We start from the raw sequence: 72,089 nt of genomic DNA, 5'->3' as shown, positions 1-72,089 counted from the left end.
GAACTTTAAAAAAAAAAAACGAAAACTAAAAGATTGTTTACGTTGAAATAATCTTCGAAAAGATGGTTTATACAAAGACGAAAAAGAAACTTGGGGACAAACAGATGAAAAAGTTCGTTATTTTTTCAACAAAAACTTGGTGTTAAAGATATTGAAATCGAGCGCCCCCACCGCACCGGACAGAAGAAAGACGGAAGACCTCGTACAATAGTTCTTAACCTTCAACGATATAAAGATAAAATGAAAATATAAAAAAAAAAAAAAAAATTGATTAAAAGGAACAAATATTTTCGTAAACGAAGACTTCTCACTAGAAACCATTGCCATCAAGAAAAAATTAGAGAATGTTGCCGTTCGTTATGATAAAATTATTTGTTTAAAAATACTTTTTATTTTAATACTTTTTAACAATAGAAAAAAGTATTAAAATAAAAACAACTCCTTTAAACATACATAAAACAATCATGACTGCATTAAATAATTTTGAATCTCTGACGTTTGATTTTTTCGAAAAAGAATTTTTTTTCCCACGAGGAAAACTCAGACCCCTACAATAATTTTTATTGTGAGGCTTTTTCAGATCACTCGTATCTTTTTCCGAGCGAACTAGAAGAGTATCTATTTAAGAATGTTATTGACAAAAATTCAAATCAAATTAGAACCAAACTCTCCACCTCAATTATAAGAAGTCTAAATAGCAACTTTGAAAAACTTTTAATTCTACTAGAACTTTTTTAATATAATATGCTTAACAGATACGTGGATTACATCAAAAGCTGTAAATAGTAATTTTCAAACTCCGCATTTTAATATTTTTTCTTTAGAGAGACAAATAAACAAACAAGGTGTTGGAGTTTTTATTTATTAGCACGAAACACTAAGGCTTGTTTTTAGAAGCAATTTGAGCGTTTCTGATAGCGGCAAAGAAGTTTCAAAATCGAAATCGAAAAAAACCAAACAAAAAACTTATTGATTAGCTGTTGTTACCAGCCACCTGTTAGCGTGAGTGAAAACCTTAGCATGTTTTTGCTAAACATTATTAAAAATGGCGATGCCGAAAAGAAAAAAAATATTTTACTTGGGGACTTTAATTTGAATTGTTTTCTTTATAACAATGACTATAAAGTAAAAAGTTTTTGTGACACATTTTTTGAAACAGAATCAATCCCCCTCGTCAATCGCCATACCCAAGTAGCTATAAACTCAGCGACTTTAATCGATAACTTTATTTCAACTGATATTTTTAATAATGGTATGTAAAAAGCTATTTTAAAAACTGATATAACGAACCTTTTAACCATTTTCGTAACAATAAATACAAATATAGAAAAAAACACTGACAATTAAAAGTATTGAAGAAACGTAGTATTAATCAGAAAACCTTAATTTATTCGAAGACCAACTTTACTCCATTTGAATAACATTAATACAAATGATAATATATCCTTGGATTACCAAGGGGTTTAAAAAATCTTCCAAAATCAAACAGAAGTTAAGCAGCCGTGGCGCAGTGGTAGCGCACTTGCCTCAGAAACAAAGGATCCGTAGTTCAAGTTTTGCGATCGGTTAGAAAGGAGGCGTGAACTTCCAATTAAATGTTTATCCGTGGTGCGCTGTGGTATAACGTTAGGACTTCTTGGGGCACCTAAATATATATATTAGAATTAATTAAGATTCAGAATTATTTAACAAATTCAAAAATAACACTGAGCGCAGTTGGGAAATAATGAAGAAAATTACAGGGAAGTGCTTCGGTTTTCTGCCACAAATGATTAAAATTGATGATACTAGTAAATTTGAACCAAATGCTATATCACATGAATTTAATAAATTTTTTACTGAAATAGGTCCTAAACTATCAAATAAAATTCCTATCACCAGAACCTTATTTAGTGATTTCTTATTATCCTTGGATAAGTGCATATGCTCTATTGAGCTATCCTCTGATTTATTAATTGAAGAATTTAAAAAGGCGTTCAAATCTATTTAAAAAAACAAATCATGTGGATCAGACAAAATATCTCTGTGCTCTCGATACTCTCAAAAATCCTTGAAAGAACTATGTGCAACAGAATGTTTAAACACCTTGACAAATATAACCTACTCTATGTTAACCATTTTGGTTTTAAAAAGGACAACAGAGCATGCAATTATCCAACTTGTAAATAAAATTTCAAAATCTTTTGAACAATCAAATTATACCTTAGGTATCTTTATCAACTTATCGAAGGCCTTTGATACAGTTGACCATCATATCCTACTCGAAAAACTGAAACACTATGGAGTAAATAACCAAGTTTTAAGGTGGTTTAGAAGTTATTTAACAAACCGAAAACAATTTGTTGTTGGTAATGACAACTATCACAACAATTGTTTAAATATAACCTGTGGTATTTCAAAGGTTCAATCCTTGGACCCCTTCTTTTTTAATCTATATAAACAATCTAATTAATGCTACTGATCTGAGTTCGCTGATGATACTAATTTATTTATCTCTGAGAGTAATATCAGCGAAGTTTTTCCACCTTAAATAAAGAACTTAAACTTTTATCCAACTGGTTCAAATCCATTAAATTAACATTAAATAAGGACTAAAGAGACTCTTTTTCATTCGCTTAGGAAAAAAAAAATTTACCCTCAAGCTTGCCTCGTATTTTTTTTTTATAAAATTGAAGCACAAAGAGACCCGTTATTAAATTCTTAGGTGTTTCTCTCAATGAGAACATCACTTGGAATCAGCATATTAATTATGTATGCACTAAAGTCTCTAAAAACATTGGAGTTTTATACAAAGCTCGAACTTATCTAAATAAGAAAAGCTTAAGGCAACTTTATTTCTCATTTATTCACTGCCACATAAACTACACTAATATTGCCTGGGAAAGTACTGAAAAAAGTAAATTACATCTTCTTTATCGCTGTCAGAAACGAGCAATTCGTGTAATTAACTTTGCTGATCGTATTTATCATTGTAAACCTTATTTTATTGAAATAAAAATTTTAAATATATTTAAACTCAATAATTTGAAAATGTTATGCTTTGCTTATATGTGGAAAAACAATATATCCCCCCAGTCTTTAAAGATCTTTTCAGTTTTAAACCCAGCAAAAAATACACTCTTTAAAAAAAAATTTTAACGAACCTTTTTGTTAAACAAGTTTTAATCAATTTTGTCTTGCTCATCGTGGAACGCACCTATGGAATAAACTTTATTCTATTTTTTTTTTTTTTATATATATTTTTATTTTTATTTATTTCATCATTATATTATATAAAAATCATTATATTATATAAAAAAAGAATACAATGCCGTGTTATATAAATAAAATCTACATGGCAGGGGCTAGAAGAAGACAATATTTGCTTTATCACTACGCCCCGACGTGCTTTCATTAGCAAACGTGTACAACCATTAAAAGGTAAACATACAATTACTTTGTACTATTTTAAAATTATATACAAATATTTAAAAATATGTTAAGCATTTACTATCTATCAAATATGTTAAGATCAGTTACTAATCAAAAGAAAATCGTAAAAATAAAATAAAAAATAGTCTCACCTAAAAACTAAAGATAAGTTAGTAGGGTAATTTAAATTAGAGACAAGTTAATAAGATTAAAAAATTGAAAAAAAAAAGAATTTTAAAAAGAATTTAATTTTTTTTGAGTTTTTGTTTGAATAGAAAAAGAGAACAACAAAATTTCAGCTCGTTATTTAATAAAGTGTTCCATAATTTAGAACCTCTAATGGCAATAGAAAATTTAGTCAAAGTCAAGTATCGCTCTTAAAAACTTTAATGAAGACTCTCTAATTATTTTAGAGTTATCAGGAAGTTTTAATTGAAAATTTTCTTTATCGTGAATTCTATGAAAAAAAGTATACTTAGTTTTATTTAAATTTAAGGACCATTCGTTTGCCTTAAACCATTCGCGAGATATGAATAAATTCCTTGTTTTCTATTTTAAATAAAAGGTTAATCTCCATTAGAATAAAATTAACTCGTGTCATCTGGAAATAAAACTGAGTTTGAAATGTTTGAAAACTTATGGAAATCGCTTACATAAATAAGAAATAAAAGTGGACTCAGAATTGAGCTTTGGGGAACACCGCAAGTTATAGTCATGAAATCAGTTTTTCCTTCTTCATAAGATAACTATTGTTTTCTATTGCTTAGATAACTTTTGAGCCATTTTAAACATGCTTTTAATGTCATAATCTTCGATTTGAAACTTCCTGATATGAAAATGGGTTTGACCCTCGCAATTTTACGTTTCTCCGGATAAATACCTAGTTTTAAAGAGAGATTAAAAATATGTAAAAGAGGGATTGTTAACTATTTTATTAATTTTTTAATTAATAAAATAGTTAATATCCCATACTTTTGTTTAGTTTTAAAATATATACTGCATCTAAGAGTTCCTTTTCAAAAATTTCATAATTCTCCATCTTAGAGGTCTTATTAGGATTAAGATACTGCTCGTAGTTTCTCTTTTTGACGCTAAAGTCGAACCTACATTGACAAAATACTGATTAAGTGTTTCAGCAATAAAAGATTTATTTTTAATAATGTTATTATCAATGTTTAGATTTGTAGGAAAACTATAGTTGTTTTGCCGAAATTTGATTGATCGACCAATTCTTTTTGTCTTTTTAAAAACAAAATAAAAAATTTAATTTTTTCCCTCCATTTGACAGTATTACTAATTATTTTATCTACATTTTTTTATTTTTGAATTTTGTTATTTTTCTCTAAAACTTTGTAGTTATGTTGTTTACAATCATTATATTATTTTTTTATTTATAGATGTTGTTTATATTGTTTACAGTTTCGCTTATGTAAAAGATTCTATATGTATATACATATGTATATATATATATATATATATATATATATATATATATATATATATATATATATATATATATATATATATATATATATATATTATATATATATATATATATATATATATATATATATATATATATATATATTTATATATATATATATATATATGTTCTACTTTATTGTAACTTATACTTTACAATGTATTTGTTAATTTGTTTGTTTATTTTTATTTTTATTATTTTTTTTAAGGTTCCGATGATCTTAGTAATCTTAGTAATCTTCTCATTATAATTTTGCCACAGATATAAACATAATTTTGCCACCATATAAACAAATGCAATATGATTTAAACAATTTAACTTTTACTCTGGTAATTAATGAAAGCGTCTAGTTAGAATATTCGTACGCTTGTATAGACCCTTTACCTCCTTGGTTATATCAAGATCATCGTTTAGGTCATTTTTAACTATTTGACTGAGATATTTAAAAGATTCAACAAAAGCAATTTTACAGCCTGTTACGCATAATTCTGGGAAGGAGTTTGATATAATTTTTGATTTTTGAATTGGATTAAACACCATACATACGGTTTTGTTGATATTAAAGGACATGTTAATTAAAGAAGATTCCTTATTTGTAAAGCTTATAAGTTTTTGAAGAGAAAACCAATAAGGTGCAATTAGAACCATATTATCAGCGTAAGTCAACACGTTCATGAAGATGCCACCTATATTACATCCAATACGTTGGTTTGAGATTGATAAAATCAAATTGTGTATGTAAAAGTTAAATAGATGTGGCGTGCAATATACTCTCTTGACGAACCCCATTTCCAACTCCAAAACTATTTGATTTTGTTTTCTGCCATCGAACAGACATTTGTTGATTACTATACCAAAATGCTAGCAAACAAACAAGTTTTTCGGGTTACCCATCATCTTGTAATTTCTGAAACAAGAGCCAACAATTGACACTGTCAAATGCTTTATTAAAGTCTATGAAACAAGCAAATACATGGCTTCCTCTACATGTGTAGTACGGTACAGTCTTTATAAATAGTTTTAAGCATGACGTTGTTGAGTGATTTTGTTTAAAGCCAAATTGGTAATCATCATTTTTATTAATGTTGTACATATTGACTTTTTGTAATAAAAGACTCTTAAATATTTTTGATAAAGCAGAGGAAACAGCTATGGCTCTATAGTTGTTCACATCTGTTAAATCAGCCATTTTAGATTTCACTAGTGGAATAATTGCGGCCTCACAAAATCTAGATGGCAAATAACCATATTTAATGCATAAATTAAAAAAATAGTAATAAAAAGCTGCACTCTACTTTCACCGTACGTAAAAGATTCCATACAAAGGTCGTCAGGTCCAGCTGCTTTTCCTTGTTTTTGAGCTTTTATTGTAGTAGATATATCAATGTAACTCAGAATAATATTAGATTTTTCTGTAGAAAGTTCCATTTCCTTTATGAAGTTGAGGTTTTTCATTGTTAGTTGAGTTATACAATTTTTGAAAGTTTCTCCATAGTAGCAATACTACTATCACCGGTAGCACCTCCAACACTAGCAACTAAGTTTATTGCATTATTTTCAAAAATATCACCCTTTTACTTCTTTCCTTGAAAAATCCATTTCTTGAATGCATCTCTTGCAATATCATGTTTATCTTAAGCATAGTCATTCCAACCTGAAGTAATATATTCATAATTTTTATGTTTAAAATCACAATGAGGTATGGTATCAGATACAGCAGATTGTATAGTTCTTATGATTTTGTTACAGAATAAGTCAATATCGTAAGTTGTATATATTCATACAAAATCAGGACAATACCGTGAAATTTTTTTGGGAGGAGGGGTTGTTTTTGAAAAAAAATAGGCAGTTTTAAAACACCAAACAAATATCTTACTAAATTTACTTAATAAAATTTTCATGAAACATAGCTATATATTGTGTAAACAATGTTCACATTAACGAATTTATTGTTCTCCCAATAGTTTTTCTATTTTTATACTGCATAAGCATATAAACAAGCTCCTTGCTAGAAAATGGGTATCGATACAAAGATTAATAATACTTTGATAAATGGTTTAAACCTTTATTCAAAAACTAAACTTTTTTCATACAATTTTCAAGGTTGTAAAGTAAAAAATAATTTTGAGACTTGTTTATAATCAACAATTTTATTGTAGTGGATATTCATGATGGCTAATGAACCAAGTCTATTTGCAGTCATACTGGCTCTCAACCATGTTCTTAATCTTCGCATTGCTGAAAAGCTGTGTTCACATTCTGTGGACGTTACGGCTAGTGTATATCTTTAGAAACTCAAAGAGATAAGGATGTTAATTTTCATCGCAGATTTTAATGGCTTTAGCTAGAGTATTAGGTCTATCTTCAGGTTTAATGACAGACCATTTTCTTTTCCAAAACATGAATTCTTGATCTACAGCTTCTGAGTTTGGAAGATCACTTTTATACATTTCAACTAACTCCTGGAAAGCAGTTATCTCCTCACTGCAAATTATCGAGGGAACCAAGCACAAAACCTTAGCAGTAATGCAATTTGTCTTGTCTCCTCATTAATGCAATAAACTCCTTTATTGGGGCCAAGGTAGCTGACATCTTTGCGTAATGGTGTTTGTATATGCGCATTGAGTTCAGCGTTATGGCGAGCTATTTCTTTCACAAATGCAGGAAAGTTTTCAGGATTACCTTTTTGGTCTGAGTTTTTCATACACTTTTCATAAGTTCCACGAAATGCAAGTCCTTGTTTCCCCATCAAATGCACTATTCTACCTAATGTTTCAACAATGTACGGGTACATTTGTTGTCGGTTTTTTAAAGTGCTATCGCTTTGTAATGGAATGGTTTGTCTTGGATCTTCAAAACGACAACAAATGCCATTAGCTTGTTCGATAGCTTCTTTATGATATCTATTGCCTATATGTAGATTTTGTTTCTCTAAAACATTGTGCCATTCCTTACATCCACGGTTAACAAAAGCTCCAAAAGATTTTTTTATCCTGATTTAGAAATAAAGTGCAGTATATGCAGTAGACTGCGTCTTCACTTTTGCTGTAAACAAATCCATTTTGTAAATATTCTTCTTTACAAGCGCGTTTGCAACGATGTTTTAATGTTTTGGGAAATCGAAAATATATCTTCTGTTTTAAGTTGTTTGATGATATAGTATGTTGGAAATATTTAAGACAAGAGACCGTCCGTCCGAGGTCAAAAAAAGCTCAAAAAAAAACGAGCCACCGGTTACAAGCGATCAACCGATCAACCGATAAACCGAAAAACCGATAAACTGAAAGGTCCCAATTAAAAAAAGGTTCCGAGCAAAAAAAGAACGACGTCACGCGCATGCGCAGACAAAAAAATGAAAGGATAAGGTGTAAAAATTTTTTTATATAAAAAAACTGATACAATTCAAAATTACAATACTGCTCCCTGAAAATAGGGTAGTTTTTATTTCACAAAATTTTCAAACGTCATGTTTGGGTAAACTTCTTTTCCAATCGTGATGTAGTTATTATAAATATCGAGTTCTTCGATGAAGGTTATGTTATATATTTTAGACATTTCTACAACGAATAGTCCTTCTTCAACTGTCAAAACAATTTTTTTCTCCACACAATTTGAATTTTCAATCATTGTATTAGTTTGCTAAAAAAATAAAAAAAATTTATTCATAATAATATTTACAAAATTTATTCATAATAGTATTTACAGTTTAAATTAAATGGGGGGGGGGGGCGTCACAAATCCATTCTTCTTCGATCTTAAAGGGAGGAGCGTCACATATTGATTTTTCTTCTATTTTTTCTTGTGATTATTTTGTTTTTAAGTTTATAACTTCTAATTTATTGCACTTTACAAAATTTCATGTTTGGTTGTTGGAATTCAAAAGATGGAGCAACGAGTTCCGTTTCCCAATTTTCATCATTATTAATATTCATTTTTTATTTATATCTAAAAAAAAGAATGTTAGTATAAAGTTGTATAAAAAAAGAGGAATAAAAAATAAAAAAAATAAGGAATAAAAAAGACAAATGTAATAAAAAAATATATTCTAAAATAAAATAATACAAAAGTTATTTTGGTAATTTACAAGCTTGACACGAGCCACATTTTTTTACACAAAAGTATCTTTGGTTTAATAATCGTGATTGAGTGAGAGATTCCTTTTGTAAACAAAAATAGTAGGCATACATGGCTGTAAAAAAGAAACAAAATGAGTTTAAATAAATAAAAAATTAGAATTTTTAAAAAATAAAAAAAAAATATACCTTTCATTTGTTGGCGTACTTTTTTTGGTATTTTTTTATTTTTTGTATATGTTTTCATTTTTTATATATGTTTTCATTTTTATTATTAGTTTTGCTATAAATATAAAATAACATCATTTTTATGTACAAATTGATGAGAAATAATATAATAATATTGCTCTAAAGCCCAATTTACATAATTTTTTAATAAAATATAAAAATGATCATATTGTGTATTATTTAAATAAGGTAGAATATAATGAGAGTTAAAAATTTCAACAGTTATATATAAAAAAAAAGCTTGATCAAAAAAAAATTCCAAATGTTTTCTGTATAAGAATCGAGGTCCAATTTCAGTCGTCGTGTAAAAAGTTTGAGTCCAAATAATATATTTATCCGAATCGTAATATTCAATAGGAATTACTTTGCCAAGTTCTTTTAAAAATGTTTCCATTTCAATTTGTATTCTTGCTAATCCCATTTTTCTTTTGCATAATTGTTTTAACGTAGGTACTTTTTCGTATTTATAGTCTAGTCTTGTTTGTGGACAAAACCATACCCATTCGTGATAATGCATGTTGTATTCTTCAAAACTTTTTCTTATTAGTTGCATTTTTATTAGTTTAGCTATAAATATAAAATATTATTTTTATAATTTGCAAAATTATTTTCAATAATATAATAATATTGATCTACTGTCCATTGAGCATATTTCATAGCACAATTATAGAAAAATTGAACTTCATCATCATTAATAAAGGGATTAAAATATGTGATCTAAATAATCGATGTAAATAAAATATAATTCTTCTTTGTATCCAAAAAAATAAATTATGATCGTTTAAAAAAGTCAATTTATAACTAATATAAAAAAAATCCTCAGAATTGAACCGAGGATATAAAAATCCTAGTTGATCTTTTAATAATTCCAATTCGATTTTAGTTCTTCTAATAGCTAAATTTCTTTTACATAATTGTTTTAAGGATTTTATATCTTGATCCATGTTATTTTTTGATTCAATACAAAACCATCTGACAATGTGGATGAACTTGTATTCGTAAAAGTTTTTGCTTCTTTCGTAATATTGCATTTTTTTATTAGTTATCTAAAAAAAAATTAAAAAAATTGTTTTACAATATTAAAATGAATAAAACAAGGTTCAGTAGTATAAAAATATTGTTGTTTTGACCAATTTATATATTCCATTATTAAATGATATAGTTTTTTCATTAAATGTGTTTCTAGTTGTTTACGTGGATCAGCAAAATACGATATTTCTGTAAAAAGTAAATGAAATAAATTGTAAAGATAACGTCTTTGAAGATGAAAAAATAATAAATGTTTTTTTTTAACATTCAAAAAGGATTCCAATTCAAAACGAATTAGCGAATGAAAGCTATAAAACAATAATCTAATATTATCTTTATTTTTCCATCTGGTAAGTGGTAGTTTGGTTTATCGAACAGAGAAAAGATTTTATTTTGTAACTGTGTAAATTCAAAACGAATTCGTTGATGTGCCAAAGTTCTTTTACATAAATCTTTCAAGGTGAGTTGAGATTGATTTTCATGGGTCATCGTAATGAAAAAGATAATAAGAAAAATGTCGTTCTTCTGGGTTAAACCAAATCAGTGTTTCTTGTTCAAAGTTTTTAATATGAGAATGAATGTTTTCCAAATAACGGCAACGATCTCTTGTTTTTTTGTCCACTTTTTTAACTTTATTTTTTCGTTCCATTTGTTTTCCACGTTTATACAGAAAGTAGCGAAATGAAGTAAATTCTCTATCAAGTATGGTGCCAATATTGCCCCAATCGCTGCCCATTTTTTAATTAATTGTCTAAAAAAAAGTTACAAATAGTTAAAAAATAGAATAAAAAAATATTGTTTGGGAATCAACTCATAGTTTTACTATACAAGTAAAAAAACTATGAATTGATTCCCAAAAAAAAGTTTTTTAGAGGAATTCTGGTTCTTGGGCACATTCAGGTGCTTCAGGTGGTTCAGCATTACAAAAATGATAAAAATTTAAAAGTTCTTCTTGTTTGGCTTCTACGACAGCACTTGGATAAAATGTATTGGGTGGAGAGTAAACAGGTGGTAGATTTTTAACTATGCTTTCTTCGTAAGTAGGTAGTCGTGGTATTTGATTTTTATATTTAGTGACAATATCCATTCGATGAATAGTTTTGCATAATACAAGTAAATATTCCAATTTACTTTCTAGTGATTCGTAAATATGCCCTTGTTCGCTTTGTATAGTGTTATCTTTAAAATACTCTACAATATCCAAACCATTTTTTAAAGTTTCTTTGATTCCAAAAGGTATTCTGAGCATAAATTTGATAGATTTCACGATGGCAATGGTTAGTTCCAGACTGATTTCTTTGAATATTTCTATTGCATTCATTTTTTTATTAGTTAATCTAAAAAAAATAATGTATAATAATTATAGATAAAAAAGTACAAATACATATCAAAAAAGGAGAAAAAATACATTTTTTACATAAAATATATTATTGAATAGTAATCGGGATAAATAAATTATTATTAATAATAAATTGTTTTAGTTCTTCATGCGAAATAAAATTGTTGAAACCAACAGCCACATTATATTCTTCGGTTTATCAAAAGAACTAGCCTCTAAACTTTAAAGATAATTATCATTCGTAATAGTGCGAGCAAAAAATTTATCTTCATCTCTCAAGGTAAAAATGACTTTTTTGGTCAAAGGCCATTTTAAAGCATCGTCAAGGTCTCGATTAAAGACAGCCAGTCAATTTTTAGATGTACCTATTGATGATGTCATGACTAAAAAAGAAATAAAAAGGCAGATTGCTCTGAATTTAATATAAACAGAATCATGAAGAGAACAGCACACACACTACTAGAAGAAATTGTCAAAGAAAAATGCGCTACGTGCAATGGTTATGGCGAACTCTATTTCCTCGTATTAAAAGATAAAAAAAAAGAAGCTTTATTAAAAAATTGCACGATTCACGTATTAAATAAAGAAGTGTGGATATTTAACACCATTACTAAAAGAGCGGTCAAAATACATCTTCACAAGACGCAGTGTTTAACTTGTAAAGGAAAAAAAATAATTACCATCAAACGATACAAAAAGAAAAAAAGGAGAAGAAAAAACAAACAATTTTTTATTTGTACATATATATTCATTAAATGAATTAATATAATATTTTTTTACAACTATTTTTTTAATATACTTCAAACACTTTTTCCGGAGGCATATAAGGGTTGGCGGGTTTTGTAACAACAGGAACAGGAGCAGTTTTTGTTTTTTTGCCTTTCCACGCTTTTTTTATACCGTATAACAGCGAACCCACCTGCAATGCGTTGGTTACATTTTTAGGGGTTATAAAATCAGCTAATCCTCTTCCTCTTACCAATCTGCGTATCCTCTTTTTATTACTCTTACGTGTTTTAGATCTATGATTCTGTCTTTTTCGCCTAAAAGCCATTTTTCTTGACAATGGATAACATAGGGGAGACCGGGGCTAGTTGGCTCGGTTTTTACTCTATGAGCTCTGTAGCCCTAACAGTACATTTTTTTAAAAATATTAAAGTGTAGTCTTAAAGAGTATGGATTAGGTTTTCTTATAAAATTTGCATTCATTTACAAAAAAAAAATCTTGGGGCCTTTCCGGGCCCTCAGAAAAAAAAAAAAAAATTTGCGCCAACTTACCCCACCACGGGGTAAGTTGGCGCAAACTATAAAAATGACTTTTAATGCACTATTAAGTGCAAAATTAATAGAAATTTTTTTAAAATTAATTTTTGCAACAATTTTATCCCAAAATTTAATATTACCTTTAGTTGGTACCAAATATTAGTCCGTATAAAAGCCAAACAGTAGCCCACCTTTTATCTGTGGTAAAAAAAACTAAAAAGATTTTTTTTTTAATTTTTTTGTAAGAATAAATATTTTCAATATTGTTAAAAATTAAAAAAAATAATAATAATAATTTTATAAAAATAAATATTTTTTTCCATAGTAAATGCTACGAGTCAACTTACCCCGTGAAAAATTTGTCAACTTACCCCGAAAGCTTTTTTTTTTAATAAACAGTCTATAGATCCTGAAAAACAGCAGCTTAGAAAAAAAAGTCTGACTGGATATAGTAAACCAATTGTGACTGGAACTTTTACAATAATTTTTTTTTCATACGACTAAACATTTTCTTTGTAAATTAAACAAGAAGCGATGTTCTAAAAGTTACGTTTTTGTCCAAAAAACGCATAAATCTCAATATCTCCCATGCGCATGCGCGAATCCTGACAATACTACAGTGAATGATGAAATGGTCAATAAGGAAGTTTCTGAGTAATTTTTGTCACTTTCTTATGAAAGGCTCTAAAGATAAACGCAGTTCGTCAACTTACCCCTGCGGCCAACTAGCCCCGGTCTCCCCTACAATAAAAAATTTTTCAAAGGAATTTCAAAAGAATGTTCGTTTCCATCTTCATATATAAACACAACATTGAGATGTTCATTGGAACGTGTTACTTTAATAATTTGTCCCTGTTTTAAACAATGTGACAATGAAAAATCTCTCTTGGCTTTACTATTCGTTTTAAATAGTGAAATAAAAAAATCTTGTAATTGCGGAAACGGATAATAAATCTCTGCATAAGCTTTAAAATTCAATTTTTATGTCTGCTTCTTCGAGTAACCAAATGTTAAATGACTCTTTAATAACATTAACAAAGTCTTCATAGACCATTTCAAATTCGTGTTTGTTTTCACCATAAATAAAATCAATATGGGCTTTATTATTAACACGAGTTACTTTGATTTGTTTACTTCCATCCAAACGAAAAAATAATTTAAAATTACCCTGGACTTGTTTTAAACTATCATCCGTTGTAAAGGATTAAGTTTCTAAATTATTAATCGATTTATAAAAATCGTTTAAACAAGTTTTAAACTCCATTTTTTCAATAAATTTTGATCAAAATGAATTTTTTTTATTTCAAAAAAACTAAATTTATAGTCTTTTTTTTGGAAAAAAACAAACAGAAAAAACACTATTAAATATTTTTTTTATCAATATATTTTTGGTATTTTATTACCGACATAAAACACACCGTCATTGATATGTGATAAACAATACAATTTATTACAATGTCAAAATCTAATATAACCCCCCCCCCCCAAAAAAAAAAAAAAAAGTAGATATTTTCAAGTGTCCGTTTTCTTTATCACTACTGATGATTTCGACGATACCGTTTTCATATTCATAAGTAAGTATATAATCACCAAACGCGCTCGTTTAAAAATAAGCTTAAAAATTTACGAACAGATGTTCGTAAATTTTTAAGCTTATTGTTCTGTTTTTCCATTCTTTTATCAACCATAGATATTCTTTTAAATTTTCTTGAACATGCTGTCGAAATTTTTGAACGAAACATTTGTCGCAATACTTTTTTATATGCGTCTTTCTTTTTACATGTTTGCACACTGTTGAATTCATTTTTTGTAAATAAACGTTTTACAAAGTTGTGCTTTTTTATACATGTTTTTTAATCCGATTAAAATATAGTTTTAAATACACCACCAAGTACGGGTATATGACCTAATAAGCTACCAAGGATACCTTTACCACGCTTTCTAAGTATACGTTTTCGCCCTTTACCAATTAAACAAATGATGTAATCTAGGATGAGGTCTCGATTTTCGGTGAACAAAAATATATCTTTTAGCATTTCTATGACCTCTATGTCTTCTATGTCTCATTTAAATATTAAAAATACTTCGTTTCTTTGTTTATTGCGATCCACTTTTGTTAAAACAAAACGATATATCGGTTTTCCTACTCGATCCAATTCACGATTTTGTTTATTATTTATATACTTGCTTTTTGTTTTTCGGTAACACATCAGTGCTTTTCTACAAATTTGACGCTTTATTTTTTTTAAATTTTTCTTAGCTCTTCTACGTCTTAGAGCTCTTATTTCCGTATTATTTGGATCTGCTAACTCATTTTCATCAAATGAGGTCCTATCAAAAAATTCAAAAAAGGCATCTCTATGAAAAGGCCATTTTCCATCTACTGTATATTTGGGTAATTTAGATGTATATTTGGGTCTTAAGTTACTTTTATAATACGGAGGTCTTGAAAATAAATTCCGTCTTACAATCATACGGGAAAAATCAATATCATCTGCAGCCATTTTTTTTTTTACTTTAATTTTTTGACTCTAACTTTCTGACTTTAACTTTTTTTTATATCTTTTTTTTACAAGATAAAAAACATAGTGTCACCCTGACACAACCTTACTTATTCTGTCTTTACTTTGTCTTAGTAGGCCTACTTACTTTTATTTTTTTCTTACAGTGTTTATTTTTTTATACGAACGCATTTTTTCTTACTTTCTTAACCTTACTTAGTCCTTACTTAACTTACTTAGTCCTGCCTTAGTCCTTAGCCTGCTTACTCACACACTCGTACGCTCACTCGTTCTCACACACTCCACATACACTACCAAGTCAACTTTCGCCAACTTGATATTTTTAACATAGAACTAACTAGACATACATTACCAAGTCAACTTTCGCCAACTTGATATTTTTAACATAGAACTAACTAGACATACATTACCAAGTCAACTTTCGCCAACTTGATATTTTTAACATAGAACTAACTAGACATACATTACCAAGTCAACTTTCGCCAACTTGATATTTTTAACATAGAACTAACTAGACATACATTACCAAGTCAACTTTCGCCAACTTGATATTTTTAACATAGAACTAACTAGACATACATTACCAAGTCAACTTTCGCCAACTTGATATTTTTAACATAGAACTAACTAGACATACATTACCAAGTCAACTTTCGCCAACTTGATATTTTTAACATAGAACTAACTAGACATACATTACCAAGTCAACTTTCGCCAACTTGATATTTTTAACATAGAACTAACTAGACATACATTACCAAGTCAACTTTCGCCAACTTGATATTTTTAACATAGAACTAACTAGACATACGCTACCAAGTTTTATCAACTTGATAATTTAACATAGAAATGATATTACATGAGCGAGATTTGAACCCACGGCGGGCAAATGTTATGGCGTTTGAAACATAGTGCGGAATGCGAATGCACTATGCTACGTCGACGTGATGGTTCATGGAGTTTTGAATTCATTTAAAACACTTTACGCAGAGTTTTTTTTCTTCGCAGTGTTATTAAAAAGTTGTTTACTCCGTATTTTAATCTCTTTAATCTTGTTCATAAAAGCGGTATTAAAACTTTCTAAATTTAACTAGCATGACACAGCATTTTCTTTTCATCGCATAAAGTTGCATCACTTTAGCTTTTATTTCGCGTTAATCTGTAGAGATTAAATTTTATACATAAAAAGCGTGTTTTTTAGTTGACAAAATCAAATGGCTCGAACACGCATTGTAAAACGCAACAAGATGAATACAGAAAAAACAGAAGATCAAGAGTTAAACTTTTGCGAAATAGATTTAACAACACCAGAAGAAATTATTTTAATCGAGGATGATGAAGATATATATAAAAAATTATTTAACTCGAGTAAAATAAATCAAGAAAAAATTGAACAAGAAAAAATAGATAAAAAATAAATTTTTTTTGTAATATTTTTTTTATAATTTTTTTATTTTAGATTAGTAAAAATTATGGCTGGCACACCTTCATTTATTTACACTGACAATCCGAGTTTTTTATTCAATGGATTATATAATAACAAAATAACGAATTTAGATTTTCGTCTATCTATGTTGGAAGAAATGCATAATAATAATGGTCATGGTAGCAAAATATGGATTTTTGAAAATTTTAAAGAACAAATAAAAGATGAAAGCAAGGCTTATTATAGTGTTCCTTTTTTTATAAAAATTATCAATTTTTAATGAAAATGAATATCAATATGAAATGCGATAATCATGAAGAAGAAGAAATTGGTTTATATATAATGATGCGATCTACACCTTATGATGCAGTATTAAAATGGCCTTTTATAAATCGTGTTATTACTTTTAAATTATGTGGTCCTCATGGTAAACAAATAAAAAAAAGTTTTATGACTGAAAACAATGTGTCTTTTCAACAACCAGTCAAAGATCAAGAAAATGTTGGATATGGATATTGTAATTTTATAAAGACAGCAGACATTGATGATTATTTAATTGAAAATAATTTGTATATTAAATGTAAAATTAAGTAATTTTTTTTGTAAACTTTTTTTAGAAAACTAATAAAAAATGGATTGGCCTACACGCTTAGCTTGGGATACTATTTTTCAACATGATGAAGAACAATATGGACGTTTATCAAGAATAATCGCTTATTATTAATATCTTTCAAACAGACTCATTTAGTAATGTGCTCAAAGATGTTAAGGATATTAAGAGTTCTTTTACGCAAGCAATTCAAGTTATGTCTATAAATAAACTGGATTGCTATTTGGATATTTTTTCTAAAATTCAGCTTGATTGTAGTCATAGAGAAAAATTAATTATGGAATCTATAGAAGATATGGAATCTATAGAAGATATGAAATCTATAGAAGATATGGAATCTATAGAAGATACGAAATCTATAGAAGATATGGAATCTATAGAAGATACGAAATCTATAGAAGATATGAAAAAGAATAGTTGTATTAATTATATATCGAGTTTACAAACAATCGCAAAAAACTTTTCAGAATTGTTAACTTTGAGTTATAATTATATTGAATGTAATCACGATTTACATTATAATTTTAAACATTTATCTGTTTAATTTTTTGCTTAAATAAGTGTAATTTTTTTAGATAACTAATTAAAAAATGAGAAAAGATAAAGAATACGTTATTTGGAGCGCTTGGGATGATATTAAAAAACTAGATTCCGATCAACATATTCGTTTAGAAACCATACTTGCTTTTATAGAAGACTGTCAAGTTATTACATTTAGTGATGCACTTTATAATATGATTGAAATGAAAATGAAATTTTATCAATCGTTTGGAACTATTCATGAAACTATTTCATTAAATTTATATTTGGTTGTTTTTGACAATATTTATCATCAATGTGAAATTACAGAAAATGAAATTAAAAACATGTTATCATCATTTAGTATAATAGATGAGGATAATAGTATTCAAAAATATTTAACGGATGTAAAATTTATAGAAAAAATTTTTATAGAATTAATAACTTTTGCTTATAAACATATTGAATGTAATCAAGATTTAGTATATAAATTTAATCATATGTTTCCATATGTTAATTCAGCAGGTGATACTACTGAATACGATTTGACAAAGCAAGATGATCAATGGACAATTTGGGAAGTTATGCTTCCTGGTCTAAAGGAAATACACCTTCTACTTTTAATATTAACAATTTTGCAGATTTTTATAATAGTGATGACGATAGTTTTTTGAGACATCCTAAATTATACTTTAGTACTACTAACACTACAGAACCTTTAGTCATTGACACCACCAGCGATTTTAATTTTATCAACGATAAACCTCCTGCTACCATTGCTGGAAATAATTCGTTTCAAATCAATGTAAAATTTACAGAACAATTTAAAGGTGTACTTGTTATGTATTTGCAATATCCAGCTCAAATTGTAGAACTTGGGTCAGGAGACGATACTGATCTCAACTATATTCCTACCAAATTTAAATCGTCTTAATTTGTTATAAAAAACATTTTTAATTTTATTAAAGAAACCCTATTTGTATTTATTATTTTATAAGCAAACGACTATTTATTTCTAAAAAAAATCTTAAAAAACCATAAATCTTGTTTTTTTTATTTGTTGTGTTCATGGCTCGCAGGCGTACAAGAAGAAGCGGAAACCGTCGTCATCATTGTCGTCTTCATAGAGGTAGCGCGCGACATCATAGAGGGAAAGGAAAATTTTTTACCAAAGTTAAAAATTTTGCTAAACGTCTACTAAAATCAAACGTAGGAGGTTACGCTTTGGATTATCTTCAAAAGCAACGCAATGCGTAAAAAATTTTGTTGCAGCGCTTGTAAAATAAAAAAAAGTTCATGTAAAAAAAGAGGAAGAGGTAGAGTTTATTTACCTCCTTTAAAAGGCGCAGGTAGAAAGCGATTCAGAAGACATAGAAAAAGAATTCGAGGTGGAGAATTACGACCGATTAGTCAAAAAGAGGATTTTAAAAAAGCTCTTAATTTGATTCCACCGTTTAGAGGTTTGTCTAAATTTTTTTGACCAAGTTAAGAGATTTACCCTTGGTATGTAACTTAAAAGAAATAAATGCAAAAAACAAAATTTGATCATGTTAAAAAAACATGACTTTACAATATAAATTTACTTTAACCAACCTCAAACATGTCGTAATGCATAGAAAAAGAGGAAGAGGAAGAGTTTATTTACCTCCGTTAAAAAGCGCAGGTAGAAAACGTTTAAGAAGACATTTAAGTAAACGCATGCGTGGTAAATTTCTTCCATTGTTAGCTGCTGTTTTAGCACCTACTTTATTAACATCACTTATACCGCGATAAAAAAATGTATAAAAGAAGACATAAAAAAAGACATTATAAAAGTCAATATAAAAGACATAGAACAAGACGAATGCGTGGAAAGTTTTTAGGACCTCTTTTAGCTAAAGTTGTTTTACCTTCCTTTACTAGTGCTCTTCTACCTACCATTGGTAAAGCTGTTTTGGGTGGAGCTATCTCTGGTGGAATTTCTTACGGAATTAATAGAATTGGAAAATAATATTTATAATATATAATATATAAAAAAATTTTACACTTTGTTTTTTATTATTTTATTACAAATATAAAATCCCAACATTGTTCCAAGTAATATAAAAACTCCTAATAACGCTCCAAATAAATATCCTCCCACTACAATAACAATAAACAAGCTCGAAAGTGTTAATATTGTCACTATTTTTGCTTTATTAATACACTTCAAAATTTCGAATATGATTCCCATGCAAGTCGTGTGTACCACCATTATCTATTGGAGGATCAGGTTTATAAGGTTGAACTACTGCTACTGTCGTTGGAGTTTGAAATTGTTGTAACGGTTTGTTTTTCGATTCCATTCGTTGTGAACCTATTTCATTTTTTTTCACTCTTTATATACTTTTTGTCACGCTTCATTAATTAAAAATTTTACATATGCGCATGTGCGTGACGTCGTTCTTTTTTTTTAACTCGGGACCTTTTTTTTCTCGGATCCTTTCGGTTTATCGGTTGATCGCTTGTGACCGTTTGCTCGTTTTTTTTTTTAGCTTTTTTTGACCTCAGACGGACGGTCTCTTGTCTTAAATATTTCCAACATACTATATCATCAGTTGTTCGTAAACATTTTGTATATTTTATGTGGTGATAATTCTTGGTTTCCGCGCAAGAGTTCGTCAATATCATATCGTTTTTCTTCTTCTTTAAAATCACATTCTTTTAAATTTTTTGGTCTACTTCGCATGACAAGCTTTTGTTAACATTATTATCATCTTTAACAACTTCCTCTTTTTCTTCGACTTCGAGTAATGTTTGATCGGTTACATTTTGAGAACTGTCGATAATAAAAAACACTTGATACGTAAGTAATTAATAATAAAACTTTCAGATCTTAAACTATCCCAAAATTAAAAAAACTCGCGTAAACATTACAATAAAAAACAAGTAATAACAAAAGTACTATAATAAAAAAATTTAACGTAAAGATAATATCTATATCTATATCTAGTCAAACTAATTATTATAAAAAGAAGATCAGAATAACTTTTTTACTTAAAATATACAGTTAACGATTTGCATTTCTTTTCAGCATTTTGAAGCTCTTTTCTATCAGCTGCTCGTTTCCTAATTTGGTTAGGCATGTTAACTCTACCGTTTGCTTTTAAAAGTGAATTAGTATTAGTAGAGATTTGTAATTACAGTATAAACTCTGGAGAGACTATTTTTCATTTTTCGTTTACAAAAGATTTCACAATGCAATGACTTGTAATGACGCCTTACGCTTGTGAAACAATGAGAATGATTCATAAAAATCAAATAAATATCATAAAAATTTTGATTAAATATTTTGACATCGAAAAGAGTCTAGATATAATTTTTGGCGTCAAATTAAAAAAGACACTTTGCCCCACCCAAAAGTTATAAACTGAAACAAAAAAAACTTCAAACCTCTTGGTTTTGAGTCAGAACTCTGACCATTGCGCCACGGCTGCTAACAATCACTAATGACATAATGAATAAACATGAATATTTTTATAATTATCTAATCAATAGATTAAGCATTAAATCAATCTAAGATAAATTTGAAATAACTTTAACTTCATTATTATTAAATGAATGGTTGACATATTTTTCGAAGACATATTTTTTCGGTAAATTTAAGGAAGAAGGATGAAGGGGTGGAGGGGGAGAACTGAGGGGGGATTTTTCAGGAAGTCTAAAAGATTTTTTTTACCTACACATCAATACGCGTATTTTCTAAACAGTTGGAAAGATTTGTTTAAAATAATTTTTAGTTGAAATTATTTTTAAAATATTTTTTTGATAATATTGCTAAAAACTTTATGTAAAAGTGTTTAAAAGAAAATCTATGATAAAAACATAAAAAACTCTAGTTTCACTTTTTACCAAAAGTGGGTTTACATTGATTATGCATAGGCTTACATTTTTGTACTACTAATAAGAAGTTTTAAATTTATTGGCTGTCATAGGACTGCCGATAAATTTTAAAACTTTTTATTAGTAATACAAAAAATACAAAAAAAGATATATACTTTTTTTTCTTTAGAATACTTATGAAAAAAACTCCTATTGAAATAAAATGGAAGCGGGCCTTGGATCCGCAATTTTGCGAACTAAAATTACTGTATAATTGTATAATGTAAATACACATGGTTTAATGCAATGTTCCATTACTCGACATCTCTTTACACTAATTTTAAAAATGCAAGCGATTGTTGAAGGAAAAATAGTCAGAGTGTAGTAGGCAACACATAACAGCAAATTATTTCAGTTATTTGCTATTTGTTATGGCTCAAGAAGTCAGTTTTAGAGTCAATTTTCGGTAATTCTGCTCGAGATTTTCGACACTGCAAAATTATTCCATGTCATAATTTGTGTCCAAAAACTTTCACAGTTATTTCTGAGATGTCTTTAATAGTGCCTGAGAATGCCATGGATTACCACTTAAGGCATCAACGTGGAACTGGAAATAACTGAAATAACTAAAACTTTTGGATCAATATCTAGTGCAATGTTTATTTTACCTGTTGAAATAGTTGGATCTGTTAAACGTCCATCATCACCATTACCATCAGAACGGAGAAATATTTTTTAAATGTAGTTCATTTGCATGTAATAAACGGACCAACTATTGCAATATTTTCCCAAAATCTTCTTCTAATATTCTAATTACTCCATTGTGTTGACCTGTGTTGTTCACAGCACCATCACAAACAACTGCTGCTAAAGTGTCTGACGATTTGATGTTGTTGATGCTCAATAATATCTTTTGTTCAATATCAACAGCCCTACTACTTTGTGGCATGACATGATTGATATGTTTGTTTTTACTATCAGATAATGTTCTTCTATAAAATTTTGTCAGACGCCACTTTTTTTATCAGAAGTGATATCCTGCTTCCTATCAAATTCAATGCGAAGTACTTCTTGGTCTTTAGCAGCATGCTTTTTGACTTTCTTTTTCCTCCACATATTTCTCTGATGACAAAGTTTTCTGGATCAATAGCATTCTTTGGTCTTAAAGATCTACGGTAGTAGTAGTTTAGATATTAGGCATGCATCTCTGTTACTAATTTTACACCTATCCATTGCACAATTTAGGATATTGTTTAGTATTGTAAACCTTTTGTATTTCTTTATTATTTGGTATCTCATTATCACTTGACATAACTTCATAACTTGAAATCACTTTACCATTTGACATCTCAATTGGCAAAAATTCTTCAATAGACTTTAACTGTTCATTATCAATGCAATATGTTTCACTTGGATCAATTTCCTTATCAAACTTCAGTTTTATCGGTAATTGGTAAATTGCATGTTTTACTTTCTCTTATTTCTCTCTTAACTGTTTCTTCTTTGTCTACTTTTCCTATTATCATTTTCCGTACCGTTTTTTGATTTATCCAGAACTCCCATTCAAGTGTTGTAATTTTTTGGCAGTGAACATGAACAAGCTGACCTTTCTCGAACTTCATTGTCAAAACACTTACACATAGAAATATCGAATAGTTGGTCTTGATTCTTTGTACTTCTTGCCATCAGAGTATTTATCAAGATCATGTACTTTGTTAATTAGTCTCTTTATGCAAATAACTTAGTTGCTGAATTCAATGGTACTTGCTTTGTTGTATAGTGCTTTGTTGTACAGTGGTTTGCTGTACAGTGGTTTGTTGTACAGTGGTTTGTTGTACAGTGGTTTGTTGTAAAGTGGTTTGTTGTACAGTGCTTTAAATTCATTAGCTATGCTTTTTGCTCTTTCAGTAACACTTGCGAAATTGTCGTTTTTTAATAAATAGTCATTTGCTTTGAAAACATCAGCAGAAGTTGGCTGTTGATTTGTTTGGAGTGGTCTAAGTTCGTAGTCTAAGAAAACCATGTTCAGTTTCACTTCGTGTTTTTTTGTAGCCATTTTTATTATTAATTTTAACTAAACTAAAACAAAAAAACAAACCACGTAATTTAAAGTATTATATACAAGTAAATATTTTATTATGAAGCGAATGATCATGTAAATGTTTGCATGTTGCAGGGTGGTAGTGAGGTAAAAAAAAATTCTATTTTTTTTATGTTTATTAGGTAGTGTTACAATTTTTTAGGAATATTTCATATAAAAAAAAATTTATTTTACCTACCCTAATACTAGGGCCCTGCGATTCGGCATTTTAAACTTCGAATCGAATCAGAATATGAGGAAATTCAAATTTAAGCATCTTTTTCAAAATATATAGGGATTCAAAAAACTCGATTCATTTTATTCGAATCGAATCTCGAGTCGAAGCGACACTTGATTCGCAAAGCAAAGCAAAGCAAAGCGAATTTGCAGGGCCATACCTAATGTATATGTATATGTATGTATATATATATGTGTGTATATATATATGTGTGTGTGTGTGTATATATATATATATATATATATATATATATATATATATATATATATATATATATATATATATATATATATATATATATATATATATATATATATATATATATATATATATATATATATATATATATATATATATATATATGTATATGATCGTGGCATAGGAGAAAAACTTACTTTTGTAGTAAGTTTTTCGTTGTAAAGGTTGCTTAACTACCAAGTATTACTTTATGTCAAAAATTATATTAGTATCCTTTTTTTACTATGCCATATTGAGAAAATATATTTACTAGGAAATAAGTTATATATATGTAGCGAAACTATGGGCCTGCAGGGCCCTTTTTTTGCGAGGGGGGGCAAGGCAAAAGAAGGAAATAATTTTCAAGTCTGAAAGTTATTTCTATTTGGTTAAATTCAAATTTCTTCACAGGAGAACTTGTGATCTTTTTTTGGTTTGTTTATCATTGAAATTTAGCGTTGTGTAATTTATGTACGATCCCTATCTTTTATAAAGAAATTTTATCTTTTAAAATTGATTTTTACCTTTTAAAATTAATCTTTATATTTTAAAATTGAAATTGAAATAAAATAAAAAAAGATTCTTTTTTATTTTATTTTAATTTCAAAGTTTTAGAAAAAATGTTTAGCCAATCATTGCTTTTAATTTACTCATTCAGTTAAACTTTCATGATATAAAAATATTATTTTATACACCACAAAAAACAAAATCGTTAATGATACAAATAAAAATTTGACGATTAAAAGTAGTTTTCAAAAATTTATGTAAATAATAGAAAATATATAGCTTATTGACCGATGTGCAGAGATAAAGAGTCGTCGCAACGACTTTTCTTAGAATAATCATCTGCCCAGCCGGCATTTGGTCCTAAAAATAAATTCAGTATTATTGATATAACTGAAACTAAACTAAAAAATGACATCCTACCAACTATCCCATTAAATCTTACCGGTAATGTTTATGAGCACACTTTATATATCTAATACATTAATTTACAAACCTCGACTTAGAATCTGTGTTTGTGGAAATCACCTTTCCTAAAAAATTAAACATCATTATTGGCTGTATTTATCACCATCCTAATATGGATACTTCAGAGTTTATTAAATCATATTTAATTCCACTTTTTGAAAAGCCATCTATGGAAGAAAACAAAACTATTTTTTTAATGGGCGATTTTAATGTCGATCTTTTATTAGCAAACTCAGATAATTCTGTCTCTGAATTTTTAGACACCATTGCTTTAAATAACTTTCTTCCCTTTATTTCATTGCCAACAAGAAACACGATTCACTTTAAAACTCTAATTGATTACATATTTTCTGATGCAATTACATATTTTCTGATGCACACTTCTACAAATATTTTTGCCAATAATTTTACTTCTACGGTATCAGATCATTTACCCCAATTTTTGATACATCCATTTTATAGAACCAAAATTATTTCTCGCAAAAGCTGCATTTTTTTTCGGAATTTAAAAAAAATAAATTGCGAGGAACCATGTAGTGATTTCTCAAAAATTAGCTGGACTAATGTAATCAATGTCGACGAAAGTAAGGCTAATAAGTCATTTGAAGAGTTTTTCACTAGTTTCAATTCTCTTTTAGATCTAAACATGCATCATTAAAAAAAGTCAGCAATCGCTGCTTATCAAGGGGTCTCGAACCTTGGATAACACGAGGAATCTTGACTTCAATTAAAATACGAAATAAAATATTTAACAAATTTCTTAAAACAAAGAATCCTAATAACAAACTCAATCTAGAAAAATCTTACATAACGTATAGAAACTTAATTTTTACTTTCACCATACTTAGTAAAAAAAACCATTACTCTAAGTACTTCTGTGATAATGCCAAAAATTTAAAATATACATGGGATGGTATTAGGAATCTTTTAAACAATAATTCGAGAGTTAACTCATATCCTTCCTGTTTACCTTTTAACAACTCTATGATAAATGACCCTATTAAAATTTTGGAATCTTTTAGTTCATTCTTTGTTTCAGTTCTGGAAGAATTACAGAAAAAGATACACTTATCTGACTATAATACTGACTTTAATAAATATCTTAAAAATACTGACTTTAATAAATATCTTAAAAGTCCTAATCTTAAATCAATATTAATAAAACCTAAAATCAAAGAAGTATTATCTATTATTCATTCTCTTAATGACAGCAAGGCTTTGGGACCTAACAGCATTCCAATACCTATTTTTAAAGCTCTTGCAAATGATATCTCTCCTGTACTTTCTGAACTATTTAACATTCATCATCGTTGTATTACCCGGTGTATCTTAAAATCTTACCCTGGTATCTTAAAAACTGCTTCTGTTATACCAATTTATAAAAAGGTTATCCCAATTCATTCTGTTATCCCAATTCATAAAAACTTGAATGCAATAACTACAGACCAATACCATTATTATCAAATGTCAGCAAGCTTTTAGAAAAACTTATGTATACTCGTATTTACAACTTTTTGAATAATTCTTGTTTTCATATTCGACAGTTTGGGTTTTACTCAAATCACTCCACTTCTCATGCTCTTATTAGCATTACTGAAATGATTCGTGGTGCAATTGACAGTGGTTCCTTTGCTTGTGGTGTATTCATAGATCTTTAAAAAGCTTTTGATGCGGTTGATCACAACATTCTAATAAAAAAATTAAACTACTAGTTATACGTGGTATTGCTAATCATTGGTTTTCTTCATATATAAGGGATCGCACCCAGTTTGTTTCAATTAATGGATTTGAATCTTTTATATATCAAGAAATCACTTACGACTCTTTATAAAAATGTTAATCAAGATCTTCATCGCTCATATAACTTAAATTGGTTAAATAGTAATTGCATTTCATCGAATGTCTATAAAACTGAATACATTATTTTTCAATCCCTTCAAAAAGCTATTAATAGTATTAAAATTAAAATTAACGGAAAATACTTTTTCCGTCAAAATGTATAAAGTATCTTGGATTATATCTTGATGAAAACCTATCTTGGTATAACCAACTGTGTCATCTTAAAAAAAAACTTACACAACAAACGCTAACAGTATGCTTTCTCTAATTCGTTACAATGTTCCTATCCAAACTCTTCAAATGATTTATTCTTCTTTATTCTCTTCTGGTCTTTGCTATTGTTGTATTGTTTGGGGTCAAAAAAGTAACTTTTTACTTAATGGCATTGCTAGTTTACAACGCGCATCTATTAGAATAATGACGTTTTCACCAATGAGATCTGATATCCAAAAAAAAATTTCTGCACTAAAAATCCTAAAACTCCATGATCTTGTAAAGTTTTACAATTGTCTTTTTGTGTTCGACTTTTTGAATTTTTATATTAAAACAAATGAAATTCACAATCATCACACCAAGAATACAGAAAACAGTAAGCTATACTCTTCATTTTTCAACACAATTAAATATGGTAAGTTTTCCATAAAACGACAATCCCAATCGAACCAATGTATTCCTGCATTACTAAAAGAGTTTTTAAAAAAATGTCCCGTTGTTACGGATTATTTATTGCTGAACAGAACTCAATTTAAAAATATGCTGTTGGAGTGTATTTCTTTATAATTTCTCTCTGTACCTAAGTTGTCTTTGATATATAATTTCTTTAACAAAAAAGTGGTTCGATTTTTGCTTTATTTAATATTTATCTATATTATATTTATTTTTTATTTTTTAGGTGTCACTCATTTGACTAGTTTGTAACTATATGAGTGACACCTAGCCAAATTCAATTAATTTACGATGAGCATTTGCAAATTTTTATTGATATGGTTGAATAAAAATAAAAAATTAAATAAAAAAAAGGACGCTTATTGAACTTTCAAAAGACGTCATTTTAGGGCCAAATGCCGGCTTGGGTGGGCTATACTACTACTAAATGCAAACTTGTTGATTTATAAGTCCAAAACATTGAATGAAAAAAAATTCAATAACATTTTCAATTTTTATAACAATTAATTTTAATGCAAATCGAAAACAATTTTTAGTTGTGGCATAAGATTACAAATTAAAAATAAAATAAAATTAAAATATCATAAGTTGAAATCATTAAAAATTGTTCTCATCTTCCATACAACCAGATTGTCATGGGTTGTATGGGAAACAGGGGAATGGGGAGTGGCATTTTGAAAATCTTGTGGGGGCCCCAGAATTTGAAGTTATGGCACTGGTAAATATGAGAAAAAGTTAAATTTGACGTCATGCGTTTTGACGTTATTAAACGTTAAAACGTGTACTTTTAAGTATCTTTCATATTTGTTAGTAATGGAGATTCGAAAAAAGTTTTATTTTCATATAGGAAATGCATTTAAAAACATTTTTCAAAAGTACTCCGTCATTAAAGAAATAATAGAAAAACTTGAATTGACAAGTTACAAGAGGTGCGGCGCAGGAATCATAATAGTAAGTCATTTCAAAAATTTATCCTACAAACTATTTTCTTCAAATAATACAAGAACAAAACAAAACACAAAAACACAACAACAAAAGTGTATAACTTTTTAAATACTAAAGTTTCTGTTTGATTGAGTAATTAGCGTACCCAGAGTTTTCTAATAAGAAAAAAATCTTTTGTAACTTTTTTTCGACAAAACTTAGCTAACCTTGAAAACAAGTCAAAAAAAAATTTATTTGTTATTTTGATAACTTATGCTATCAATTGCTACAATTATAAATTTTTTTTTATTTCTGTTATTTTAGATTAATTAACAGAAATAAAAAAAGTCTATATTAAATGCAGCATAAAATAAAAATTTCTAGGCAAGAAAACATTGTGGAAGGGAGTTTGCTTTTTTTTTTATTCTCTGATTCTTTACTGGGTGCGCTAAAGTTTTGACTTTTATTCATACTGTTTTTATAAACAGAAGAAATTTATTTAGGGTATACTTCCGATATTGCTGTATTTTCTTCTTCTATTTTTGCTGTTGCTCTTTCTTGTTATTTTGTTACCGAGACTTCTAAGTTTGTTGACCATACTTTATCCATTAATTATGTCTGTGAAAGCTGTTGAAGGAGATCTTAAAGATAAGAAGAAATGGCTTGTTTATTGGTTCATTTACAACACTGTTTCTATTAGTGAGAAAATTTTTGGACTAATTCTAACTCTGATTCCAGGATATGATTTCATGAAGACACTTTTTCTGATATGGTGCATGGTTCCAATTGATAGTAACGGATGCTTTACAACATATCATCTTTTACAACCGCTATTATTAGGCGCCGTTCAACTAGTCGACGATTTTGTATCCTGCTTATTATCTTCAATTTGGTTAACCTTTAAATTAGTCGAACAACGCCTGCTTTCGCCGCCCGTAATTCAAGTGGCATACGTTGCTTCATTAGACATTACAAAAGAAAAGTAAACTATTGATAAAATCTATAAAATAAATAACTTAAGATTTTTATTATAATAATACAAAAGATTTTCGTACATTTTTGCAAGAAACACTCGTGAAACACTCGTGAAACAATCTTGTCTTTGAAATATACAAACACGAGAGTCTTTCAGAAAAGATCAACATAGAAAAGATAAATGTTTGCCTTGCTGCCGTATTCACTTCTCTCCGCTAAACCCTGAGATAAGGTGACGTACCTGTTTTTTGTTGACTAAGGCCTAGAAAAACGTTTTTGCCTACTTAGATTTAAAAATATATATAACAATTATAAAAAAAAGGTTCTCGTTGGCTGACATTTGCCGACTGCTAACTTTAGATCCAATTTTGTCGACTCCAGTGTCCAATATGCCGACTGGTAAATTTCGTAGGGGGCTAGACACCCCTTACGCCCCACCTCCCTCGGGATGCCTCTGAATAAGCTATACTATATACTTTATCATGTTTATTTGATTTATCCTTCAATTATAAAAAGTTTTATGTTAATTATTTATACACTTATTAAATTTTAAAACAAATGTTGAAAAAAAATTATTTCACTAAATGATAACTCTAACTAATTATTTGCTACTTAAAAGAAATTACATAAAAGAAACAATTTCGATATTATGTTTTCGAAATAGATAATCATACAGGATTGTAGCAAAAAACATTGATTGGATGGGAAATAAAGGTTTGTATATGGTCTAATACAAAGCCCTGAGGAAGCTACTTTAAACTTTCTCTATTGAAACCATACTAAGCATAATTACCAAAAGTTTAGCCAAATTTTTTACAAATTGTATTAAATATTATTTAAGAATTATTTTTAGATTCATTTTGATATATTGTTGATTTTTTTTAGGTTTTTTAGAGTACAATAAAAATTACATAGTTGAAAAATATTTTTTGCTTTAACTCCTGCTAAAGTTTTAGCCTGTAAAAAGTTTTCAAAAACTTTAGCCCGGAAAAACCTCATTTTAAAAGTTTAGCTTTCTCTTAAGCAAAATAATTTTTGAATAAATTGTTGTAAATTTCTTAAAAAGAAATGACACAGTTTAAAGTACTCAGTGACATAACTCATTTTGGTGTTAGTATATGGTTTAAACCAAGACGATCTATACTGAAGGCCTATTCATCGCGCAACCGTAAGCCGTGACTGGGGGCCTATTTTAATATTCTAAAAATTGCGAAGGTGAAAAGCTCACATTGAAAAACTTGCTAGAGAATTTTTAACTTTTTCAACTTAATCTTGTTTATTCTCTTATATTTCCAATAACTTTGGGCGCTACTGCAGTTTCTCCCCCCCCCCCTTTTTTTTTTTTTATTGCTGATTATGATAGAGAATTTTATGCTGATTAAGAATCATATAAAAACATAGGTCTGAAAATCAACAAAAAGTGCTCTAATTTGCTGTTGAAGTTTATAAAATTACACTAAAAAACGCTAATATTCGCCATTTTTTTAAAACGTTTAGCATCAAAGTTTACATTTTGAAATCAATCGCTTAGAAAATCTTTTTTTAATTACGCAACCCGGTTTTTATTGTCGTCAAAATTAAATTATATTTAAATTAAACTAAATGCTTTTATTAATATATTTTATATATTTTTAATTAATTTTTAAAAAATTAATTTAAGATTTTGCTTTTTAAAAGTACACAAAATCGACTGACAAATAGGGATTGGCGCAATAAAATGTACATGCATCGACTGAATTTATTATGTCTGATATGGGTAGTGATCTATTATATTTGACAAAAAAGTGTTTGAAAATCTTATGTTATAGTTTGCATATTTTCATATTCTTTTAAATAATTATACTTTATAGATGCCAAAAAAGTGTTGTGTATATGGCTGCAAAACTAATTACCAAAGTACCAAAAATAATAAAAGCTTTGAAAAAATACCAGTTTATCATTTTCCTAAAGACAAAGAACTAAGAAATATTTGGATAAAAAGTATTCCAAATTCTAATCTTTTAGTTCCAGATGAAACTGTTATTTGCCAATTACATTGGCCAACAGTTTTTAAAAAAGTTACTGTTCAAGGAAAACAAAGACCGAAAATGCCACCATCTGTATGGTCAGGAATATATTTTGCGGAATGATAATTTTATAAAGCAGCCCATTTTTCAAACAAATCTTTTTAAATTTTGTATTGATTATCGCGGACCATTCTTATGGAATAAAATAGTTTTAAAAAATTTTACTAAGGATTTTATTCATCAAAGTAACTACTTTTCTTTTAAACGAAAGCTTAAAGAACTCATTTTTACAATTGAAGATGTAACAATATACTTTTGATATTTTTTTTTTTTTAGTGATCTTCCTTTTTACCCCCCTATTTAACTATTGATTTATAAAAATTATATACTTGCATCATTAACAATTGTAATATATAATAATGTATCTTGTATTTGTAACGGAATATTTTAATTTTCTTACTTCGTTAACTTATTTCTTATCTTGTAAATATTTTATAAATTTTAACACGATCATTTCTTAGCGGTACTCGACGACAAGACCCTATGGTCTTCTACGAGTTCTCGCGATCTTTTATTATTTAATAACGATTATTCTATATATATATATATGTTTTTATTATTATATATTTGTATTTTAAATATTGTAACGAAATGCTTATTTATAATGTAATAAAAAGAACAAAAAAAAAAAAAAAAAAAAAAAGGAACACCTTCAAGTCAAATACCTACTCCATTACCAAGTCATTGCACAATATGGAAATCTTTGAGCATTATTAGAAATGTTAGAACTGATGAACTTAGCACTTTTTTATTAGCTGATACAGCAACATATATTGATTTTAAAAATGTTTTATTAAATAATCTCAGGGTTTTTTCAGTTTCAGTAATAGCATATATGATTAAAAAAATAATTAATGTTCAATCTATTACGTTTTATGATGGTATTCCTTTATTTCTTGTTAAAATTTTTGAGAATTTACATTTTGAAACATTTCATTGTGGAATAAAATGTTTTATAAAAAGTTTGTGTAAAAATCGTATAAATATTGTTGATTCTTGGTCAAAGTTTGAGGAAATATTACATTTTTAAAATGTCATGGAAATAGATCATAAGAAAAACATTATTCAGCAACAAATATCAGTTATGTCTGAAAAACTTATTGGAAAAAAAAAATGAACCAGATACAATTGTACGTAGTTTTGAATATTTTTCAACATCTAGTGCTTTATACAATAAACTAAGAAACGATTTTCAATTGCTATCAGTTAGTACTTTGACACGCATAACATCAAAGTTTGCAAAATTGATGATGCTAGTTTTTTAGACTCAGTTTTCAAAAACATTGAAGAAAAACAATTGTATAATTATTCACAATGAAGTATACGTCAAAAAAATGATGTTGTACCATGGTGGAACATTGTTTGGTAAATCTTTAGATGATCCATCATTATTGGCTAAAACTGTTTTGGGAATGATGATAGTATGTCTCAAAGGTGGTCCTAAATTTCTGTACAAGATGATTCCAATTTCAAAATTAAGTTCAAATTTTCTGTTTGAACATTTAAACTCCAGCATAAAACTTATAAAATTATCATCTGGCGATGTAAAAGTTGTTATCTGTGATGGTAATCGTATAAACCAAGCACTTTTTAAATTATATCATACTATTCCAGAAAAACATTGAAAAACGGAAGATGGGATGTATTTACTGTTTGACTTTGTTCATCTTTTGAAAAACATTAGGAATCTATGGCCTGCAGAAAAAACTGGTGAGCTAGTGTACAATGATAAAGGTATTCAAAGAACAGCTAAATTGGAGCACCTTAAATGCTTATATCAAGTTGAATCAGAAAAGTTAGTCAAAATGTTAGACTTGAACGAAATTGCAATAGCTCCCAAGCCAATTGAAAGGCGAAATGTATCTACTTGCCTTAAAGTTTTTTCAGATAAGACATATCATGCCTTGCTGACCTATTCTCAAACAATTTCAAATTCTAAGGATACTGCGATATTTATAAATAAAGTTATAACCTTGTGGAAAATTTTGAATAAGAAAGGTCGTGGAGCTGATGTAAGACACAATGATCCACTAGAAGCCCCTATTTGTAGTTCTGATGATTGCTGTCTTAATACTCTACTTCAGTTTTGGTGATATGGCTCTTGAAATGTGTTGTAAAAATGGCAAGAGTGAAGCAGTTATCTAATGGCATTGCAAAATCAATTCATCATACTTGCTATGGTATTGTCAACTATGTAAATATTTATTAGCAACAAGTCATGATTATGTTCTTTCTTGGTATGTTTACAAATTACCACTTAGAAAAAGAATTTGGGAAATTGAGACGAGGTTCCGGAGGTGCCTACATTATAAATGTTCAACAAGTTATAGAAAAATTGCATATAAATCACACATCACTGTTGTTATATTTAAATATTGACATAGATTTTTTTGATTTTAGTTCAGGTCATGAGTGTGCTTCTTGTACATATGTTTTATGTAAAGCAGGTATTAAAATATTTGACAATTTAGAAAAACTAGAGTCATCAATTTCTGATACTACCAAAATGTCTTTGATTTATATTGCTCGTTATGTATGTAGAAATGAATATAATAAAAACATTTTGTTCAATCAAACATTATTTTATTATGAAAAGTTTGGTGAGTACCTCAAGTCTATAGATCGTGGTGGTCTTAAAATTCCACCAGACAATGTTTGCCAATGGGTTTTTTATTTTGCTTTATCTTATTCCATTCGATAAAAGATAAAGTTTGTCGTAAGTCCTTAAGTGACATCTTTTTGCTAGTTTCTGAATTTTACTATTTTGAAATCAATCAAAAACATTGCAACACACTCGCAAATATATTTTTAAACAATTTTTGTGCACAAATTACACCAAGATCTAATAAAGAACCTGCATTAAAAGTTTTAAAGTTATCATAACTTTATTTAGAAAAGAATGATTTGTATCTGTTGTTGTTAAAATATATGCAAATATTTTCTTTGTATTAATTCTTTTTTTATATAAAAATTTTAACTTTTAATTACATTTTAATATAAATATAAAACTAATAATTTTAATAAAAATAAACTAATTAAACTCATTAAGAGTCATATTTTGACTCCAAAATATAATTTTATAGCTGAGTAATCCGTAAAAATAATAGACACCCAGTCACGGCTCACGGTTGCGCGATGAATAGGCCTTCAGTATAGAGCGCCATGGTTTAAACACTAGAAGAAAAAACCTTCACTTTTAGTGGGTTTTTTTCTTTTTTTCTTTTGTGTCACAAAAAAAATACTCAGTTTTTATATTTTGGTTCGTTTGCAAAGATTGAAGAAAAAAGTTTTAAAAGAAAAGAGTTATTAGAAAATATGTAACTAATAAGAATGTGAATGCATAAACGAAAAATAACGAACGAATAAAGTATAAAATAGATTCTGAGAATTTTTTGTATTGTTGCGTGTTTTAATTAAATTTAAAAAATTACGAAGCGATCACTATTTAAAAAATTGACTGTTGGCATCGCAACGATTAAATGCAATGAAAATAACAGCACAAAAACTAGTTAACGGAGCTTGCTAACGAGGAGATTTAACTGAAAAAATTAATGTAGTGATTAATAAACGGAGATTTAACGTTGGATAAGAATACCATTTTTATACTTTCGTTTTGAAACTGGCAGTTTACAATATTATTTTTTAACGAACATTCAATTTCTCCGTTAGTTCAACGGAAAGAAAGAAATACGGTTGCATTTTTTTTTTATCTTCCATTATGTTTCTTAAAGCAAAAAGACAAACAAACTTAAGAGTTACTTAAAAACTATGTTTTATGTATTATGAGACTGTTTGCAAATTACGCGTTTTACAGACATTTTAAATCCTATTACCTCAACGCCCTTTGTCTCTAAGTGGCACAAACTTAAACCCTATAGGGCTTACGTTAGTGACTTACCAATTACGGCACACTATTAATGGTATACCACTAACAGCGTGTGGGAGTTGGAGGTTAAAGTAAACGAACTATTTGAAAAGCTCTTTATTTCCATTTTTCCATAGCTATAATTATCGTAATTTTCCAGGAAAAAATTTAAAAATTAAAAATATAAGTGTATGAAAATATGAAAAAATATCTATAAAATATGAATAATTATAAAAGTCGTGCTGGTTTTTAACGAGTGTTCATTGGATTTCCAAAAAAAAATTATATTTATATCATATTTAGAGGTGTGTCAAATATACTTGACTTTTATAATTGCATTTGTATATACATATATATATATATATATATATATATATATATATATATATATATATATAGATATATATATATACACAATCAGAAAGTGACAAAAATTACCTAGAAGTGAGGGCATGACTTTCTATGTAAATTTTGGAAGTGGGGGCATAACCGCCCCCGTAACGTTTGGATTGATGTTATATGAAAATAAAAGCAAAATGTGTCTTTTTAACAGTTTATTTCAATAACTACATTATAAAGTTTCAAATTACTTTTTAACAGTTTATTTCAATAACTACATTATAAAGTTTCAAATTACTTTTTAACAGTTTATTTCATTAACTACATTATAAAGTTTCAAACTACTTTTTAACAGTTTATTTCAATAACTACATTATAAAGTTTCAAATTACTTTTTAACAGTTTATTTCAATAACTACATTATAAAGTTTCAAATTACTTTTTAACAGTTTATTTCAATAACTACATTATAAAGTTTCAAATTACTTTTTAACAGTTTATTTCAATAACTACATTATAAAGTTTCAAATTACTTTTTAACAGTTTATTTCAATAACTACATTATAAAGTTTCAAATAACTTTTTAACAGTTTATTTCAATAACTACATTATAAAGTTTCAAATTACTGCAATTAGGAAAAAAATAAAACGGTTTTTAATAAAAATGTTGTTACGCAAAAACTGCACTGAAAATAACGGTTTTGCCCACATTGTGAGGCACAACCGCATCCTCACAAAAATCGTTGATGGTACACTTTTCATGGTACATTTTTTTTTAAACTAAGAAATGCACAATTAGATACCAACAATATAAAATAAAATAATAATCATCAGATATACATAAATATAACAAGCTATCGATTTATAATCTTAGCTTTATATTTTAATCAAAAACTCATTTATAAAAATTAAATAAAAAAATGCAAAATCTAATTTCCAACATCTTAAAACAAAACTATGAAGCTGTATTCTTTCTAAAAACTCTCTTCTGGGGCAGAACCGCATCTATGCGGTTCTCCCCCAGAAGACAGTTTTTAGAAAGAATACAGTTTCATAGCTTGCTTATTAGGTTATGTTGATATCAAAAATGGTTTTCACTTGATGAAATAACGCTGATAACACATATCTTTAACACTAATATCAAATACTGCTTAATCCTCGAAAGAAAGGTCTGGAAAAATATGATGTAAATAAAATATTTTTATCAAAATAAACAATATTATGCACAACTTCTCAGAAACGCATCAAGCACTTTTTTTGACATAAGCGAAATGAAGGAAACTGTTTTACCAACGCGTGGTATGCTTTTTGCCATACTAGATAACATTTTTCAAAGGTAAATGTTAAAAAACGGTTGTGCCTCCATATTCAGTTATGACCCTACCTCTCCTATGTGTTTTTTGGAAAAAAATGTAACTTTTGGAACATTGCTTTCTTTTTACTTTACAAAAAAAAATAGTTAGTCGTATGAAATAAAAATTGCCTTAAAAATTCTAGTCACAATTGGTTTACTATTTCCAGTCAAAACTTTTTTCAATAGTTGCCGTTATTCAGGATCTATAGACTCTTTATTTAAAAAAAGGCTTTTAAGGTAAGTTGGCAAAATTTTCATGGCTCATAGCATTTACTATGGAAAAAAAGCAACATATTTTTATAAAATTAACTTTTTTAATTTTTCAATTTTTAACAATATTGAAAAAATTTATTTTTTACAAAAAAATTAAAAAATAATTTTTTGTGTTATTTTTTTAACAGATAAAAAGTGGGCTAGTGTTTCGGCTTTTTGTATGAACTAATATTTGGTACCAGCTAAAAGTAATACAATAATTTTGGCTTAAATTGTTTCCAAAATAAATAGTAAAAATATTTCTATAAATTTTGCACTTTAATAGTATATTGATAATCGTTTTATAGTTTGTGTCAACTTACCCCGGGTTAAGTTGGCGAACTTTTTTTTGTGAGGCCCCAGAAGGGTCCTCAGGAAATTTTTTTTATAATGAATGCAAGCTAAAATATATGTATATATATATATGTGTGTGTGTCTCTGTGTGTGTGTGTCTGCGTGTGTGTGTGTGTGTGTGTGTGTGTGTGTGTGTGTGTGTGTGTGTGTGTGTGTGTGTGTGTGTGTGTGTGTGTGTGTGTGTGTGTGTGTGTGTGTACATATACACACATTTATATAAGGAAAAGTCGGGTAGCCCCGGACGGTGGGTAACTCCGGATACTTGATATGCTGCTTAAACAATAGAAGCTATGTGATTTTATTTGAGTGAAAATATGGCATATGCAAAGTATTCATCTTAATATGCCGAAGCGAATGGCAAGGAGTGCAAGATATTGTTTCCCACCACCAGAAGAGCGATGTATTATGAGGTATGATCGGGAGGTATAGGACACATGTTTGGAGGGTGGTTCCGGACAATTTAATCCGTTTACATATTAAAAATGAGCAACTTTTTTTATAATTACTTTTTTTTAATACTAAAAATTTAATATAATTCATAAGCCTGTAATTCGTAAATAGATGTAATATATGTAAAATATATGTAATTCCAAAATATATGTAATTCCAAAAATATCTGTAATTCCAAAAATATATGTAATTCCAAAATAGTAATTCATTTAATTCCAATAAAAAGACCTCAGATTTGAGAAAAAGTGTTTTTAAATTGTTTATTTTTATTAGTAAAAAAGCTAATGTTTATATTTCTAAATGATGACAAATATTCCTTCCCAATTTTTCTTTCTCATTCCTTAAATATCAGAAGCAAATTTTATAGGCGATTTTTTTTAATGTGTTGAAAACAGTCAAATGCTAAATAATTATATATTATATTTATGTCACACTTGTAAAAATGAGGTAAAATCATGGTAACGTGTCCTCTCCAATTTTGAAACATGCCTTTTTTCTAAGATTTTTCTTTTATGTTTTGTATATTATTAAGATAATCAATAAATTTTTTTCTGTTTCTAATTCAATAGATAAATATTTATACTTTAAAAACATTAGTTTGACACTTTGTTTTATGTTAGCACATGTGTACATCTATTTTTTCCTTAATGTCCGGGGCTACCCAACTTTCCCCTGTGCATTTATATATATATATATATATATATATATATATATATATATATATATATATATATATATATATATATATATATATATATATATATATATATATATATATATATATATATATATATATATATATATATATGAAGAGTATACGGGAAAAAACGGCAGTCTCAGTTAAAAAGTTTTGAGAAAGTATATATTAACCATTTATAAAAGTTTACATATAAAGCATAGAAGTAAATTAGAAAAAATTATTTCTTGATTAATTTATCTGAAGTTTACATTTTTAATAAAATATTTGTAACCATTATTAATAATTTTTTTTCCTAACTTTACCACAAAGACTTTTATAAATGATTCATAAATAATTTCTTAGAACTTTTTAAATGCGACTATGCCATTTTTTCCCGTGTACTCTTCATATACATATATATATATATAAATATATATATATATATATATATATATATATATATATATATATATATAAATACATATATATATATATATATATATATATATATATATATATATATATATATATATATATATATATATATATATTATTGGTTAATTAAAGATGCTTTTTTTTAAACTTTTTTATTATTTTTATTGCCGTCTTTTATATATATTAGAAAGGTTCTTATCTATAAAAAATTAATTAATTATTCAAGCTTAAAAATACTCTCAGGACTTTACCAAATATCATTTTAAAATCTGTAAAGTCATTTGATTTAAAAAGGCTTTATTTTTAATATCCATAAGTAAGTTGCATCAAATTCATAAAGGTACCTTAAATCACAATGTAACTGCGGGATTGATGGATTTTAAGTACTTTTCTAATATAATGGAGGCTTTTATTACAATAAAAAATCAATTTGTTTAAAAAAAATTGTAAAAAAATGTAATGTAACCATAAACTCAGCAAGTATGTTTGGTCTTTATAAAGTTTCACAAAATAAATGCATTGCAGCTTAAAAAAAATACTTCTGAGATAATTTCTGTATTTTACCAAATTTATGTCAAATAATATACTTCACAAAGTAAAGAACAACTTTTTAAAGGAGCCTTCAAGATTTATACTTTCAAAGAACTGTGTTGCAACTTGTTTTCAATTGCAACTTGCCCCAGAGCGGGGTAAATTGCAACATTTTTTATTTTTTGCAACAAGTTTTATATTATATCTCTCTTAAATTAATACATCAACACCTATTTTATAACTTTAAAAAATTAAAAAAAAAACAAAGTTATGAAAATAAGCATAGTCTTTAAAAATGTGTTGCAACCCCTGGTCTCCCGAAGAATAACAGATATAAAAAGCATGTATGTATGTATGTATGTATGCATGTATGTAAACAATATATATATATATATATATATATATACATATATATATATATATATATATATATATATATATATATATATATATATATATATATATATATATATATATATATATATATATATATATATTGTTTACATACATGCACACATGCATACATACATACATACATGCTTTTTACATCTGTTATTCTTCGGGAGATATATATATATATATATATATATATATATATATATATATATATATATATATATATATATATATATGTGTGTGTGTCACAAAAAAGTATTTGCTATAATGAATGTCACAAAAAAGTATTTGTGATAAATATCGCGTGAAACCGTATCAAGACCATGTTTCAAATATTGTTCTACGGGGAAGTTGGCAGCAGATAACAAAGGAAGACCGCGTTCCACCATTTCTTGAGAGGATTCTATGATCGTCAGATCCGTCAAGAAGGATCCATGGATATCATCAGTCGAGATACAAAAGCAATTAGAGCTGCCTGTATCGGACCGAACAGTCAGACGACGTGCTGTTGAAGCCGGATTGTTTTCTCGACGCCCTGCAAAGAAACCGCTGATTTCACAAAAAAACCAGAAGAAAAGACTCCTGTTTGGCGAACTGTCCTGTTCAATGATGAATCGAAGTTCAACATCATTGGGAGCGATGGCATTTGCCGTGTACGTCGACCGGCCGGAAAACGCCTCGATTTACGTTATTGCCATAAGACCGTGAAGCATGGTGGAGGCAACGTAATGGTCTGGGGGTGTTTTTCTGCTAACGGTCTAGGTCCAATACATCAAAACGATGGAATAATGGACCGTTTTATGTATAAAAATATCCTGAAAGATGTTATGTTACCTCATGCTGAATGGAATATGCCAATAAAATGGGTTTTTCAGCAAGACAACGATTCGAAACACACTGCAAAAGTAGTCAAGCAGTGGTTTCAAGACAACCACCTATCGGTGATGGATTGGCCGTCTCAATCTCCGGATCTCAAACCTATCGAGAACCTGTGGGAGATCGTCATCCGCAGAATTAATCGTGAAGGTGTTCGTAATAAGGATCAACTGTTTGAACAAATCCAGAATGCCTGGGAAGCGATTCCACAAACTTTCATTGATCATCTGATCGAATCTATGCCTCGAAGATGCAAGGCTGTGATCGAAAACAAAGGATTCACTACGAAATATTGATAGCGAAATACAGCTTGGTCAACATTTTGTCGAGTTGCATTTGTTTTGTCCAGAAGGAAATCAACTTTTTTTAATACTTTTGATTAATTTATTAACTTTCGTGTACAAATAATGAACTTTGTGATGAATATAACTTGAAGAACTTTGTCTCTAAACAGTTACATAGTTATTTCTCTAAATTGAAAAAATGCAGCACTTTTATATAAAGAAACTAAATTAGCATTATTTGGTTGCACTCGTTTTGTTCGATACTGTATATATATATATATATATATATATATATATATATATATATATATATATATATATATATATATATAAAAGGCTAAAACAGATAAATACATCATTTTCTACTTCTTTTGTTTATAGTTGAATCACAAATCAATTTGATACTACGTCTTTGCTCCCCCGTTAGTGTTAATTGATCTTTAAGACTATGGAAAACGTCATTTAGCTTTGGATAACGCAAGAAAGCTAAAAAAATAGTTCTTGTTTTACAAAAGTTTATGTCAGACTAGATTAAACCGAAATATTTTATAATAAAATCTCTAAATGGATGGATGTCTTGACTGGTGTTTCTCAAGGATTGGTCATAAGACATCTACTCTTTTTGTTGTTTATTAATAATATGCCGGAGTTAATTAAAAACATTTGCAAACTTTTTGTCAGTTGACTGCCAAAATAAAGTCAAATGTGGACTTAGCGTATTTTCAGAAGGACATTGGTATCTTACATTGCGGTAGTGGTGTAGTGGTAAGAGCGCTCGCTTTGTAAGCGAGAGGTTCGGAGTTCGACTCCCACCACGTCCCTGGAAGTACCGCGCTCAACTTAGTTTCTCCGCGCAGCGGCCTTGCTCGGCGAGGTTCGTGTTTCGGAGTTAAAGAGTTGAGAGAGGGTTGCACCACGAATAACAACTAAAAAATAAAAAATAAAAACACAAAAAAATAAATGAGTAGCCTCTTCTACTGTAGTGGCCCCCCTCGGGCCTTGGGGAGGTGAATAATCTAAACAAAAAAAAAAATATATATATATATATATGTATAATTAGTCAAGACTTAGACGCAAGGAATTTAACATAAAAAAAAGCAAAGTAAAAAAAGTACAAAGTAGTTTAACATAACTAAATGCAAATAAAAAATATCCCCTTGATAATGTTAGATAACTGGTAGTCGCATTCCTCTTCAAGCTGTAAGTGTCAAGAGAACATTTGGTATCCTAGGTAATAATAAACTCAAATGGATTAATAAACTCAGAACAGATTAGTCAAACTACTCTTAAAGCAAACTCAGTACTTAAAAAAAAAAGGAATTCAAGTATGTTTGTGAAGCTTTATGTAGCGTATGTGCGGCTGATATTAGAATACTGAGCCTTTGGAGTTTTAGTTTGGAGCCTTTCTTTACAAAAAGACATTAAACAGTTAGAATCAGTTCAACGTAGAGCAATCAAACTTGTTTCGCAATTGGACAACATGAACTACAAACCACGACTGGCAAATCTTGGCCTCAGTTCATTAGCTGATTGTAGATCAAGAGGTGATCTAATTCAATATTTTAAAATTTAGTTAATTCGCATGTTATGGTCCTACAGGTCGTCTTTGTAGCACAAAGCATAAAATTAAAAAAGAAGTTACCAGAAACAGTCGAAAACACAACTTCTGTAAAAATCAAGTGGTTCCAACATGCAATCCTTTGCCTGCTGTAATAGTCCCTGCTTCAATAGTTCCTGCTAATTTGGTCAACGAGTTTAAAAATAATTATGACAAATGGACTCGTTCTCTACCGGGTTGGTCTACTATAGCCGGGTGTTGTTAGCACTCAGCTCATAGAATAGATAGTCATGCTTATATTGTGGAAGATTACTATAATAGTAATTACACTACCAGACATGAATTTTTATACAAGAGAAACTGTAACGAAAACATTTAGTACTTAATGAATGATGAAAGAAAAAGTATAGTTTTGATAGTCTAGGTCGAACCATGTTTTTGTAAAATGGAAATTTTTGTTTCTCCATTTTTCATATACTTTATACTAAGAGAAGTCGATAATTATAATTTCTATGATGCTTTTACTCTAATGAATGTATGAGGCAAATTTATTTGACTTGATATTAAATTACATTAATTTGACTTGCTATTAAAGTAATTATCATGTATTATCACTTAACATTATTAATACTTAAGCTGAAGAGCAAATTTGTGACAATGGTGATAATTCTGACTGTTGTAATGAACCAATTTATTTTTGGCAATTTTATCTAATTCTTTATCCACCGCTTAACTTTTATCTAATTCTTTATCCACCGCCTTTTTCCACACTTATGTCGTGGCGCGACCAAAAAGATCATGTAATTGATTGCTATTTTTGTTTGACACACACAGCGTTATTTACCAGAAGGACAGCTAACAGCATGATTTACCCTGACTTACCATCAGCGATAAAACCGAGAGTATATGATGAGGGAGAAGAGCCTCCTGTGTTTTCTTCTGATCTTCTCAATGTTGTTTTGAGTGATGATGATGATGATGTTCCAAAATTGAAGAAGAGCGATGAAGATGATGATGATTGGCTGCCTAACGTCGAGCCGAAGTCTATCAGCTAGAGACAGCTGGACTTGTTTGTTAAGAGACTTGGCCTGTCCAAACAGGACGCGTGTTTGGCTAGTTTAATGCTAGGAGAATTCGGTGTCCTTGTTAAGGAAACGAGAACGTCTGTTTATAAGACATGAGACGCAGCTTACGTGCCATTTTTTAAGAGAAGTGAGGACAATAACTTTGTATTTTGTTATGATATTCCTGGTTTGTTGATGAAGATGGGTATCTATACACAAGTGGAGAATGACTGGTGGTTGTTCATCGATGGCAGCACAAGAAGTGTAAAGGCGGTCCTTTTGCATAATGAGAACGCATATCCAGCCATCCCGATTGCTTACTCAATTACAGCAAAAGAATCTTATGAAACTATGAAATCTATTTTGCAGCTTGTTCGTTATGACACATTTCAGTGGAGAGTTTGCTCGGATCTGAAAGTTGTAGGTCTGCTGTCAGGTAAGCAAGGAGGTTGCGTGAAATACACAGGCTTCATATGTTTGTGGGATAGCAGCGCTAAATGATGAAAATCATAAAGGAGACCTTTCTAAAGTCTGTCACTTGCAAAAGTTAAGAAAGGAGTATTTGTTGGACCAGACACTCGAAAACTTTTGAAAAGCCAACAGTTTACTGATTTCTTGTCCCCGATTAAGCTCAGAGCATGGAAGGCTTTGAAAGACTGTGTGGAAAACTTTCTGTGTAAGTATCGGAAAGTTTTAGGAATTAAGTACGTTATTATTTATTATTAGGAATTAAATACTTTTATTCTATCAAAGAACTTCTTCTTTGCACTTGTTTATTCAGGCAAGCACAGGTTGGACGGCTATAAAGACATCATCTCAGAACTGTAATCAGCCTTCAAAGAAATGAATGTGCACATGTCCCTAAAGATTCACTTTTTGCATAGCCATTTGGACTTTTTCCCCAAGCACTTTGAGAGAAACATTACAGACGAGCATGGAGAACGTTTCCACCAAACGATTTCAACTATTGAGCATTGCTACCAGGGGCGCGCCGATGAGAGAATGATGGCTGACTTCTGCTGGCTGACTTACAATCCTGTTTAATTTGTCTTTTGTCAATCATGCACTCATATACCCTAACAACATCGCTTAGTTTTATTACAAAAATGGGAAACCGGTACCTCTAGTTTACCAAAAAATGGTTCGACCCTGAAAAATTTGGCTATGCATTTGGTTTTCAGGGCCATCCAAAGACAAATCGAACTTTATAAAAAAAGTTATTTTTGTAATTTAAATTTTCATATTATTTATTTTTTTTTATCCGAAACTAGGGATCTATGTCCCTTATTACGGATGTATATAAAATATAAAAAAACACACACAATTAATACTAATAGTAAATTAATTAAGTTAATCTGCTAATGCAATGGAATTGTTTTAGTTAAAAAAGAAAATATATTATTTTATTCACATTCATTACAAACAAATTCCTTTGTTGGACGATAATCGACAACGCATGCAATGCATGACCAATTAGAACACTGCTCACATGCAAACAATTGGTTATCTAAGCTGTTCACCAAATGACTTTTACAACATAAATAAAGACGATCATCAGATACTGAAATGCTATTTGAAGCTTGAGGTAAATATCTTATGATTGATTCTTTGGTTTTTGACTTTTTGTTGCTATCTAGTCAATTTCTTAGCAACTTGTTTGTCTAATTTTTTTTTTTTTTATGCTTGATCAGCTTCATTGAAAGCTTTGGCATCCGACGAAGTTATATTGTAATTAGCTGGTCGCTTAATTCTCTCACCTTTTGAACTTTTTTATATAGAATTGGTGTCAGTTGATCTCTGAGCATACTTAATACTGATTTGTTTATATCTTTTCCAACTTGTTGTACGGCATAATCCAAAGTATCAAAGCTTTTAACCCAAACTTCACGATTTGACTTTTTTGACGGTGTGTTTGGTCTATTGATTGCATTTTCCAAAACTAGATACTGTTGAATAATAAAATAAAATTTTAATATTGTTGTTTTTGACAGCTTAAAACACGGCGCCGATGGAAGTTTTTTGAGAAAAACTTTGTTAACGATTGAGTTGAAGCGTACTAGTATATTGGAAACCACTCCGCGCATTGGTAGATGAGATCCTTTAACAAGGCCAAACAATGTCAATTTTTCAGGCTTTGAAAGTGGTCTGTAGTCAATTAACTTTCCACTATTCGCTTCCATTCACCTTTTACTGTTTTAAAAATGCCAACATCTAATGGCTGCAAAAAAAGGTTAGTATGAGCCGGTAAACACCAAAGTAAATAATAATTTTCTAAAATTTTGTTTAAAAGCTCATATGTAATTTTAAAAGTTGAAAGTTTATTTGTGTGAAACAAGGAAACCGTTTTAAACTATGACAAAAAATGTTCGGATTCCATCCAACCTGAACTACTATGTTGTAATAATCATTCTCGATACCACCATTGCTCTAGTCTTTCATTACATGTTGGCCTTTATAAATTACTTGATGAGGTAAGTAATTTCCAAAAGTGTCACAACAAGTCAAGATTGTCGTCATGTGTATTTCATTTAATGGTGCTAGCTTTTTAGGATTTTTTGTTCTTTTTCTACAAATATGAGCATACAAAATAATTTCTAAAATGTAAGCAATAAAGTTAAAGTTGCTTTGTATTTTTTGAATCGACTTTGTGTGGTGAAAACAGAAATCAGCATAATTAGCGTAAATTTATATGCAGTAATTAGCGGCTTTCATCAAACTTTTTTTTTAATCAAATTTTTAAGGTGTCCCAAGAAGTCCTTACGATCTTATCACAGAGCACCGCGGAAGAGCATTTGTAAGGAAGTTCACGCGTCCTTCCTTACTGATGTTACAAAACCCAGAGGTGGCGTTAAGCCACGAATCTCAAGCTTCTAAGGCAAGCGCGCTAACCACTGCGCTACGGCTGCTAATTAAAACGCTATTAAATTTTTTGCGTTAAAATATTATCATCACGCATCAGTAAATCTGTGGCGCGAAATTTTGATGCTAAAATAATGAAATTTAATTTTTCATAAAGAAATATGTTAGCTAGAAATCCGTTTCAATTTTGTTTGAAAAACAATGCATAGAAACATTTAGTTTTGACTTTATTTAAAAATAACATGTTTGTGTAATATGAGTATGCTCCAATTACCTAGTGTTTTTCATAGAAACTACCTACTTTAAAATCCTAAATTTGCAGTGGTTTTTTGAATAAAAACAAAACATAGTAAAAATTTTTAAATATTTTAACAATACTAAATATTTTTTTTTAATTTAAATTCAAATGTTTTGTAATTTTATCGTTTAAAAGTTTGAGTTAATAAAATTGAAAAAATAACGAACTAATTTTTTTGCGTGAAACAAATTTTTGTATTGTTTCGATAAAAAGTGGTATAAAATTTAATTTATCTCTCAATGATAAGTTTTGTAAATAAGCAATCATTATATTTCACAAATTAGTTCTAATTGTTAGGAAAAATTTTGGATCCAGCATAATTATTTTTGAAAATATTTAAATTTTTGCGCATAATACCCTAATCTATCCTAATTTCGGTCTTGATCAAATTGCAAACCAGACTCATCCCAATTAAATGTATGAAACGGCTTATCGCCTAAATTATTTTAATTATATGCTGCTGGTAATTGTTTAAACCAATTGTCAATTAAAAAGTCGGTTTTTCATAATTCAGAGACCTGATCATTTAATAGAAATAAGTCGTGGTCAGCAAAATATTATACAGACGCTATAATATTATAAAATCGCCTTAACTTCACCGAAAGGTAGGGTTTACTTTTTCAAATCTAGACATTCAATTTGCGGTTTTCACATGTAATGTTAATAATGTATTTTAAAATATCTGTTAAATATCAATTAACTTATCTTTATTTTACTTATGTCACTAATTTGTTTTAATAGATATAATTTAATTTGTTTTATATATTTTTTAACGGATCCTTATAACATTTTTGACAATATTTTAATTCGTACATATTTTGCATTTAAAATATTAAAATATTTTTAAAAATTATTTATAATTTTAAAAATATCTTATTAAAGAAAAATCATACAATAAAAAAATTATACAACGGAAAAAATGAATGCTAAATAAAAGCTAAAAATGGGAATTAAAACATTACCAAAATGCGACAAAATTTTAAATAAGTAATTTACATAAAATAACTGTTCATTGAAATCATGGAATTTAAATAATCTTAAAACAGTGATTCGTTAAACCTCAATTTTTAAACTCAATTAACCATTAGAATCTTATAAACATACTATATATACTTTCAATACATTAAAATAATTTGAAATGAAAACTTTTAAATATAATTCTTCTCAAATTCTATTGCAGATTTTGTTTATTCTTAATTTTATCGTGAAGATACAATTGCAGCTTATCAACTCCGCCAAAAAAACTTACAAATACATAAAATATTACCATAAGTACAGAATACCATCTTGCAAAACTACACCACCATAAAGAATAAACGCATGTAAGGAGAAATGTCGCCCAAAATAAATTTACCAAGCCCATTATAGAGTTATACTTATACAATGAACTTTTATCGTTATAATGAACAGGTTCGCCAATAAACTCTCCATTTTCATAAAATTTCTTTAAACGTTCCTCTTTCTCGAGCCATATTTTTTTACACCATTCATCAAGAGAGTCAGAGTCAATTGGGATATCCGAAATTTTATAGCTTTTAAAATGAACATGGATCTCTAATGGAAAATTTCCTGTTATCAAATCTTTTTCACCATAGCACAGATTTTTTGGGTAGCCAATGGTAACATCGTGAATTGAGTCGATAACCTTGCCACGTAATTTTTGCACTAAATAATTAAAACCTTTAACGTGGGGGTGAAGAACATATTGATAAATAGGAAGGCCATTTTTTTCAGCAAAACTATCACTTTTGCTTTTTCCTCTCTTACACATATTGGTTCCTTCAGGGAAGATAAATAACTGTAAAGGATAATTTATATCTATGAAGTAATTCAGCATGCGATCCAAGTAAATATGATCCAAGTCCCAACGCCTTTGCAAAAAAAAATACATTACGTTCTGCATACACCAACCTTAAAACAAAACATTCTATTTAGTAAAAGTGGTTTAACAATAGGGACTGTCATATAAGGGGTCTTCCATAAAGTACCTATGCAGAGTAAAGGTGCGGAGAGAGAGGGGGTTACCCAAAAATATACAAACACAATGAGAAAGAAAAAAAAAAAGGTGGGATTTGGTTTAAAAACGCGCTTTTTAACATTGAATTTTAAAAGCATTGAATTTCACGAGTTTAAAAAATCAATAATAATGCTATGTAACAGAAATGTCAAATTAACTAAAAAAAAATGTTTTTTTTAATGTTTGGAATAATTACAGGCTGTGAAAGAGGGAGATGATGTCCTAAATCAGTGGTTTAACTAGTAGGGCGGGTCATATTTTTAATTTTTCTAATTTTTCCATCATTACTAGTGGGAAAAGTTGCTATACCATGTATTATGACTGCCTGAAAAATATTAGCCTTTTTGAATTTAGTTTTGCTTAATTTATATAGGTTTATATAGTTAAGATAACTTTTGCTTAATTTATATAGGTATGAGATCCACTGTTATTTGCCTCAAAATCACCTGAAAATAAGTAAAAACACCATGTAAAGAATAAAAGTTACATTTGTATACTAAAAAAGAATGTGAAAATGCAAAATCCTTATATAAAGTCCTTTTTACTTTCGAATTTTGGATATTTAAGTTTCGAGTTTGAAGTGGAACAAGAATTCCGTGACATGGTTGACAAGGTTGCGATGATCTTGGATACTCTAGATACTTCTTTGACCAGACGTTCAACATTTTAAAAATGGTAAAGAATATCAGAAAATTGAAGAGTGCCATTTGTAACATTGCTTTAGAGGTCTTCATTGTTCACTTCAGATAAAATCAGAGGAGGAGAGATATCAACATTTGACTAGTGGATCATTTCTAAATATAAGAAAGCATGGAAACTGAGAGAAATCTTTTGTAGAGAGAAAACATGTACCCCATCAGTATTCTCTTTTCTTTTACATGCAATGATTTTCTTTGCTGCATCGACTGCTTTTTTTGTGTCCTCATCTTTGATGGCTGACAACAAAACACTTTCAGGATGAGCAAGATAACAGTTTCCTTGCAATATTTTCTAGGCAATTGGTATTGTATCAGGATGATTAAGACTACAAATACATTTCATAACCATGAAAAATTCCGTGCTCTGTTCAACACATTTCTAATTTTTCTTGATTAAAAACCAACAGAAACAGTAAACTTTGATGATATAATTAACAATTTTTATCAGACTTGCAGTGGGTTTTACAGCCGACATGTATAACCGAAGCAGACGATTGGCAAATGTGAGCCACCTGGCATGATTGAGATTTTGCGGGAGGAGTATTTGTGAAATACTTCTTTGTTTCTACATCCAAATTTTGGAATTCTCGAATAACAGCATTGTATGTTTTAAGTATTTCTGATCTTTGCTGAAATCATGAATGATGTCATCAGACATTTCAATGAGTACTCCATTTACACTGGCAAAGTCAACTATTGGTAGAAAATAAACATAAAAAAACGGTTGTTCATCAAGAATGCCTTTGAATACAATAAGACCAGATGTCCTACCATCAAGTGCAGTGAAAATTGCTCTGAGAGGAGGCTCATTCAAATGAAGCAAACAAACTCACCATTGAAGAGGTTTGCTAATACGAGTTTCAAGTAAACAAATGATACCATTTTTTCAGCCCATGTTTACGCTGGTTCCATCACATCATAAAGTCACAAGAGAATTTCTGTCATTTAAAACTGAAAATGATTTCTTTCTTAACATCAACTGCTTTACCACTTAGTGGACAAATCTGATCAAAGTAAACGCTGTTGGGATATGAGCAGATAACGTAATAATCTCCTTGGATGGAAGTAGCCTTGCTAACTTTACCATCGTCTTGTTCCACTAACTTTAGGGTTTTGTCTATACGGCCATCAAAACCGATTCCAATGATTTCTGTGGCTATTTCTGCATGTTCTTTGACATCTTTTTGTTGCCACAGGTTTCTTTGTCTTCTTAATTTTGCTGGATCTAATATGTATTGTGGTGAATCGAATGATATATCTTTCAAACAAGCATTAACAATTTTGCATGCATCTTGGTTGCTAACTCCTGTTTGTTCCATTATTTGGCAGAGTTCTTTGTACTCAAATATATTGCAATATTTGGGATCAATATTTGGGATCCACTATGTGAGTCATCTTTTGAATCAGTAGCTTCGTCATATTCCTCATTATCATCACAACAACTGCTATCTTTATCGCTCTTGCAGGAAAGAGTTATTGTCATTGACAAAATTTGGTATGTTTTGACATTCTTTATTCCAAACTAAATTTTCCGTTCTTTACAAAATTTCTGCTTTTTGAAGTAGTTCTGTGTTTTTTTTGGTCAATCTGGCCAATGTAAATTTTACGATTACTTTTTTGATCGAGCCATAACTCCCATTCCTTAAAAGGGACTTTGATGGAACAATGGCAGTTTGACCGGTCCCTGATACCACGAATAACACATTTGAAAGGACAATTTTCAAATACTTTATTGAACAAACCAAGTTGGCACTGAAATTTAGAATAATATATCTCTTTTCATCAACATATTTCCTCAATCATTTTGTACCAGTAACCAATATATATAAAATCGTTGGCGACCCTGCCCACGACCATATGTTTACCAAATCATCAGCTACTATCTTATTTATGTCTCTGATTGATGGTTCTTCAGAGTCTAAGGATTGTGAGAAAGTCTTTGCGTGCCTGATGTATAGATAATGCTTAAAGACTTTTGCTTTTGTCACCAATTGACTTTCTGGAAATTTACTGAGTGTTTTGCATCACTTCTGGTTTTGATAAATTTTTTCTTCAAGTTTGTTATGCAATTTAAAAAGAATAAGAATAAAAAATCATTCGAAATCCACATTTACAAAAAATGAATTAAGAAATGTCATGTTCTCTTGTGAACGTAAATATCAAGTGCCAACAAATCAATACACAAACATTCTAACAATTCTATAATGCATTAAACTTTAACATTAACAATCAAAACATATTTAAAGTATGCATATTTCAATATTAATATTGCAATATGCATTCAGAACACTCACAATATTGTGAGTGTTGCATTGTCACGATTATATATTGAAAACCAACTATCTGATAGTTATTGATTCTAATACGTTCATTACATAAAATCTTATATATATATATATATATATATATATATATATATATATATATATATATATATATATATATATATATGTATATATATTTATATATATATACAAATTAAAATTCCCATGACAATTCTTTACCTACAATAGTCATTAAAACAACCCTTAAAAGTAATCTTAAAAAAATGAGTGAATTTTAACACGCTTATTTACGTGACATCTAACTCGCACAATTATAATTCACCAATCTTAAACAATAGAACAGTGAGTGATAAAGTAAAAATGAAATAGGGTCAATGTCAAATATAGGTACAGTTAATTAAATAAAGTTTGAAATATTCCATTTGAATTATTGGTGAATTTGAACTACGTAGAAAAGCTTTATTTAAAAAGTTTAAACAAAAGTTGCCCCCCTAAGATGTTTAAGGAAGCTCAAATTTTCATCATTTTCTTATTATTTTTATATTATAGCAACTTTTTATAGTAGTGACAATAAATTAAAAAAATATGACCCATCCTACCACCCTAACCACCCTATTAACTAGGTATATACTTTATGGATCCCTTACAACATTAAAGTACTTCAATCACAAAACTATATACTTTTAAATTAAATTAAAAAACATTATTAAAATCATTTCATTGTATTTAATTTAAATATTTTTGGAGGAAAAAATTAAAACTAATTAGTAAAATATTGTTAGTACTACACATTTTCAAAATTGTGAACACAAAAGATGTAATTGTGAACATGAAAGTTGTAATTAGGAAACTTAAGATGTAATTTTGAAAATGAATGTTTTAATAAAGAAACATAAGATGTAAATGTAAATGTAAATGAAAAACACAAACTTAATTAAGAAACCATAGAATTCAAATGAAAAACACAAAATTTAATCAAGAAATTGTCATTTGTAACTGAGAAGCCTGACACTTAAATAAAAAATCATAATATAGAATTGAAAATTTGCAAACTCAAATTGCAAACGCAGAATGTGCTTGTAAAATAATAAAAGGTTTTCTTTGAAGTTTTAACAAACTAATAAAATTAAAGATTTTTGTTTTGCAATAACAAAGAAATTGAAGATCATTGTGTTATATGACAAAACACTATAACCCAATAGTCTTGAAAAAACATCATTCATTTCTTAAATACAAATTATGTCATTTATGTCATTACGCCTAATTTTTCAAGTTTCTAAAATAAATTTTAAAAAGAAAACATAACTATTTTATTATATAAATTTATTTAATCTTTTTAAACTTAATTAGCATGTTTACAAATGTTTCTATGTAATCCGGTCAAAATAAACATTTCAATTTACAATAATTCGCATAAAGCTGAAAATTGGTACATACCTTTAGGATATTACAAATAAAATATTAAAAGTCCCCACCGATCCCATATCTGCAAAAAAAGTTATTAAAGGTTAAAGGTTAAAAAAAATAGATTTTTTTCCAATTAATGATAAGTTTTATCATAATAAAGATCAAACAAAAGTATTACATCATGAAAGTATTTAATAAAATTACCTTTATACATTTTTATAAGAATTGTTATTCCTGAGATATTGCAATGCTTGCAAAAATATATTGTGAGAAGATATTGCAAGAATATATTGCGAGAAAATATATAGCGAAAATATATTAAGTATAATGTGATTTTATATAAAATATATTGCTAGAAAAGACATTGCGATTCTTGTGAAATTACAAAATTAATATTCATATAATATAATATAAATATTACAAAATTAATATACATATAAATAATTTATACATATTATTTGCATATATTATTTATTATTAAATGCATATTATGTATTATATATTCGTATTATTGTGATATATTATTTATTAGCATTTTCTTCGCTTTCTTATTCTTCATAGTCATCTTCTTTTTCAAGCTGGATATGTGAAAAAGATACATCAATTGTCTCCTCATTGATATCATCAAAATCATCATTTATTGAATTTGATTCAACATTGGAGCAAGACTGGTCTCGGCAATTAGTACACACCGATGAACATAATAACCTGACTTTTTTACAACTACATTTTGCACTACAACCCTTTTTGTAATTGCAGAAGATGGTGTTGAGAAGTCTTTCCCGAGCTGGTGGAAGTAAAGTGTCAATTGGCTCTAATGTATTATCTACTAATTTCTAACCCTAGTCAGATTGGTCCAGTTGACTGCCTAGCCATACTTGAACTTGATAATATACTCGATACAAGTATTGACTTGAAGAAGCAGATGTTGGAGGAAGACAAGATAACTGCACTCTTTTATTGTTCCGGATGTTTTTTACAAAAGTTAGGTATCTATACTTGTCTAAGCAATCAATTTTATTAATTTCCATATAGACCAAGAAGAAAACAAATCCCGTTTGTAACAATGTGTTGTGGTGGAGAGTCTATCTTTTAAAACACTTTGGCGCAATTAGTTAAATCACGTTTTTCAAATAATTTAAATGCAGTTGTTTTACCCTTTCAGAAAAATGCTGATGTAGTATCGCAGCCAGTAATTGCATGTAAAAATAAGATATGATTTTGACATTTTGGATAAGCAGATAAACTTTTTAATGAATATATTTCTGTTGGTTGATGAGCTTTCCGGGGTTTTAAAAAGTAAATAACCTTATTTACTTTTTAAAACCCGGAACTCCAACTATTAAATAATCTTATTTAATAATTGGAGTTCGTGCAGTCAGTAATACTAATAAGTCAACATCTTCACCGACAACGATATAATTTTTTGTTACATTGGATTGTTCTATGGCTGTTTCAATTATAAGGACATCAGCGTCATTATCCGCTTGCTTCACTATTTATCAAAAGTAACGTTAAAGGTTGCTTCTTGATCCCACACAACGCGGTGTAATAAATACCCTCCATCAATGATGTAACTAGCATTTGTGTTGTCATTTAATTTCCATTGATTCAAAGCAATTGTAAATAGCTGATTTCTGTGTTTTACGCATTCCAGTATCATTGAACATTGATAAAGGATAGGGCGCTAATTCTTACTCAAAAAATTTTTCTATTTCATCCTCAAATGTCTTACTAATACCCATACTTTGAAATAGTAATACTGGATCTACAGGATATTTCATATCATCAACTTTTATGGTGCTACTCATGGTTAGAAGAGGAAGAACTTTATCAGCGCGTTTTAATTTGATATTAAATGTTTCACCTGTCATTTTAGACATAGCAACAATCCCAACTTCATGAGCTTTATGACAGTTGATTTTAATATCACCATCAATTCCACTCGCAATTGAAATGATTTCTTTAATTTTAGGAAAAGGATCATGTGATAAAAACCACTGCTGAAGTTTTTCAATATCTTTATCATCTTTCTTTATTTATGAACCACTTGCATCTACATGCTGATCTGTTGCATACGTTTTAATATCAGCAAGATCTTCTAATCCTTCACATACAGTGTTCATTGCATGCATGCCATAAACCCATTCTCTTTTGTACTTCTTTCTTGAGAAATACCTCCATATGTCTAAATTGATTTCATCATTGATTGCTCAATCACCATATCCGTTGAAGTACCACAATTGAGTTTATCAGAACGTCTAACAGTGAAAAATCCTTCAATAAACCGTTGATAAACACTTTGGTTCATTAACTTTTCTAATTGTAGCATATCCTGTAGATATAAGTGCGCAGACTTAGCATAAGGAAAATGTCCTGATGCGTGGAAATAAGGAAGCATTTCTTTAATGCTGTTCAAATAACCTTGCCAATCTCCCATGCGTTCAGCTCTGATAAACTCTTTTGCAATCGACACCATATTAAGATTTTGTATCCATAGTTTTGATGTAGGTCCTCGTTTTTCAAATTCTTTTAGTTTTTCATCGAACTTATAAAGTAATGCATTGCACATTTCATTATCATTGCCACTTTCAATATCACTATATGAAACGTTGTTATTTATAACGTTTGTAATAGTATTATCAAGATTTGCTACTATCTCTTCAATAGCAAGATCTTTTGAAATTATTATAGTTAAAGTAAGCTGAAGTAATCTATGGGCTCTAGCAGCGAAAGTGCCTCTTGTATGCCACTTCCTTGCATAATATAACCAATTGATCCAAAAAATGACATTAGTAAATGAAATCCTCCAAGTCTTATTATGATCTTTGATAATTCAGATCCATCAGGTGCTGCAGATACAGTTTCTTGAGCTTTTGCATACAGAGGTTGATCGAAAGTAATAATGCATACTTTGTGGCCGTAATGTTTCGCATTTACTAAAGCACAAAGTAAAGTCGTGTATATAGTACTGGAGTTACTTGCTGGTTGGTGAATAAACGGTAAGAATAAAATTTTAGACTTAGAAAAATTCTGAATACTACTTGTTAAACATTCGATATAACCATTCCAACTGGGTAACGATAAATTCTTGCATTTACCTTCAACTTTTTGGATTAAAGATATGGGTGCTTCACTTTCATAAGCTAAATTTTGCACACTTATTTTACTATAACCGACTACACCATCATTTTGATTGATTTGAATTGGCACATGAGCGTTTGCTGCAATATCTTTTGCAGAAGGGATTTCCTTTATTCGTGGTGTATGATCCTCTTGTGAAACTGAACCTTTTGGAGTAACAATTTGAATTATATCCATTATGTGAAGCGAGTTATTACCATCTAAACTATTTACATTTATACCAGCATTGTCTGCAACGTATTGAACAAATGTGCCATTTTGTGGTGGTAAGATAAAAAGGCGGATGGTGAAGAACTGCTGCTGCCTCATACATCAAAGTGTCATTGTAGAATGCGCATAGACCAAAAGACGAAAAGATTTGGATAAGAAGTTTGGAACCAAACCATCGATTGAAAAATACTGAGAGACCCAATTGCAGTTTTGATTTAAAAGACCTAGGCTTAACAACAGACATAATGCTGTGGCTGATACTTGTACAAACTAATTTTAAATGTTCTAATTTAGATCATTTATTTTTCAAAATAACTTGGTCTAAAAAATAAGTCATTGACTCTGGAATATCGCTGTTAATATCTTCAAACATTTGACTAGGCAAGGGATAATTGGTATTATCAAATACCAATGATTGAATGTCGTCTTGAATGATTGCTGCTGCAGTTTTTAAAATTCGAAATCATTCTTCTTCTTTATTTTGGCTTTTCTTCTCATACCAAGCTTGGTTAAGAATATCGCTATGATTGTCAAAAAAACAGATAAACATTAATTTTCCCGGTTTTTCAGTGATAATTTTATTTTGTTACCGAACTTCAACTTTAATCATGTCTTAATTGTTCTGTTATCTAAATGTGGATTTTTGCAAATATTCTTTAGTTCTTCTAATGAAAACTGGCAGTCATCGCTATTTTCAATGTATTTAAATATTTCTTCCATCGCAAGATTTGTAGATTCATCTTGAGGACGACCAATTTTACGCCCATTGGTTGGTCTCGGGAAAGAATTATAACAGGTATTATGATATTAAGCCTCAGCAGCAACTAAATCAAATTCATATTCAATGCGTGCAGTAACCTTTTTTGCTTCCTCGTCAGAACAACTCCATGCTACTTTCAGAATTTATTCTTTAAATTCAAGAGTTGCAACATTATGAATTTTACGCCGAACTTTCTTCGCTTTCTTCTTCTTGGCCTCCTCGTTTGCTTCATCGCTCCAAAATAAACAACATTTTTTCAAACAAAAAAGTGATTCACTTACGCGCGCTCTGGTACGAGGTGGACTATTTTGAGATGTACTGACTTGATCTATATCTTGCTGTCTTTTAAATGCAACAATAGTACTGTTCCGAGTATACTTTTTACACCACATGAATCGTCACAGACTTCAGATCTTTCAGGTATTCATAAAACCCCTCACTTCTTTTAACACTTGTATCAATAAAAGTCTTTATTCCACGATCAACAACAACAGTTTCACTTGCTATTAAAAGTTTACTACATATAAAACATAGTTGCGACATTTTAACAAAAGTATTAAACGGTTCCAATCATAATAAAAAATACTGCTCGATACTCTTAACTGCAATGGAACGTTCAACGCTAAAAGTATTTCATCATTCGTAACTTTGTTCCAAAAATTTTGGGAAGTCAGACGAGAAAAATCAGTTGAAAAAATTATTTGAAAAAAGCATTTTTCATTGTTCTTATACAAGTTCAAAGAAAAGCCGATGAAACAGTTTATTCAAAAATGCGTTTAAATGCTGTTCACTTTTGTTTGATCTATTTTTATAAAACATTTCCTTTTTATAAAAAAAAAAAACTTTTTTTTATACCTTAAACCTTGAATAACTTTTTTTGCAGATATGGGATTGATGGGGATTTTTAATTCGCAATAATTCGCATAGAGCTGAAAATTTGTACATACCTTGAGCACATTATTACAAATAGAGTACTATTTGTAATAATGTGCTCAAGGTATGTACAAATTTTCAGCTCTATGCGAATTATTGGAAATCTACCACTATTTTTTTGTCTATTTTGACCGGATTAATGGATTTATATGTGAAAAACACTAATACAAAAAGGATTTATATGTAACAAACGCAAATACAAAAGGGATTTATATCTAACATACTCCATAATACAAAAAAACTGAAAGGTTTTTTTTTTTTGAAATCTGATATACTAAATAAGTTTTTTTTTTTACATTATTTCTCACAAAATTTACAGAAATCCAGTATCTTGGGTACTGTTCTAGAATGTAAAACAGTATCCACTTAAAAAATTATGTACCTTTATTTTACACAATGCTCTTAATATTTTAGAGCTGAAGGGCTGTTTATTTACAAACATTCAAATAATAAATGAATGATAAAAAAAGTTCATTAGGTTAAGAAAATAAAAAATTTATCAAAAACATGTGAAAACCGTTTCGTAGTCTCTATGATGCAAAAAAACAACTGAATAATTATTTGTTCTGGAATTGAAATAGATAAAAATACAACCATATGCCTACCACAAATATAAGCCTTAAGAAGCAATGCGTAAAACAAGCAGTTAGATGAATCAACCAATGTGTATACACAGAATTATATTAGACATGTCATACAAAAAAAACCATGATTTTTTCAAAAAAATGGTGGGTGATGGATTTAAAATGATTTCAGATTTGAAATCAGCACAGTCAAATTATTATAAAAAAGCTTTCAATAATTTTTTAAAAATTGAAATTGGTTGTTCAGTGTAATTATATAATTAATGCAAGTTATAAAAGCTAATTATTACAATTACATTTTCTTCTCAGCATCTCTACATGTGATTACAATGCATACTGTATTAGCAGCAAAAGCTGTAGGTTTAAACCTTATACCTGAAAAAAAGTTGTGTCTGACCTGTGGAAGTAAAATGATAAATTTATTTTTTATCATAAAGTTAATCATTTATTTTTTTATTTTTTAATTTATAAATTTATTTTTTATCATATATAAATTATAAATTTATTTTTTATCATAAAGTTTATTATAAAGTTCACTGATGAATATTTTGATATTGTTAATTAACCATCAACTCTGCATTAAAAAAGTGGGTGTAGATTTACACTTTACAGCTGTTGTATCCTATTAAGGTCAAAAATTGGATGTCAGAGTTAAATATTGGATAAGTCAATAATCAGACAAGTTAAATGAAAACTGACAGCATTAACAACCTCTATTAAAAAAAAAGTACCCACTTCCTTTAACAAATCTGAAAAATGATTTAAAGAACAGTCAAGTTATGGAAAAAAAGTATATAGAAAAAGTAAACTTCTTTGACAACTTAATAGTATTCTTAATTAACAACTTACAGTCTATCAGCAACATCTAAAAAAATTGACTAATCGATAAAAAAGTTTCTAGAACATGTTACAAACTATGTAACTCCAACTTCACTTTAAGCATTAGAAAAAGGTATTTTAGCCATGTCAATTCTAAATTAGGAAAAAACTGCTTGCTATCTTGAAAACCAAGTACTTTGAAATAAAATTAAGGTTTTCAAGATTTTGCACATTGCAACCAAAATGGCGCATTACCAATTGTGCTTCAGGAACACATTATGTATGCATGTGTGTTATTCACGAGACTTTCTCAAAACTACTTTTATATCCTCTTAGTGTGACATACAAAGAATTGTATTTTTATATGGACTTAAAAAAATCTTTTAAGTATGAATAGTCATTTTTGTATTTAAGTTCAAGTTTGCTGAACTCCGGCATATTGTATAAATACTTTTTTTTTAACTTTTTTTCTTTACATTTTATTAATAGTGTGAGTGTATAACATACAAAATTACTAAAGATGATTACTTGTTTTTAAAAATGTCAACTTATACCATTTAATTTTGTTGTAAATAATATATATGCAAGAAAAAAAAAATTTACTAGATTCTTACTATCTAATTTGATTGATTGGTAAAGAAGTTGATAGATAAAGTTTCTAATTTTTAAAATATCACAAATTTTTTTGTCCAAATCAAGCATTAATAATTCCTTAACTCAACATGTCTTTAACTTTTTTTAAATATTATTAATTGCATTTTATAGATATCAAAATAAACTACATCACCTTATTTTAAGAGAGAAAAAAACTTTAAGTTTGGGACTCAGCAAGTTATAAACTCTTTTAATAGCAAAATTTTCTGCTCATTTTTCAGTCAAACAAAAATCAAGTTTCTGTGAATCTTAAACAGATACGAACTATACTAATTTTTTTTATACAGTTTTACCTAACTTATGTCAATAAATTTTTACCTAACTTATGTCTCTATGTGCCAAATTTCAGTTGTAACCACAATAAAGGTTGTAACCACAATTAAGTAGCTGCCTTAACTGTAGTGGCCCTCTCGATCTTGGGGAGTTGGATAATAAAAAGATTAAAAAAATAATAACAGATTGAAAAAAAATTACCAAATCCAACCATGTTTTTCAAGTCACCTCTCATGATAATTTTTTCATTTCCCAATCTACCAGTTCGCAAATGCACCATCCAATAAAACATCCAATCTAGTCTGCACCGATGATTCATAACAATTAATGCACTTTTGCTAGAATCTACTTGATCCCCAGTAATAACAACTTTTGTTCCATAAAATAATTCTAAACATGTAAAATACAATTCATTTTAAATGGAGGACTTTTTTTAATCAGTTGCAATTTCTAAGTGCATGAAATGCACTCAAAAATTGATTATCAGAGATAATCAAAATCATTACATAACTTTAAATGGTTGTTAAATTTTTAATCAAGGGTGTATTAAACACTAGTTTGTAAAAACAAGTGCTTAATACTCTGTATGCTATTTTGGAGCAACCATTTATTGTGTTATTTTACTTTATTGGTGTGTAAAACTTCATGAAAATAAGTTTAAGTGGAAAGCCAGTATTAAATAGTAGCACAATGTAACAAAGCTCTGAGATTTTTCAATGTTTATTTTTTGCCACTGAATTTAAATCACACTCTTTTTGATGTAACATTGATAGTTTTTTATTTATGCTTAATTTCATATTTTCTTGATTTAAGCTTAATATTTCTCAGCATGTATGTATCCGTCTATTCTAATAAGGTAAGGATAATTATGTAGCATATAGCACTTTTTCATATATTAAAAGGTATTTAGGAAGTACGATTATTAGTTAAAGTAAAAAGAAGCAATAAAATTCTTTCCAAAAATATTCTTAAATGTAAAACACAAATCTTTACTATAAGCTTTTTCCACAAGATTAGAAATGCTTCAATGATCGCAATTTTCTTGAGTGCATATTTTTATCTTTTCTGACTAGAGACCATTTATAATCTCCTATCATAGCAGTATCCCATTGTCCTTGACACTCACTTTCCATGTTCTGATGAAATCTCTCACCATGCGTATTAGATTTTTAGAGATGTTTTTAAATGAGATAATTATGATTTCGAGACGTTTTTAAAAAATATGTTTTTAAATGAGATTTTAAAAAAAGATGCTTTTAAAACAAATTACTTTATCCCCGCACCTTAATTCTTTGGAACTCTCTCTCATCTTCATGTTTTTCTGACATACAACCTACAACATTCAAGTCTTTTGTCAACAGTTTTCTTGCTCTTTAATTCTATTCTTTGTTTTTTAGTAACTCTTAACTTAATAGTGATTAGATTAAAAAATAGTAACCATAAAAAAAAAAATACTTTGGTCTTGAGCACAAACTTTAAATGCAGATTTGATAACAGGCATGCAAAATATTTTTTATGTTTTATGCAGGGATGGGGAGTCCCAAAAAGGACTCCCCATCCCTGGGGAGTCCTTTTTGGGACTCCCCATCAAAGGATTTAAATGTCACAAAAAGATTACTTCATCCTAGTTTTTGGCATCCAGGAGCTCTAATAATATAAAAAACGCTTATGGACTTCAATTGGTAAAAAAATTAAGACTTTTAGGTTAAAGGAAAAATCACTTTTGGAACCTGGAGTCCTTTAGTATAATGGCAGCAAAGACTCTGGCACTCCAGGACTCTGGGCTTGAAAACAATGTTTTAAGTCATTAAATTTCATGATTTTTTTTTTATATAGCAGATCATAAGTCATGTTCAGAGCTTCTGGAAACCAGAGACCAGGAACATAGATATAAAGGAAACACCAGGAAAATAGATTTAAAGCCAGAGTTCTTTTGGGAATCCAAATCCCTGGTTTTATCAAAGATTTTTATGAACATGCAACAGAAAAACTGGTATTTAAAGTAGCTGCTAATGACGTATTTTTCTGTCTACAATATGTGTATTATTATGTGTCTTGCAACCCATTAAATTTCTTTTCTTATCTAAGCCTAGACTGCAAGAGAAGCACACTAACAAATTCCCATGAAATGTTTTGTGAGACGCTGACAATTATGTTGTCTTTTAGCGCTAAAATCATTGTAACTCTAAAACAGTCAGAAATAGAGAAAAAAAATTTAACATTTTTTGGAATTGGCAGAGAAAATTAATTTGAAAAAAAATATATATATTTACATTAGGCAAAAATTTTGTAAAAATTTGTAATATTTTATAGAGATATTCAAGTCTCATTCTACTCGACATTTTTCACCTTTTCATGCAGTTGCTATATTAAACTGTTAACTTTTTTTTCGCCTTTTTTCACCTAGAATTCATTTCCATTCTGGCTAAACTATTATTATGTGCTAAATAAGTGGTTCCAATATTTAAAAACTCTAGAATAAAACGAATTGTAAATGCAGTTGGACCTGCTTTATCTGCCAAGCTTGAGCCACTTTTCCATCATTGTAAGATTGAATCTTCTTCTTTTTTATAAAAATACTATCATGGTTGCTGCCCAAGTGAACTATCGTAGTTTGATCAACCAAATTTATTCTCGCTTGGTTTGTCATTCAGAAAAGTCACACCATTTTACTGTATCTGTCCCTCCAAGCTGTAAAATTTTTTATTCATCTAGTTTACTTCTTCTCACATCACCAAAATCTCAAAACTCTCACCCATCTTCATGTTTTCCTGACTTATACAACCTACAGTTTTTTAAGTCTTCAGTTAACCATTTACTTTCTCTTTAACCCTATACTTTGTTTTTTAGTAACTCATAACTTGATAGTGGTTGCTTCTAAAGGTTTAACTTTAGTTTCACTAGTTTACGATTTTTCATATTTTATCACATGTTTTACATAAATCATTTTTGAGCCAAATATAAAAATAGGTTAGAGAGTATTAAAAATCTTTATAAAAATAAACAATAAAGTTTAAACAAATAATAACTTGCTCATTCTTGCAAACTTTTTTTAATTTTTAATACAGAATTTCAAATTACAAGTTGGCAATATTTCTATTATAATGACATTTGTATGATAGAATTTTCTCAATGAAGTTATTGATAAATATATTAGTCAAATAACTAACTCTCCTAAGGTTCTATTATATATCATTTATATTTTATATTTATATTCATTAATATTTCTATATCAGAAATATTAATGAATAAATTATTCTCATATTAGCTTTCCATATGGTTTGATGAAAAACATGTAATCACTGCTGTGTTTGGAGAGGAAATATTAACATTTTCATCATCTAAAAATAAATAACTCAGTTAGATTTAAATTAAATCCAAACATATATAAACAATATTGAAATAAATTTATTTCTTTAGTTTGTTATTAAAAAAAAAAAAAACTTTACTTATAAACCATAGTAAGAATGTAATTTTTTTATACTTTCATATTTAAAATAGAGTTCTTAACACATTTTGTTTGAGGCCATTTTTTATTCAAATTGGAATGTGTGGCACGTTAAATGTTTTCAACAAAAGCTACTACACTAAATAAACTAAAAGTAATTGCTGTACAGTGAATATTTAATATTTTAAGTAATGTTAATTGTATTTTGTAACTGCCTTTTGTAAATATAACTGTCTTTATTTTAAAACTATACTTAAAATATTTTTCTTTCATTCAAGCTTATTGATAACTTTCTGTAACTTAGATTTTATTCATTTTTCTCCCAAATAGCAGTCAAGATTTTAAATCTTGAGATGTCAGCTTCTTTAAAGAAGGTAGATAATTTTGAGAGACATTTGGTGCTATTTCTTTTAAGAGGCTTGTAATATATTGGTAAAAAAAAATATTTTCCAACTTTGCTGAGACTAACCCAGCTGAAAGTGAACATAAAAAATGTAGAATCTGATTTTATAGTACCAGGTCTATATCTGCTAGATCCATCTAAAACTGCCAAAAAAGTGCTAGTGACAATAGTGACAAAAGAAGCAGAAACAATAGAAGCAGTAGTAATTCCTCTGCTCAATCATTTACAAATGAGGTTTGTCACACAATTTGTACACAATGACAGCATGCTTTTAAACATTTATTTACTGTTATTCAAATTCAAAAAGGTTTCAGCTGATAAAACCTTCACTAATCTTAGTTACTAGATGAGATATCATCTGTGATGAAGTGTTAAAGTGCACTTAAATTAAAAAAATATTTTTTCAAACATGTAAGAAAATGAGGTATTACAAGAATTAAGCAAGACTCTCACTTAGGCAGAAAAAGATCTCAAATATTTGCAAATTTTTAATCAGTTTGCGTATTCTTTTAGTGACATCTGGTGAAACAGAAAGATTATTTTCTGACAAAGACAAGCAAAAACGTCTGCATTTAATTATGCATCAAATGCCTTTAACTGCCATGTGTTTAATGAATATATACAAAGAGAGAAAAATTGAAATTCCTGGCATTATTGGGTAAATATTTTCTACCTAACTAACATGTTAACTATTATTAACATGTTTTCTCAAGTGAAACAAAAACATTCCGCATTTATGAATCAAAAAGACTCAATTATTTTTAATTTAGAAAACCTTAACTTTCAATTTTGAATTTAAATTCTTAGTTTGATCATTATTTCACTTGGAGATAGTAATATCAATTTTTTAAATTATAAGCTCATTTTAAAACTTAATTTTTTTTAATAATTTTTTTTTTTTTTAATTAATTTTTTTATATTTTTTTTATAGTTGTTATGCCCGACCATAAAATAGGTCCATACCAAAAGCTAAGGAAGAAAAAAAAAAGAAACTTAGTAATACATGGTAGTATTGTAAGTATTAAAAATGAAAAAAAGGAAATGCCTTTTAGATGGGTTGCTACTGAAGTTGTTTTAACTTGGTTTTTAGTTAGTTTTTTTTATTGTGATTCACTCCCAACAAGACTGCAAGCAACCACTATTAATTTGGGAGTTTCTAGAAAAAAAAGAATAGAGTTAAAGAGCAAGGAAACGGTTAACAGAAGACTTGAAAAGTTTTAGGTTGTAAAAGTCAGGAAAACATGAAAAGAGTTCCAAAAAGTCGAAGTGTCGTGGAAAAACTAGATGAATAAAAGCTTATAGAGCATATAGGGACAGATACAGTAACAGAATGAGAATTGCTGAATGACGAGTCAAGGGAGAATAAATTTTAGTTGATGGAACTAGAGATGATAGCAGCAACGATGAAAGTATTTGTACAAAAAAGTGAAAGAGATTCAACTTTACCATGATGGGAGTGGGGCTCAAGCTCTCCAAATAAAGCAGGTTCAACTATGTTTACAATGCATTTTTAGACCTTATCTAGAAAATAAAGAGCATCATTAGAAGAACCAACCAATATGAAAACAGTATTCCATACAGGAACAGATTAGAGATTTGTAGAGGTATGATCTATGAATACAGTATTATTATTATTATAATTATTATTATTATTATTATTATTATTATTATTATTATTATTATTATTATTATTATTATTATTATTATTATTATTATACTGGATGATCTATGAATACAGTAAAAGCATGTGACTTTGCTGAATAATGAGTCAAGTGAGAATAATGAGTTTTGGTTGCTGAATAATGAGTTTTGGTTGATGGAACTAGAGATGATAGCTTTTTTGAGTAGCAACCATGATAGTAGAAAATAGAAAATTTAATAAGAGATTTGTAGAGGAAGAGAATGGAATCAGGAGTAAGATAAAAGCAATCACGATAAAGAGTAGCAACCTTAGCAGATACTAATTTAGCAGATGCTGGCTTTACAACTGATTGTGTATATGGTTTCCATGAGAGATCTGTAGTGAATGATAATATAAGAAGACATAAAAAATAGGACTCAGTAAGAGGGTTGCCATTCATTAATATAGACATGTCAACAGTATTGGGCAGTTGTTTGCAGTAACTAACTGAGTTTTGTTAGAGTTAAAATTTACAAGCAATTGCAAGCCCCATCTGTTACAGAAGGGAGATCAGATTCATGATTGGTTGCCTGTTCTAACTAATCAAAGAGAGAAGACTTTTTGTTACAACAAGAGTACAAAGTTGAGTCATCAACAAATAGAGCCACTTTAATTAAGAATTTAAAAGACTTTTAAAGGTTTAACTTAAAAAGTTTCTTATAAAAGCAGATAATACAAGAAGATAAATCAAGTTCAACCTGTCATTACATGAAATTTAAAAAAAATAAAAATTGGTAATTACATAAAACTACGGCACAAAAAACCTTGTCCTATTGCATTATTTTCCAAATGAAAAAACTTGCATAATAAAATTCGATTTTTGACCTTACTTACGTACAAAATCGAGTCATCTTACCTCTGCCAGTTCTGTTTGAATCATTCATATGCAAATTTAACAATCAAGTAGCGCGTTACATAATTCCAAGCCCAAATGTTGCTGCTTTCCAGCTGACTAGCAAAACTTGCAATTTTTTCAGCACTTTGATTGTTTAACTCCTGTGATTTTAAAAATTATCCAATATAATAGGGAAAATCTCTCTTTAAATAAAAAAGCTATGATTCTGGCAGTAGAAAATGAGCCTATAAATGTTATGTAGAAGGACAATAAGTAGGCCTTTACTGCAGTCAAGAGACAAGATCTCTTCCAAGCCATAAAATCATATTTGGTAGGCCTAAAAGACCAGTAAAAAATATGAAAGAAAGAGGTAACTAAAAATCCATGGCTAAATGCTGGACGATTAAGAAAAAAACCATACTGATCTACTAAACAACAAGTGAGACTGCACTTAGTAAGTGGCCAGGGCCCGGCCCTGTCCCCGGCTAAAAATAAGACTTTTTGTAAACCCGGCCCCAGCCCCGGACCCTACCCTGACAAATTTAAAAGATTTAATAAGGGTTGATAGCCGGGGCTAGGAAAAAAATTATAATAGTTTATATATTATAATTTTATGCTCTCATTTACTATTTATTAAATCCTGGCATATATTTATATTTTTTTAAACTCTAATTTACTTCCAACAAGATTGCAAGCAACCACTATTAAGTTATGAGTTACTTTAAAATAGAGAATAAGTTAAAATAAAAGTTAAAAGAAACCGTTGACTGAAGCCTTAAAAAGTTGTAGGTTGTATAAAAAAGGAAAACATGAAGGTGGGTAAGAGTTAAAAAGTTTTTTTGATGTGCAAGGAAAAAAACTGGATTAATAAAAGTTTTTATAGCATGAAGGGACAGAAAAGGATGCAACTTGTTTATTGCAATAGAGATAGCTTGTTTGACTATTATAGTATTTGTAAAAAAAAGGAAATGCAACCTTACAACAATGGGAGAGTGTCTCAACCTTGGCAGAAAAAGCAGGTCTAATTATATTTAGAATGCGCTTTTAGACTTTATCTGAGAGTAAGTGGGTTGTTATTTGTCAATATAGGAAAGCCAGCAATATTGCAATAATTTTTCGTCTTACAAAAAATGTGGATTTTAAGTCCAGAATTTAAATCCATAAGCTACTGCAAGCCTTAGACTGTTACAGAAGAGAGATTAGAAATTGTCTGCTTGTTCAAAGCAATTAAAAAGTGAAGATTTTATGTCAAGATAAGAGTATAAAGTTGAGTCGCTAGCAAATAGAGCCACTTTAGATGTAAAATTTTAATGAAATTAGTTATTGTAGATAAGAAACAATAGAGGAGCAAAGACACTACATTGTGGTACCCTTAAAGTTACTCAAAATCAAGAAGAGTGTAGGCCTACAAGAATAACTTTAATGCTGCAGCTAAAAAGAAATAATTGAATAATCTCAAAACCTTTATATATAGAAAGTAATAACAGAGTAAAGACTAATTGTAGGATAGTTGGAGAGGTCAAAGTGTTTTCTAGAGTTTTGAAAAATTGGAACAACTTATTTAGCACTTTTTTAAAGTTTAGTAAAAATTAAAGAGAGTACTGGAGAACAATTTTTTTTAAACTATGATGGAAATCTTGTCTGAAGCACAAACTTTAGAAGTGTTTAATTGAGAATTAACTTTAGCATTGGAAGCCAGAGTGGTCTGGATGTTTAACAATGGGTTAATCTGGCAGGAAGAGTATGGCCATTAGATTCAAGAGTCAAATTAGAGATTTCTTTGCAAATCAAAGATTTCTTTGCAAAAGAAGAGTCAAACTAGAGATTTCTTGTCAAATTCAAGAGTCAAATTAAAGATTTCTTGTCAAATCAAAGATTTCTTTGCAAAAACTCTGCTTTATTCTAGGTAGAGGTAAAAAGATCAGACCCATGAATGAGTGATTAAATGTTAGACTTACTTTAGTAAATGATACTGTTGAAAAATTACCAAAAGTCTCTAGAACCAACATCTGAGATAAGATACAAGATTTAGTAAACGGAAAATAGCAGAGCTTAACATCAAGACAGACTTTTTACATTGGCTTCTTGCAATAATAAAATGACATTTGTTCTAAAGAGAGATACTCTTGTAAAAAAGAAAATGATTAATGTTTAATAAAGTAACTGCTCAAGATGGTAAAAAATGTGGAGTAGAATGAGGCTTGAATTAAAATTGAAGAAAAGGAATAAAAGCTTCCAAGATGCGCTTTATACATACATATTTTAGATGCTGGCATACAGTATTCTTTCATATTTATATAAACTTTTGTATTCATATGATGTAGTATTTGCCAAAAGAGAAGTTGATCAGATGGATGTGTGGTGTGACTCTAGTGAGACAAAAAAAGAAGGCATTATCTTAGACAGATTAGAAAAAAACATTGTATTAAACAACATTTGTTAGAAAAGATTAAAGTGATTTAGGTATCAGCATGTAGAAAGCTAGCAGCTTCATCATAAGGAAGGGCAAAATCCATGTTCGCCGATCTTGTAATTTTGAAAGATTTAATCCTGTTAACACACAAAAAAATAGTTCAACACTCTGAACTTTAATGGTTTAGGGCTGTTTTGTGTTAGCAGTGGTGCAAGAGAATAAGGAACTTTAGAATAGACCTCTCTAAGTAGTCAAATGCTAACATATTTTTGAGTAGAGTAGACTTTGAATAGAGTAAAGCAAATCATAAATCATTTTTTTAATAATAAACAAAAAACTGGGCCTAGATATTGGATCTACTAATTGTATTTATTTTTCTGTTGACAAATTATTGAATACATTAATTCAATTACTATTGTAGTTAACTTAACAACTATCATAACTATGTGCAATAAAATATATTAGTGGTGGCGATAGTCATCTGTGCAACTGTCACACAAGTTACGTAATCAAAATATTTATTTAAACATGTTATACATTTTTCAAAAATACAGCTAATATTCCTAAAAATATCAACTAGAAAACTCAAAAACATTTTAAATAGAAATAAAAGAAATTTAAATAAAAATACAAAATATTCATACCAAATAGAGCCTGTTTAAATCATGTTAAATCATCATCAAGATTACCAAGATAAGTAAATTAAAAAAATATTGTTATTTTACAAATACATAAATATAAAAATCAGTAAAAAAAAAAGAAAGTAAAAATAGCTACCCCAGGTAATATTAGCCAAATGTTAATAGCAAAGTCCATATATGTACGAAACCATTTCATATTTATAAGCATCAAAGGTATAAAAGGGCCCATTATAAATATAGAGCCAAAAAATGCAGTTAGAAATATATATGTGCAGAAAATAATGCCAAATAAATAGTTTTTTTTTGGAGCAGCCATTCCGCAAAAATTATGCACGCATAAATTTTTGATGGAAGTAATTCCCGATTAAACCGTATCACTTAAATTTTAAAAGACATCTTTAAGAGACGCTCAAAAGAATCCAAAGAGTTTAGGTTAATAAATATTATCAACTTTTCAAATTAAACAATTATTTAATTTCTTGAAAAGTTAATAACAATTATTATCATTTTAATACGCAAGTGTCATTTAATAAGTTTTGTCAGTTTTTCAATCCTACTTTCACTTGTTAGCATAAGCGCCCGCAGGATTTCTTGATGTTTCAGATAGAACACTTTCACACATTGTGCAAACTTTAAACTTAAGTATGTTTATACCTATGCCAAAGGAGGAGGCCTTGCAAAAATTTGGGATGGCGGAGACCTGGGAAAAAAAAAAGCCCTAAAAAGCTTTGTTTAAAATTGTTTTTACTCTGAAACTGAAATCATTTATGTACTAATTTTAATCAATCTTTAAAAACACACTTTTCCCGTCTTATTGTGCTTATCGCATCAACGTTAACACATTGTCATAAAATTTAAAATGGTGACGGATTTATAATATACTCGGAGTTTCAATTAAAAAGCAGTGCATTTATATTCTTTTTGTTAATTATTTTTATGTACATAATTTAAAAGGAAGGAATATTCATCATGATTATCTAAGTCCCAATCCATCTTATCGTCAACACTTAAATGTATCTCAAATTCAAACTCAACATTTGGTACAAAACTTTTTGTTTGTTTGTTTTTTGTTTTGTTTTTTCACATTTTCAATTTAATATTTTTTTACAAGACACTTGTTTTTTTTCTTAGTTATTTTCTTCATTTTTAACATGTCTTACTTTTTTATCATACAAATTTGCTGCCATTTTTAAGATGTCTAACCGAAGATAAAAGTTCATTTTGGATTATATTTTTAAACCGGATCAAGCAGGGTTTTTTTGATTTTTTCTTCTGTTATTGCTGCAATAATATTACAGTTCCACAGTTTGCACAATTTCCACATTATAACTAGGTTATAGAATTTCATCATCCTTTTGTACCGATATCGGCCCGATAAACAAAGTAAATCATAAAACAAAATATATTATAGATAACGGGGACTTTTTCCGTGATTTTCTTTGTGATGGCCCTTGGGTAGAAATCTTTTGTCTTCCAGTTGTCAAATATGCTTCTTACATAACTTCTTGGATTAAGGCTGGCATGAAATCTTTTATTCTCTCTAGACGATT

The 72,089-nt window shown here is 28.8% G+C and overlaps 1 protein-coding gene across 2 annotated transcripts; it reads right to left on the bottom strand.

The window, feature by feature from the left end:
* Positions 1-48,182: 48,182 nt before the first annotated feature.
* On the bottom strand, positions 48,183-70,660 carry LOC105848046 (lysocardiolipin acyltransferase 1). 2 transcript variants are annotated; one of them, XM_065806113.1, is made up of 3 exons: positions 70,543-70,660; positions 61,320-61,508; positions 48,183-49,245 (listed from the first exon to the last, which is right to left on the bottom strand). In XM_065806113.1, the coding sequence occupies exons 2-3, from the start codon at positions 61,435-61,437 to the stop codon at positions 48,506-48,508; spliced, it is 858 nt and encodes a 285-aa protein (XP_065662185.1). In that variant the 5' UTR covers positions 61,438-61,508; positions 70,543-70,660; the 3' UTR covers positions 48,183-48,505. The 2 variants fall into 2 exon arrangements, with proteins under 2 accessions (XP_065662185.1, XP_065662184.1); XM_065806112.1 differs by lacking the exon at positions 70,543-70,660 and adding an exon at positions 67,507-67,549.
* Positions 70,661-72,089: the final 1,429 nt, after the last annotated feature.

The sequence above is a fragment of the Hydra vulgaris genome, chromosome 09, assembly GCF_038396675.1.
Source record: "Hydra vulgaris chromosome 09, alternate assembly HydraT2T_AEP".
Taxonomy (NCBI): domain Eukaryota; kingdom Metazoa; phylum Cnidaria; class Hydrozoa; order Anthoathecata; family Hydridae; genus Hydra; species Hydra vulgaris.
Note: the sequence above shows the minus strand (reverse complement) of the source record. Positions and strands in the feature narration are given on the sequence as shown.

Bases quoted from the DNA above. Each gene is read 5' to 3' on its own strand.
- LOC105848046 (XM_065806112.1), bottom strand. From the start codon at position 67,534: ATGAATGATTCAAACAGAACTGGCAGAG. The intron at 61,509-67,506 runs GTAAGATGACTC...TTACATGTTTAG, and splicing joins TTCAAACAGAACTGGCAGAG to AATTATTTTATGGAACAAAA. The intron at 49,246-61,319 runs GTAATTTTTTTT...TTTTGTTTTAAG, and splicing joins GAAAAACATGGTTGGATTTG to GTTGGTGTATGCAGAACGTA.